Raw genomic sequence first — 72,089 nt, 5'->3', positions numbered from 1 at the left:
GCTGCATGGTGGGGACCCGGCGCAGCTGCACCGGCGGCGGTATGTCCACCCCTGGACTGCTATGGGGCCCCCACGGCTCACGGGCCCCATAGCAGTCGCGTGGTCTACCGCCATTGGCGGTACGCCACTGAGCCTGAGGCGTTCTGAAGACCCCCATGACTGACATTTAAATTCTGCTGTGACATCCACCCTGTGGCTGGGCATCATAGGAGACCATCAGCAATACCATGGTATTGGTATATATAGAAAAGGTGATCAAACTATTGAAGGTTCAAGTTTCCTTATGAAATTAAACAAAAAAGTGAAAAGTAGAAAAAAAAGTTTTATTTATAAAAAAAAACATAAATTCGAAACACTGTCCTTTTCCCCAGTTAACAAGAAATAAATGTCAATAAAAAAAGCATATTTGGTATTGCAGCAAAGTCCGATCTATAAAAATATATAATTAACACAATCCGTAGATACTGTAAAGAGGGAAAAATATTGAAAAGGGATGTCTTTTGGTCAACACGGCACCGCAAAAAAAAGCAATAAGAAGTGATAAAAGAATAATATGTATATTATTGTATAGAGTTTTGTGCCTTTACTTTATCATAATAACATCTTTCATATTGTTAGATCCTATAGCCCCTAAATGCTTTGATCCGAATGAAGTTTACCGAGCTAAGCGTCTGTACTACAACAACTGCGAGAACATGAGCAGCACAACAGAGAATTGTATAAAGTCTTTGGTCTATGGATGTGACTGCAAAGATGGATAAGTCTACCAGTCCGCCACCTCCGGACCCTGTATCCCTGTGAGCAATTGCAAAGTGATATGTCCTGCAAACATGCATTTTGATCCCTGTATCATGTCATACAGGAAAACCTGTGCCACCCTAAGCCTACCACCAGTACCAACCGGTGGCTGCCTGGCTCGTTGTGTTTGTAACACTGGATATGTACTGTCCAATGCTCCTATACCAGTATGTGTCAAAACCTGCAAGGTACTTCCTGTAGAGTTGCCTGATCTTTCAATTTCAAAAGTGTGAGATTAAATTTAGCTCAGTAGTTGGTGGCTTTGATGGTACTTTTGGTTTCACATCTCAAAATATTATCATCAATTTTGCATATAATTCGTAGTATAGAAGGTGAGGGTACAACCTCTAAAATATGGAGGCAAAAATACAAAGGGGTAATCAGCAAGTCTCAGAAGAATTAGGGTATAGTATTTTTGTAGACAATGACTTAGTACGTAGCCTAGTTCGTATGTGGCAGTAGTCTTGTTCACAGTAAACAAAATCATGAAAAATGCACGAGAAGGTCCCAAAAAGTCTTGAAACTTCCACAATAGATATGGACATCACAATCTTAAAAAGGTTCAAACATGGAGAAACCATAAAGGGAGTCTGTCACACCCAACACTCTATTTATACAGTCATCGAGAAGGACCTTTATTATAGGACCTTTATTATAAGATCTTTAAGATAAGACCTTTATTATAGGACCTTTAATATAGGACCTTTATTTTAGGTTCTTTATTATAGGACCTTTAATATAGTTTACACTTTCATAATTGTCACATAAAAAGTTCTTTATTCTTTATGCAAATTAGGGTGTTCACTGAATCCTCTGTGTGATCAAAAGCTCAGTGCATGGATCAGCCCCTCTGTTACCATTCCAAACACCTGCCCTTTTGTTGAGTGACAGCGCTTGCCTAGAGTGAGTGCTGTCTGAACTGAATTCCCAGGACTGCAGGTGCACGCTGACACTGAATCCAGGCTGGCATGCACAGTGTCAGTGCTGGTGAGTTCTGTCTGCAGTGGCCACTTGCTAAACTTAAACCCTTTGCTTTTCCAAGTGTATATCAGTGTAATGTGCAGACAGGAAAGTGGGAAATAAGCGTGCCTGTATTGAAACTGTGCACGCCAGCTAGGCTTCTGCAATGTCAGTGTACATGTGCAGAACCAGGGATTGGTCAGTAGGCTGCAGGTAAAGAAGGCGCATGGAAAGTTTGAAGGACTCAAGGTAAAAATGTAGCAATCACCAGAATTTAAAAAATGTTACTTTTAGAATTAGAATCACAACTTACAAATCTGATATAAATGTATTATTGGGATTTCATTAGAAATGTTGGCATTGTCCTATATATTATAGACAATTTCTCGACCACAGATCCAGGAATGATTCTGTGCATATCTTAATTTCTTCCAACAAATGTTACATTTTCTCCTATTTCATTCTGTAACTTCATTAACCCAACAATATCTTCATGTGTATCAGCAGGCTGCAAATAAAAATCTGTTACCCTAAAACACTCTGCTGATTTATTTATTTTTTTGCTAAAATTCAATTGTATTGAAAAAAAAATTTTGAGTAAATGGAGAAATAAAGAGTTTGTCTAAGATTAGAAACTTAAGTCTCCTCAATGGCGTAGCTACATTTCTATAGGCTCCTGGGCAACTTTTGAACCTGGGCCACGCCACAATTGTTGCTTGAATGTGTGGCTTTGCTAAGGTCGGTAAAATATATCTTCCTTCTCTTTCAAGAACAAAAAAAAAGTAACATAATTATATAAACCACTCAGTCATACAGACAGCAAAAAATCCACTATACAAGTAACAAATACCTCCTTACCGTTAACGACCAATACGCAAATTACCTCTTCAGAGAGGAAGAGGACTTGATCTCTAGCTCCAACTTTTGGAAGTATCAATCCTAAAAGTCAATATCGACCCTTTAATGAGCCTTGTCACATGACTTAGGAAAAAAAATCAGACCAGACGCTCCATTTGTGGAGTCGTGTTTCAGGGTGTTCACCCCTCATCAGTGCAAAGCAGGAGATCTGATATAGCCCAGTGAGTGACCTCTGACATGGAATCTAAGGGGTAACGTTTCTTCTTGCAAAGAGTGCCAAGCTGGTGTCAGGAGACTTATAGGCAACACAATGCCCCCCTTTGAATTTAAATATGCAAATAGCATAAAATTCCTGTCCTCTTATTCTCTGAAGATATTTAAATTCCTAGAGGAGCATTGTATGATTTTCTTTCTGGTCATAATGAGGTGACGTGGTGAAGTCAGACACTTCTGATCAGGGGCGGACTGAGACTGAAATTCAGCCCTGGCATTTCAAATCTCACCGGCCCATGCTGTCCCCGTCCCCGAGCCCCAGATGGGGATATATTACTAAGATTACTGTGCCTGGAGGAAATCAAGCTTTACTACATGATCAATATTTCTAATAATACCAATAATATTGCTATATAAGATTAAATAATTATAATACCCAAAATAATAATATTGCAATATTACAGACAAATATGAACAAACCATAAACAAATATTACCAGCATATACAATACTGATAATACCACCATACTGATCATTAAAGGGGTTGAGGTGAAAGTCAATGTAACGTCAGCCTTCTGAATCCTCATAGTGCACACTTTGAGGATTCTCTGGTGCCGGCATTGGGAGCGGCCGTCACGTGACTGCAAGTTTAGGATTTTCACACCTTCGGCCACATTCCGACTGATTGTACTCGGCTTTTCAAATTTCACTTGTATTGAGCAAGGCCGTGTAAGTCTAGTTAGCATGTGACTGCATGTATGCAAATCACATACTTGCGGTCACATGATCAGGGGCGTAATTAAGTAGGTGCGAGGGTTACAATCACACCTGGGCCCTGGAGCCTGGGGGGTCCCCAAAGTTCCTTTTGCCTATATGAAAAGAGCAATGCTACTAAAGACTTGCAATAAAAATCCCAGGGCCAGCACCGGAGAATCCTCACAACGCACAAGGTCTGTGAGGATTCTGAAGTCCGCAGTCACATAATCACTGCAGACTTTAACTTCATGCTTGGACAACTACTTTAACCAAAAACACTGTACTAAGACTGATATTACCACCATATAGTGACCATATAATGGTAATATCAGGTCTACACCAGTGCTCTGCAGTGGTCTATTGTGCAGGTTCTCACCAGTGACATCTCGCTGATTGTTGTCATTCATTTTCCCTTTTCCTTTGTATTCGGTCCAGACCACCATGACCTCTACTTCCATCCATGACTCCTCCCTACAAAATGTAACTGTCAGGGAAATATTAATGTCAGGAAAATCTTCTTCCATATCTGCCTGACATAGATGTTCACCCCCCTCCCTTATTCCCCTTCTGCTCAGCACAAAAGCCCCAATTAACACACGCCTGAGAAATAGCTTACACAAACAAAGGCCAGCCAAGGAGTGTTATAACCTAATTTAGAAGCAAGCATCTTGTCACTGTCACACACATTGGGTAATTACTGGCAGGGTTGCACTAATTTGCAACTTTCCCAAGCTTCAAAGAAATTTCCAGCCTTGCCGACTCCGAAATGAAATATGAAATGTTGTGAGTTCCCTATGTCCGACAGTAACGGGACCCATATGTTTAGTGACCAAATCAGCCCAGGAATGTACATGTAGTTTTCCAGGCCATAAGCAAAACCAGGGAGCTGTAGCGCAAAAACTCCAGAATAGCAGACTTACGCTATGCGATGTGTGGTCTCTAACTGAAGATAAAATCATAAGGAAAAAATTGCGTCGTTTGCACGCTTCTGTGATCAACGAGCAATGAGTTATCACAGAAGTTAGCGTTTTTAATAAAAATGTACAGGCTGGAGACCGGCCGACATGATGTCACCACAAGGGGCGTGTGGACAGATCTCACCTTATGTATAAGAGAACCCATGGACAATACACACTCACTCATTGCCCGGGAGTATATGTCTATCATAGCGGAGGATCCTGTTCGATAACAGTAAACGGAGCATCTCCCCTCCACCTATATTGAATCGTCTCCATGATCGTATAGTGTAAGTTATCTTCTTTTATCCTGTTTATTTTATGTAGCTGCTTATGTATTTTAATGTCTCCCTTGTAACATCCTTGTATATATTTGTCCTAAACACTGCCTCCCTTTTGGATTAAATATAAAATTGAATAGTTCTGTTTCTCTTGTTCTGTAATCATTCCCTTCCCCGAAGCCATATACGCCACCAAAACGCAGGCGTCCAGCCAGGCCTGTTTTATAATTCAAACTCGACCGGTGGTGGCAGAGAATATTAATAATTGGACTATCGTGAAACTGACAGTGACCATATGGAGGGCGCTAAACACGGATTCCAGGCTTTGGAACCCAGAGGTGTGACGCCATACTCACACTGGTCGCTTACCGATACCTACTTAGAGAGTAGTCTGGATCGCGTGCTTGCGATTCCAGACGAAATACTGACAGCGTGACCGTGAGATATCGCGTGATCACCCCGGTGTCGTCCCTCTGTGTGTGTTGCAATCCCTGACAGTAAGATACAGACATCTTCACTTTACTGATTTTCCAGGATCCTCCTCACATTCCCCCACCTCTACACAAACCACAACTTGTGGCACCTTATAAGAATTCCCCTGTGTCCTCTTTAATAATGCTCCCCCTTGACCTCTTATAATATTGACCCTGTACCTCCTTATAATAATAACAATTTCCCCTGTGCTTTCTTATATTAATAATAATGACTCCTGGCTTTCCCTAAAATTATAACAATCCCCCCATTTTGCCTCCTTATAATAATGACCCTCAGTGCCTCTTCATTGTAATAATGCTGCTGAGCAGGGGCATACATCGAAATAACATGCGCCCATAGAAAAAGTCCTATCACGCCACAGTCAAAGAAGAGCAAATCTCCCAACATTTTAAGAAATGGAGAAGGAAAGGTATTGCAGCACTTAGACAGTTATTTTGCCCTTATTGAAGCCCCTAAGTGGTCTCACTCACTATGATACCCCTTTCATGACCCCCATAGAGTATTATGCCCCCACACAGCATGATTGCCCCACAAACCATTTACAAAGTATGATGTCCCACAGCACCTGCACAGTAAGATTGTCACCACATCCTCCCATAAAGTATGGCATCCACCACAGCCCCCAATATACAGTATGAGGGGCACTACAGACCCCCCACACAGTATGATGTCCACCACAGGCCACTATATAAAGTGTGATGTCCACCAAAGCACCCATACAGTATGAGGACCCCACAGCCCCCATACAGTATGATATCCCCCATAACCATCCCATACAGTATGATGGTCACCACAGCCACCAACATAGTATAATGTACTCCATAGACCCCCTCACAGTATAATGTCCACCACAGACATCCCACACAGTATGATGTTCACCACAACCACCCTACACAGTAAGATGATCCCCCCCACAGCCACCTCACACAGTATGATAGATCCCCCATATACTGTGAAGATCCCCATAGCCCCAATACTGTATGACAGTCCCCCCACAGCTTTTATATGATGGTCCACATCACAGCCCCCCATATAGTATGATAGTCCCTCCAACAGCCTCTATGTAGTATAATGATCCCATCAACACCCCCTATATAGTATTATGGTACACCTCACAGCCCCTGTATAGTATGAATGAACCCACAACAGCCTCCCATATGTTATGATGTTTCACCTCATAGCCCCCTATATAGTATGATGGTCCACATCACAGCCCCCTCTATAGTATGATGGTCCACCCAACACCCGCTCCATATAGTATGATGGTAAATCCCACAGCTCCTTATATATTATCATGGTACCCCACACAGCCCCTATCTAGTATGATGGTCCCCCGAACTGTACACTATATAGTATGGTGGTCAACCTCACAGCCCATTATATACTATGATGTCCAACTCACAGCACCAAATATAGTGGGTTGGTCCACCAGAGTCCCCCAAAAATAAAAAAAATTCCCTATACTCAGCTAATCCAGACACCTCATCCTCTTCAGTGTCTGTCTCTTCTTTAATCCATTCTTGCAGTGGATGCTAGTGGCACGATGCAATGACGTCATTGTACCGCCGATGTCCCCTGCTTGGTTGTGGCCTATGTCAGGTCGCAGACAGAAGGGACGGTCCAGCAGCCTGCTGGGGTAAGTCACGGAACCAGCGTCTTTCTGCTCTGTCACAACTGTTAACAGTATGGGCATCTTGAGGATGCAGATTCTGTATGTAGCATACAAGACGGCCCACGACCAGACAGGTCCTTCTGGCATTTGCCAGAATAGCCAGATGGCCAGTCCGGCCCTGCTTCTGATTTATCAAGAGGTGATGTGATGAGTGGTGCACACCACACCAGAAATCTTACTCCAATCAGGAACTACTTTGAGATTTATGGTGTAGGGAACATCACTGCTCGCCATGAATAAGACCAGCTAATGTTTCATACCTCGGTCCCTCCTCAGTTCCACCCAATTTGATAGAGCTTGGAGAAACTGTAGCGAAAACTTCAAAATTAGCAAAAATATGGTGCAACTCTTTTTTTATACATTTTGGTATATTTGAGACAATTTGATGACTTTCTCTTTTATTTTTAGGAAGATGCAGCATCCAAATATTCAGTTTTGGGGTTTTAATTTTTTTTTGCTTTATGACATTTACTATATTATTTAAATTGTTTTATATTTTGATGGGTTGGGTTTTTGATGATGTGGCAATACCAAAAATGATTATTTTTTTATTTTTAACAGGAAAAAAGGTGTGTGCTTGGTTTTATTAAATCTTTTAATTTTGTTTTAATTATATTAACTTCTCTTTTTACTTTTATCTTAGTCCAGTATCAGACAGCTCCTTATTAATGTATCCAGGGTACTGCACACAGACATATACAAAATTGTTGGCACCCTTCTGGTAAAGTAAGTAAAACCCACAATAGTCACTGAAATAACTTGAAACTGACAAAAGTATTTTTACATTTAAATTTACTGAATATCAACCAATGAGAATTAGGCATTGCTTGTGAATTATGGTTGAGCTCAAAATAATAATAAAACAACTAATGAAATTATCCTGGACAAAAATGATGGTACCCCTAGAAAAGATTGAAAATAAATTGATCATAAGGACATGTGAAACTAAGGTGTCTACAAACTTGTAGTTAGTCAGTTGCCTATCTAAAAGCTGAAAAGTAGTCATTGTGCTGTTTGTTATCATGGTGTACCACACTGAACATTGGGCAAAGAAAGCAGAAGAGAGAGTTGTCTCCGGAGATTAGAAAAACCATTATAGACAAACATGTTACAGGTAAAGACTATAAAATGTCTCCCAACATCTTAATGTTCCTGATACTACAGCTGCACATATTATTCAGAAGCGCAAGGTCTATAGGAATGTATCTGACCTCCGAGGATGCAGCCACAAAATGAGAAAATTAATGACAAACAGAAGAGATGGATAATTGGATAATATGAGTGGGAACCACAGAGCCCAGAATAATTTCCAAAGAGACAAGAGGTGAACTCCAAGGCCAAGGTAAATCAGTATCAGGTCGCACTAACTGTCGGTGTCTGGGCCAAAGTGGACTTCATGGAAGATGACCAAGGAGGAAACCACTGTTGAAAGCAAATCAGAAAAAAGCAAGCTTAAAATTTGTCAAAATGTATTTTGTCCAGCCACAAAACTTCAGGGAGAAAGTCCTGTGGACAGATGAGACAAGACTGGAGGTTTATCAGCTCTATGTTCACAGATGCAAAAATTAAGCTTACAATGAAAAGAACATTGTACCTACTGTGAGGCATGGAGGAGGCTCAATTATTTTTTGGGGCTCCTATGCTGCATCTGGCACAGGAGGCCTTGAATCTGTGCAGGGTACAATGAAATCTCAAGACTATCAAGTAATTCTGGAGCGAAATGTGCTGCCCAGTGTCAGAAAGCACGGTCTGAGTCTCAGGTCATGGCTCCTCCAACAGGATAATGACCCAAAACTCAGCTCAAAACATCCAAGAATGGCTGAGAGCCAAGTATCAGGTTGTTCTGAAGAGGCTTATAAGACGCTGTTCTAAATCCTAAAGAACATCAGTGGAAGGAGCTGAGACCTGGAGTTTGGAGAAGACACCTTCAGACTGAGGCACAAAGAGTCATCTGCTACCGAGGAGCCAAAATACCTGCGGGCGGGGGCAGAAGTGTAACTAAGAGGCACAGAAATCATTTGCTGGCAGTGATTGTCTGAAAAGGTCGTGCAACAAAATATTATGTTAAAGGAGCCATCATTTTTGTTTACGACATTTTTGTTTTTTAATTTTTTTTTATTTTCCTGTTCAATATTAGAATGCAAAAAATAAAACTCTGATTCTCATTAATTGATATTAGTTACATTTAAAATTAAGTTTGTCAGTTTCACGTTATTTCAATGACCATTGTGTTTTTTTTTTTTACTTTAACAGATTATATTACATTTATGATTAGTATTTGTACAGATTTTTTTCGTGCTGTAAAAAGTCAGAACTGAAAATATGACTTGTAGCAAGAATGTAAATAGATGTGTAATGAGAATGTGCGCTAGGAAATCTTTGTTCCCTTCCCGGAGGTGCTGAGATTGTGATCATTGTGTTGTGCAACAGCTGAAATGAAAATAATGAAATCTGAGAAATGTGAGATGCAAAACATACATTATGTCTCGTATAAACAGCATAGAGACAATGAAGAGCACGGAATGTTACACCGACATTGTTACATTTTAACTATTTTAAAAATATTTCTGAATATTCAGAGGGGTTGTCCCATTTCTGAAAAGTTTATGCAATACTCTGTGATAGTTATACAGAGACCCAGCTCCGAATTAAAGTAAAAAAAAAAAATTGTTAAAATTATGCAAAATCATACCAAAATATATTTATTTAAAGAGATATTTATGAGCTTTGCTAATAAGTTTGATTTAACCAATGAGGAGAAGAATCAATTATTTAAAATGTGACTTCCTGTGACTTTTTCCAGACGCCTAGAGTTATGATACTGATTGAAACATTTGATCTGGTGTACAACCAATGACAGTTCTCCAGACTTTGACATCCTTAAACATTTAAAAATTGCTAAAAATGAATGTACCTTTACATTCATGTCCATAGTTGAACGGTTGTACAGAAATCTCATTGAAAATGTCAAATCACAACCCATGATTAAGACATTTGTGAACGTTTGACTTTTTGGATTCTGTCACCTTTGTTCATGCGTCACAAAGATATTCTTTATTTAAATGTGCGGAATTGCTTGATATTGCTAGAAAACATCAGAATAATGAGAGAAAAAGAAATAAAACTAAAATCAGACAGACTAAAATCTTATCAAAAGCCAGTATCAAACTTCTCCGAAACTAGGTAATCAAATCTATGAAGTCCGTAGAAAATTACATATTTGTTATAAACACTATCAAAAGATCCAAAAGTCCATTGATTCTCAGAAAGAGTAAAAAAAATCTAAGTTCTGACCTTCTCTATTTAAAAAGACAAATGACAGAAATTGACACATGGGGACAGATGGTTCAGGAATGTAAACTGAAGAACAGTCAATTATCTGAGTTCTTCAAAGAATACTTATGGTGAAAAATGACCATAAATACAGCTTTTTGGGACATTTTTAACAAAGAAATAAGATTTGGGTTAGGGATTGGCTAAAATGTTTATTAAATGTTGTATATATTTAGTCATTTGTAATAGTTAAATATAGTAATAATATCCATAGTTATTTGTAAGTTTATACATATATTGTATACTTGCATAAGTAAAGATTGTGTATAGCTGTATTTATATAGTGATATAATTTAGAGTTTAATTCATTAATAAATTAGGACTTCGTATATAAATTAAAGTAACAATATTTTGAATTACATTAGTCTATATATACACAGTATAAATATATATGTGTATATACAGTACAGACCAAAAGTTTGGACACACCTTCTCATTTAAAGATTTTTCTGTTTTTTCGTGACTGTGAAAATTGTACATTCACACTGAAGGCATCAAAACTATGAATTAACACATGTGGAATTATATACGTAATAAAAAAGTGTGAAACAACTGAAAGTATGTCTTATATTCTAGGTTCTTCAAAGTAGTCACCTTTTGCTTTGATGACTGCTTTGCACACTCTTGGCATTCTCTTGATGAGCTTTGAAGAGGTAGTCACCGGAAATGGTTTTCACTTCACAGGTGTGCCCTATCAGGTTTAATAAGTGGGATTTCTTGCCTTATAAATGGGGTTGGGACCATCAGTTGTGTTGTGCAGAAGTCTGGTGGATACACAGCTGATAGTCCTACTGAATAGACTGTTAGAATTTGTATTATGCCAAGAAAAAAGCAGCTAAGTAAAGAAAAACGAGTGGCCATCATTACTTTAAGAAATGAAGGTCAGTCAGTCCGAAAAATTGGGAAAAGTTTGAATGTGTCCCCAAGTGCAGTTGCAAAAACCATCAAGCGCTACAAAGAAACTGGCTCACATGAGGACCGCCCCAGGAAAGGAAGACCAAGAGTCACCTCTGCTTCTGAGGATAAGTTTATCCGAGTCACCAGCCTCAGAAATCGCAGGTTAACAGCAGCTCAGATTAGAGACCAGGTCAATGCCACACAGAGTTCTAGCAGCAGACACATCTCTACAACAACTGTTAAGAGGAGACTTTGTGCAGCAGGCCTTCATGGTAAAATAGCTGCTAGGAAACCACTGCTAAGGACAGGCAACAAGCAGAAGAGACTTGTTTTGGTTAAAGAACACAAGGAATGGACATTATACCAGTGGAAATCTGTGCTTTGGTCTGATGAGTCCAAATTTGAGACCTTTGGTTCCAACCACCGTGTCTTTTTGCGACGCAGAAAAGGTGAACGGATGGACTCTACATGCCTGGTTCCCACTATGAAGCATGGAGGAGGAGGTGTGATGGTGTGGGGGTGCATTCCTGGTGACACTGTTGGGGATTTATTCAAAATTGAAGGCATACTGAACCAGCATGGCTACCACAGCATCTTCCATCGGCATGCTATTCCATCCGGTTTGCGTTTAGTTGGACCATCATTTATTTTTCAACAGGACAATGACCCCAAACACACCTCCAGGCTGTGTAAGGGCTATTTGACCAAGAAGGAGAGTGATGGGGTGCTACGCCAGATGACCTGGCCTCTACAGTCACCAGACCAGACCCAATCGAGATGGTTTGGGGTGAGCTGGACTGCAGAGTTAAGGCAAAAGGGCCAACAAGTGCTAAGCATCTCTGCAAACTCCTTCCAGATTGTTGGAAGACCATTTCCGGTGACTACCTCTTGAAGCTCATCAAGAGAATGCCAAAAGTGTGCAAAGCAGTCATCAAAGCAAAAGGTGGCTACTTTGAAGAACCTAGAATATAAGACATATTTTCCGTTATTTCACACTTTTTTGTTAAGTATATAACTCCACATGCGTTAATTCATAGTTTTGATGCCTTCAGTGTGAATGTACAATTTTCAAAGTCATGAAAATACAGAAAATCTTTAAATGAGAAGGTGTGTCCAAACTTTTGGTCTGTACTGTATATGTATATATGATATTTTAATTGTTTTGCTTGTGTATGAATTTGATATTTAATATTATCTTTTATTTTTACTTAGAATTTTCATTTCAAAGTAGGATGTAATTTACAAAAAAAAATCTCTTCCATGATTTTTTTTTTACCTACACATGAAGTAATAATGACTGAATGATTTATTTTTATATATCTAATACTTAAAAATAATTTCTAGCTACTTGAGTGATATTATGTGTGACTAACATGTCTAAATTAAGATTTATTTTTTTTGTGTGCTGAAAATATTTACTGTTTGTGCAGTTATTTCTTTTGAAGGTAAGGAAATGAATATTACAGCATGACATGTTTAACAGCCGCAGTGTGTGACATTTGAACTTTGGCTTAAAAATATACCATATTGTAACATCAATGCCGGCGCCCTTGCTTGGTTCCCCTTCCTTCTCCATGCAGGGACACCAGCATACTCACTGCCACGCTGTGACCTCTTCATCTCCTGGCACGTCTTCTGTCTCCTGCTTCCTGTGCATGACGCACAGGCTTCCCAGCAGCGTGCCTAGTGCTCGTGCGCATGCGCTCCCCTTTTCTCAAAGGGGCAGTACGCACAACACCTTGAAAATGCCCCCAGGAAATAGCTGAGAGGCATCTTGTATAATAATACAACAGTCCAAAAAAAGAAGAAAAAAAATTTGGCACCAGAAACTGACTCACGCTGAAACAATAAAGCCTATTCCGGACAGGTGGATTACACTATGGTTGTGGGAACTCATGTGCTCACCATGAAAAAAGTACAATCAACATAGTCTATTAGAAATATAAAAAGGAGGCACTTGCTGTCCTCTTAAAAAATCTTTATTTCATATCCATAAAATACACAGCGGGAAAATCATGTGGAGGCTGGGCAGAGAATGGCTGTTTCGCACTGACTGCGCTTCAACAAGTCTTGTGTTGACACAGCAGCTGATAAAACTTCTGCACAGGATCCAGAGGAAGATGGATGAATAAACCACAACCAATTTAATGAACTAACAATGGGACTAATTCACATATTTCATATTTTGCTGCAATGATATTATTTAGTGGACAATCCAATAAATTCCTACATTTTTTTATAATAATTATTGTGGCATTTTCTTTGGAGTATCGCATCTGGTAAGAAGTCCTGAATAAATAAATATATGAAATATGTCTATTTAAAAGGGGGCAACTCGTATGGCCTTATAGGATTTAGAAAGCTACAAGGGCCAATACATCTGAGCAACATGGTAGTGGGGACAGGTCCAAATTTTGCACTGGGGCCCATCAGACTCTAGAGACACCACTGTTAGGCCCACTGTGCAGGACTTGGCAAAAAAGGAAAAGGCCAATTTTTTTTTAATAGCTTCTATTACAGTCCAGACCTTGTTGTTAGATCTGTCTTCATCATATAAAAGAAAAATGGACACACAGAAAATATTTTAAACTCTGGTCAATTCAAGGAGTTGATTATTGTTATACAGTAGCCACAAGATGGTTGTAGAAGTGATCATTGAGCCTTCAGAGTAGTAATCTTCATCATGTGACTGTGTATAACTATAATTCCCATCATGATAGGAGATGATTTGTTAGGGCAAGGTTTATATGATGCTAAACTTAGTTTCATATGGTTGTGGTAGACATTTTTTTGGTTATGGCCATAGAGTCTATTGGAAATCATTGATTGTTCTAGAGTTGGAATAGATACAAAGAAACGGTGCAGTTGTTCTGTTCCTTAGACAGGTGTGATGATTCAAATAAGAGATAAAAATTTGCGCGGGTCTATTGACAGAACTGGGATAAAAAACGGGGTTAAAATAGATGATTTTTGCTGTTAGGAAGAGAGAAGTATTGTTCGATCCCTGAGGAAGGAAGCCATGGATTCCGAAACGCATTGGAATTGGTCCTATTCAGCATTCGTACCATTCCGAGTCATGTGACCATCGTGTGCCACCACGTCATACAGGTTCTATAGGCCCTTGCCGGATCTCACCGAGCGCTCCACGCGCATTGACAGGAGACCGCGAGCTGCGGACGTCGCCGGCCAGGACTCTGCTCTCCCTCCTGCTACAAATTAAGTCCAATAGAAGCTTCCACCCCTGGACGTAACGAGCTTACCTCCGCAAATCAGCAGCATCATCTCTGGGACTGCAGGATAGTGACCATCTTCCTGCACGCTGCAGTATTCCGCAGCACTACTGAGGGCTCCTCCTTCAGAAGTCACCATATTCTCAGGGACATTACTCTCTTCAAGAAAAAGGGGTCCTGATGCCACAGCTACCCTCCACCACAGATGGTACCTTCAAGCTCAACAAGGGACTACTCTTAACAGTAGAGAGACGTAGAACGCGGTTTACCGGGTCCCGTTCCCTAAGCACGAGCACAAGGGGTTTGTCCTCTACAGACCCATTGCCAGAATCTATATTCCACTGGTACACACCACGACCATGGATACTGGCCACATACCCTATAAGCTCCACTGTTAGGTACCAGGCGCCAGCTAATATACTACAACAGGTATATATTACAATAGACATCACCCTGATCTGTTCATACTAGTAAGTATTGTTATTCTCGATACCTATACCTCCTACCTACCTACAGGACATAAACTATCTATTGTAAGTAAAAAAGGACAAAGGAAGCACCTTCTCCACACCCCTACCAGTACAACCTCCATAGGTAATTGCTCCCCCCTCATACCTATTGGTTGTCTAGACCGTAATCACTTCTATGGTGCCACTCTCTAACATCTTTTCCTATGTGTACATAGCTCAAAAGAGGCCCTCCTCAGGGCCTGAAAGAATTTCACCCTGACTACTTCTCTACCATATAGGTAAAAAAACACCTTACCTAATAATAGGTCCTGACATTAGTTTTATATCAACCACTAATTTTTCCCCTTTTCCTTTCTTCAATAGGAAAATCCATTCTAACCTCTGGGATCTAACTCCATCTTCTTGATTCGTATACCAGAACCACCTCCCAGGATTCCTGACAACCTACCACGAATCTACTATCTTTTAACTATCTATGCTCTACCAACGGAAGGGACGACCCATTTTAGTTGCACCTTTTTTTACGCCTTTCTACTATTTCAATTTAGAAATAAACAATATCTATGTTAGCAACCTTAGCTCTCTTTCTTTAGGTCAACCAGACCGGTGCGAACGATACTTCTCTCTTCCTAACAACAAAAATCATCTATTTTAACCCCCTTTTTTAATCTCAGTTCTGTCAATAGACCAGCGCGAATTTTTATCTATTTTTATCTATTTCTTGACACTATGTGGTGATTGTCTAAATTTGCAGCAGGACCTTTCGACCAGCCTACTAGCGCCACTACATCCTTTTAGGTGTGATGATTTCTCCATCCTTCTTTGGAAAGAGATTGTCTTTGAGGAATTTGTAGATCATTTGACAGTTTTTCTTTAGATCTCTAGAAAAGAGAAAAAAAGAATATGAGCTGTTGTCTTGCTCTGGAACGATGCACATAATGTTACTGATGTCTTCTCAGCCATGAAAAGCTCCAGACGTTCAAACTAAGGACCGGATTCATCGGGAAGAATTTTGGCGGAATTCTGGTGTAAATTGTTTTGCAAAGTCGCAAAATTTTGCCACAATTTGGAATAGCACAAAAGTTTGGCGTTTTCACCACAGTTTCTTCCAGTTGTGCCAGAATGGGGAGCATTGGTGTGAAGGAAACATGGTAGGAGTGTGACTCCATGGCTAGTCTAATTCATGACGAGCTGTGGCATTTCTTACGCTGGTGTTAGGGACTGGTTTAAGATTTCTGGTACGGTGTACGCCGCTCATCAGTCACTCCTGATTCATGAAGAAGAGTGCACCTCTTCATGAATCAGGAGTGTCTGACTCCACCATTCCCCTTCATCAAGACCAGCGAGAAAATTGCTTGACAAATTGGGACTTAGGGAGATATATGTTAAAAAGTATAGAATAGGAAATACTTTTAGTCACGATGGGACCTTTTTGCCTGTGCAGTGGAATATGTTGCAGCACAGAAGTTTATATCTGGAGATTTTTTTCTGCATTTATGTCAAATTCAATGCCAAACTGATAGAAGACATCACAGATCGATCGCCCTGGTCCACAAAAACAACATTTCTATGTATATATACAGTAGTGTTCAAAATAATAGCAGTGAGTTCAAAAACATGAGTAAAGCACAAAATCTGTCTACTAGTTTTTATTTCCAGCGTTGGGAACATTGCACACTGTTTTATAATTCAAAAATGAAGAGAAATGTATATAATTTTTAACTACTTTACAGAAAATAACAAAACATGAACATTGGGCTGTTCTAACAAATAACAGTGTCTGCATTTGTCTTTACAAACTCACAATATGTCCTCTCCCTCTTTTTTGAGGATTTAGCATTCCTGTGAATCACTAACCTAATATCTAGTTGTTACCCACAGTTTTTTAGAACTGCTTCACATCTATGTTGCATAGAGTCAACCAACTTCTGGCATCTGTCAACTGTTATTCCAGCCCAGGATACTTTGACTACATCCCACAATTTTTGGCATTTGATAGGTTTGCCTCAGAAACAGCATTTTTGATGTCCCCCACAAGTGTTCTATCGAATTGAGGTCCGGGGATTGGGTCGGCCACTCCATAGCCTCAATTTTGTTGGACTGGAACCAAGATTTTGCTCATTTACTGGTGTGTTTAGGGTCGTTTTCTTGTTGAAACACCCATTTCAAGGGCATATCCTCTTCAGGGTAAGGTAGCAAGACCTCTTCAAGTATTTTAATTTATGCAAAATGGTCCATGATCCCTGGTATGCGGTTAATAGATCCGGCACCATAGTAAGAGAAACATGCCCATATCATGATGCTTGCACCACCATGCTTCACTGTCTTCAGTGTACTGCAGAGTTTGGGGGTCATCTGACGAATTGTCTGTGGCCCTTGGACTCAAAAATAACCATTTTACTTTCATCAGTCCACAAAATGTTTCTCTATTTCTCTTTAGGCCAGTTGATGTGTTCTTTGGCAAATTGTATCCGCTTCAGTACATGTCTTTTTGTACCAGTGGGACTTTGCGGGGACGTCTTGCTAAGAGATTAGCTTCACACAGGCATCTTCTAACTGTCACAGTCCTCACAGGTAACTGGAAACTGTCTGTGATCATCCTGGAGCTGATCATTGGCTGAGCCTTTGCCATTCTGGCTATTTTTCGATCCATTCAAAAGGTAGTCTTCCGTTTTCTTCCACGTCGCTCTAGTTTTGCTTTCCATTATAAAGCATTGGAGATCATTTTAGCTGAGCAGTCTTTCATTGTCTGCACTTCTTTATAAGTTTTACCCTCTCCAATCAACTTTTTAATCAAAATATGCTGTTCTTCTTGGCAATGTCTCGAATGACCCATATTTCTCAGGCTTTCAAGGAGAAATGCATGTATAACATGTGCTGGCTTCACTCTTAAATAAGGGCCACCTGATTCACACCTGTTTCTTCACAGAATGATCGACCTCACTAATTGAACTCCACACTGCTATTATTTTGAACACATCCCCGTACAATTAATTATTCAAATACACAGACTTAAAAACCTGCAGATCATGAATGCGGAGTCTGGTAGTTTTCTTAGAATCTACTGCACCAACTGGTAAATTGTTTGACATGTGGCAATATAATCTATACAAAAATGGATTCATCTGGTTAGTCATATTGGACTGCTAGTATTTTGAACACTACTGTAAATGTATACCACATGTCCCACCATCCTATAGTCTAATTGATAATCCTGCAATGTAAGTGGCCTGATGAATGAGCGTTGTAAGAATTTTACTGCAATACTTACTGCAAAGTTTTAATATAAGTATTAAAATGACCCAATCTGAAATATATGTCACCAATCATTGTTAATATAGGAGTTTCTGCAAAAAAAATTAAGCTCAGTTATGATTATCATTTAATATTGTAATTCAGTTATACCAATTGCAAGATCAAGCTCAAATGTTGTGCAAAACATAACTAATAAACTTACCGAAATAGTGATACATCACAAGAGATAAGAAAAGGCCTGTAAGGAAGAAAGATAAAATAATTGATAAAATGCCATCTCCCTCGTTATCCTGATGCAGTCTGTAACCTCGGCAGCATCCTGTCCTCTACCAGACTTCTCCAGTCATGAGAAGCGATACATCGACGACTACTTTTATTGTAGCTGATATGTAACTATTATTTTGGTAGCAAAAGGCAAAGATACAGTCACTCTCGCTTACTTCTGGGGAGTCAGAAGTCCTGGACAGAAGCAAAACTTGGGAAGTGTAAAGAGTGGCGAGCACCCCCCAAAAAATAAATGTGAGCATTCAAAGTGCGGAGTTTAATAGTCACAACTCTCGGCAGTGAGTAATGAGCCGAACATCTTACTGGACATAAGCAAATTGATTCGATACAAATCGAACTTGTAGAACATTTCTGGGAATTTTCAGAGCTCAATTTTGGCCCCTTCACAAGACTGAGCACAAAAGGCTACATTTTTTATTTATTTATTTTTTAAATTCACGATTACTATTTTATTTACCGTCATCTTCACTTTATGTGAAAATGAGGATTGCATGGACATTGAGTGTTGTGAATTCCCGGGCGTGAGCTGGTGTACAGCATTTCATAGTTCACCTACATCAAATATTTGGAACTGCAATGATGCAAAATGCAACTGATCATCAGGGGACTTTTTTTTTACGTTATTACTAGTGTTGAGCGATACCTTCCGATATCAGGAAATATCGTATCGGATTGGATCGGACCGATACTCAAAAAGAATCGGATATCGCCGATTCCGATACAGGAAACCAATGCAAGTCAATGGGACACAAATATCGGAATGAAAATAAACCCTTTCTTTCCTTGTAGGTTAATTCTACACGAAGTAAAACAACTAAGAATAATGTAGAATGTATTATGCGAAAAGCCGGCAATTCATCAGCGCATACACCGGTACCCGACAATTTACAACAGAAAGAATAGAGCTTCACACATAGATTAGATAGATAGAAACATGTCAGTCACATATATATGAAGTACAGTGACAGTGTTGCTTACTGTACTTGTCATTTAGTGTAAAGGATTTCTTTTAAAAAATAATAGTGTTTTCGTGCACTGTCTCTTTAAGAAAGCCGGCCGGCAATTCAGCATCTGTACCCGACAATTTAGAATAGAAGGAATAGAGAATCATACATAGATTAGATAGATAGAAACATGTCAGTCACATATATATGAAGTGCAGTGATAGTGTTGATTACTGTACTTGTCATTTAGTGTTAAAATAAAGGATTTATTTAAAAAAAAAATTGGCGTGGGGTTCCCCTTAATTTTAGTCTCTAGCGGAGGTTAAGCAGACAGCTGGGGCAGATGTTTGAAGCCTGGGAAGGGGGTAATACCCACGGAGCTTCCCAGGCTACTAATATCAGCCCCCAGCTGAATACATAGCCTTTACTAGCTATTAAAATGGGGGACCCCCAAAAAAATGACGTGGGGTCCCCCCTAATCTAATAGCTAGCAAAGGCTAGGCAGACAGCTGGGGGCTGATATTAATAACCCAGGAAGGGAGCCATGAATATTGGCCCCCTCCCAGGCTAGAAACACCAGCCGTCAGCCGCCCCAGAAATGGCGCATCCATAGGATGCGCCAATTCTGGCACTTAGCCTCGCTCTTCCCACTGCCCTGTAGCGGTGGCAGTGGGGTAATAGGGCTGGGGTTGATGTCAGCTTATAATGCCAGCTGACATCAAGCCCAGGTTAGTAATGGAGAGGCGTCTATAAGACACCCCCATTACTAACCCCATAGTGAAAGTTAAAAAAAAAACACAAACACCCAGAATAAAGTCCTTTAATTGAAATAAAGACACAATTCTTTATTGTTCTAAATTAAACCATACTTACCGTCACGCCCATTCCAGCTGAAGCCAATGATCTCCTGCAATAAAAGAAAAATAATAAAGCAACCTCATCCTTACCTTTCCATGGTTCCCACGATGGCTCCAGCTCTGCTACATCGAGATGACAGGCTGGACCGCAGCAGAACGCTGCCATCCAGCCTGTCATCCCGCGGACACTGAGAAGCGCAGGCATGCTTGCGCTCTTCAGTGTCTCTCTGTGACGGCATCCAGATGAGCCGACAATGAACTCAGCTCACCTCATGCACGTCACTGACAGCGTGGGATAATTCTCCTGCACTCAGCGCTTCAGCGTGAGAATTTTCCCATGCTGTCAGTGACGTGCATGAGGTGAGCTGAGTTCATTGGACATGAACTCGGCTCATCTGGATGCCGTCACAGAGAGACACTGAGGAGCGCAAGCAAGCCTGCGCTTCTCAGTGTCCGCGGGATGACAGGCTGGATGGCAGCGTTCTGCTGCGGTCCAACCTGTCATCTCGATGTAGCAGAGCTGAAGCTGTCGTGGGATCCATGGGAAGGTAAGGATGATGTTGGTTTATTATTTTTCTTTTATTGCAGGAGATCGTTGGCTTCAGCTGGAATGGGCGTGATGGTAAGTATAGTTTAATTTAGAACAATAAAGAATTGTGTGTTTATTTCAATTAAAGGACTTTATTCTGGGTGTTGTGTTTTTTTTAAATACTTTACTAGAAATTCATGGTGGTCATGTCTAATATTGGCGTGACCCCATGAATTTCGGGCTTAGGGCCAGCTGATAATACCAAGCTGGCCTTAACCCCTTTATTACCCAGTGAGCCACCGCACCAGGGCCCCCGATGAGTTGGGTACAGAGCCAGAAGATGGCGCTTCTATGAACGCGCCATTTTCCGGGGCGGCTGCGGACTGCAATTTGCAGCGGATGGGGCCCAGAAAGCTTGGGCCTCCCTGCGCTGCGGATTCCAGCCCTCAGCTGCCTAGTTGTACCTGGCTGGACACAAAAATAGGGTGAAGCTCCACATATTTTTTTTTTAAATATTTCATGAAATTCATGAAATAATTAAGAAAAAAAGCGCTTCCCTATATTGTTGTGTCCGGCCAGGTACAAATAGGCAGCTGGTGGTTGGGGGCAGCCCGTTCCTGCCTGCTGTACCTGGCTGGACACAAATATAGGGCGAAGCCCCACATCAATTTTTTTTAATTATTTCATGAATTTCCTGAAATAATTTAAAAAAAATTGACGTGGGGCTTCGCACAATATTTGTGTCCAGCCAGGTACAGCAGGCAGGAACGGGCTGCCCCCAACCACCAGCTGCCTATTTGTACCTGGTTGGACACAACAATATAGGGAAGCCCTTTTTTTCTTTATTATTTCATGAATTTCATGAAATAATTTAAAAAAAATATATGTGGGGCTTCTCCCTATTTTTGTGTCTAGCCAGGTACAACTAGGCAGCTGGGGGATGGAATCTGCAGCACAGGGAGACCCAAGCTTTCTGGGCCCCCCCCCGCTGCAAATTGCAGTCCGCAGCCACCCCGGAAAATGGCGCGTTCATAGAAGCTGGATGCTGTACCTGGCTGGCATACAAAAATATGGCAAAGCCCACGTCAAAATTTTTGGGAAAAATTAATTAAAAAATAAATAATAATTTAGGGACTGCATCTTTATTAACTCCACAAATGTCATTTAGTGTTAAAATAAAGGATTTATTTAAAAAAAAAAATTGGCGTGGGATCCCACATAATTTTAGTCTCTAGCGGAGGTTAAGCAGACGGCTGGGGCAGATGTTTGAAGCCTGGGAAGGGGGTAATACCCACGGAGCTTCCCAGACTACTAATATCAGCCCCCAGCTGAATACCTAGCCTTTACTAGCTATTAAAATGGGGGACCCCCCCAAAAAAATGACGTGGGGTCCCCCCTATTTTAATAGCTAGCAAAGGCTAGGCAGACAGCTGGGGGCTGATATTAATAGCCCAGGAAGGGTGCCATGAATATTGGCCCCCTCCCAGGCTAGAAACACCAGCCATCAGCCGCCCCAGAAATGGCGCATCCATAGGATGCGCCAACTCTGGCACTTAGCCTCGCTCTTCCCACTGCCCTGGTGCGGTGGCAGGGGGTAATAGGGCTGGGGTTCATGTCAGCGCCAGCTGCCATGAAGCCCAGGTTAGTAATGATGGGCGTCTATAAGACACCCCCATTACTAACCTACAAAGTGTTAAAAAGAAAAAAAACACACTACATCCAGAAAAAAAATAATTTATTTGAAATAAACCACACCATTTTATTTAATTCTTAGTTTACTAAAAAAAATAGTTACCTGTCCACGTTCCTGCGCTGATCTCCCATGCACAGCTGTCACATCTGGAGATGTGACAGCTGTCATGGCTGCTGTAAGCTCACACTGCCGGGAACACGTCCGCTCCCGGCAGCGGGAGCCCCTGACTGAGGTCACCGGAGTGCATTCAGTCAGCGCAGCTCCGGAGACCTCCTTTACCGCACTGCTGTACCGTGGGAATTTCTCACGATACAGCAGGGCCGTAAAGCAGCTAACCGGAGCAGCGCTGCCTGAACTCCGGTGAACCCGCTTATGCAATGACGGGGCTGCTTTACGGCCCCGTCATTCTAGCGGCGGCGGCGGTTCAGAGCGGTCACATTCTATGTGGCTGCTCTGAACTGGAGATCTTCGTGGGACACTCGTGGACTACTACGGAGGGGTAAGGATAAGGTTGTGGTTTATTATTTTATATTTTATTACAGGAGATCGATGGCTTCGGGGAATTAGGTGTCTAGGTGAGTATAGGTGTAGTTTTTTATTTTTTACTTTATTTTAGGTGGCGATCGGCGGGGACAGGTAATGTATGAACTAATTTATTGTAGGTAACCACTGGCCACCAATGACATGTATTTAACATTTATTAGGGACACAGTAGGGCAATTTAAATAGCAGGATCAGGCTGATGGGAACTACTGCTCCCATCGAGCTGATCCTGCTGGCATGAGTGGACGGGGGACAGACATAGGCCGATGGGAGTAGTAGTGTCACATCGGCCTATGTCTGCCTGCACGCACACACCCGTAGACATCGCACAGACACCGCACACACCTGCACACACCCACAGACACCGCACACACCCGCAGACATCGCACAGACACCGCACACACCCGCAGACATCGCACAGACACCGCACACACTCGCAGACATCGCACAGACACCGCACACACTCGCAGACATCGCACAGACACCGCACACACTCGCAGACATCGCACAGACACCGCACACACCCGCAGACATCGCACAGACACCCGCACATACCAATCATGACGGGTCTGGGAGGTGAGGCTGACCTGTGCGGCCGTGGGAAAGTTCATGTGAGTTCATGCAATGCAGTCAAGCATGAACTCACATGAACCCTCTGAGGGCACCGCAGCTACTTCAAATGAACAGCTGATCGGCATCACCTGATACCTCAGCTGTTCATTTGAAATAACCGGCGGGAAAGCGCAGCACAGAACGGGAAAGCCGGCGGTGAAGTCTTTTCACTGCCGGCTTCCCCGCCCGGGTCCTTCGCTCCCCACTCCTTGGTGCTGTACTCCCCGCCCGGTCCTAACTTACGATCGGGATGGGAGGTGGCGAGGGGAGCGGAGGATCGGGGTGGGAGGCTGCGGGGAAGCAGTATGGGGCTGTGTGATTGTTTAAAAGCCGGCGGCTTTTTACCGCGCGCCGGCTTTTAAACAATCAGGAGAATTCTCTCACGCTGGGATGGCATTCTGATGACAGGCTGGATCACAGCTGAGCGCTGCCATCCAGCTTGTCATCCTTCAGAGACACTGCAGAGCGCAGGCATTATGGGAATTTCCGATTCCGGTATTCGATATTGTAAAAGTATCGGAATTAAGTATCGGAATTCCGATACCGCGAATATCGGCCGATACCCGATATTTCAGTATCGGAATGCTCAACACTGGTTATTACATGTATTTTGACAACAATAAGGATGTAAAACTTCACTTACCTATAAGGGCTCTTTTAAACATCTTCAGCCATACTATAAAGAAATATTGAGATACAATTAATTTAACGCCTTTGATATTCACCAGCTACAAAATTTAAAAAAAAATATTGTATTTGATGGAAGAGTGTGGATAGCAAATAGTAAAAGGATCCAGGATTTGTGGGATTTAAAGGACTAAGGCTATGTGCCCACGTAACATATTTGATGCGGAGCGTTTTTGCCTCTCTCTGGCAGAAAAAAACGCATGCAGATTTACATGCGTTTTTTCTGCCAGAGAGAAGCGTTTTTACATGCGTTTTCACATGCGTTTTTTCAAGCAGTTTTCCAAGCGATTTTGAGCATCACTTGGAAAGTGCTTGACAAGTTGGTCACACTAAATAAATCCATGCAACCGGCAACCGGCATGGATTTATATAGTGTGACCAAGTAATAGTTAAAAAAAAAGAATAAGAATGGTAAAAAATAAAAAAGATTATACTCACCTTCCGGTGTCTTCCCGGTGTCATCTCTGCTGTATCTGGTCTCTTGCATTGCTTGCGGTGGTGTGAAGGACCTGCGGTGACGTCATTGAGTCATGTGATGGGTCCGCACATTAGAACGCGCCAATTACGCAAGTACAGATGCAGTCTTGCGGAATTGGCGCATTCTAAATGCAAGTCAATGCCGGCGATTACGCTGCATGTCCGCAAAATTAATGGACATGCTGCGTATTTTTGAGCGCAGCATAAACTCTGCGGTAAAAATCAAACCTTATCATTACTGCCCTATACATAGATGACTCATTATCTGTATGTACATCTAATTAGGTTTTAACCAATTAAGGGGTCAATATTGTTCTATTGCTGTACAGCAACTCATAGTCTTGATTTTTTAGATAATTTAGTATCATTGAGATATCCAATTATATGTCAGTAGGATCTCCCCAAAAGGTATCCTGTTTGGTTTGGTATTTCCATCTATTTTTGTCTTTTTTATACTGACTTATGACTTCTCCCATGGCCCAACAATGATGTCTTTAAGTCGATGAGAGCAGGTGCTCAGTCACTAGGATGTATAAGAGAGGGGACAGAGGACATCCCTGCCTTGTCCCATTGGTGATTATGAAAGGTGATGAAAATGTTCAATTTATCTTCAGCCTAGGTGATGTATTGCGATATAGGGCCGTGATTTTGGCTATAAAAGGGTCCCCTAGACCCCTACCCCAAGCTTTTTAAGAGAATAATATATGGCGTGCCAGGAGACTCTATGGAATGCTTTCTCAGCATCCAACGAGAGTATCTAATTACAAATTTTTAACTGCATCTAGCCCAGGAAATACTTTGTGCCTAGTAGCAGTATCTGCTAGTCAGCGGATTATCCCAGCTGTTAAGCAAGCTACACCACCTGTAGTTTGGACACTTAATTTTTTCAAAGGAAATAGTTTGTGCCCCCGGGACACTCAGTGAAGAGCATCGGGGAGGCACCCCAAGGCATAGGGGCTGGGACTGGCGGTAGGACGCCTTGCGGTGGACCGCCGAGCTCGATCCTTATAAAAGCTTTTTAACTGCAGCAGCTTTAGTCGACGCTACTGGAGCTGGAATTACGCGGCTGCTGGCATGAGACTTGCCCTTCAATAGATCCTTGTAAAAGGATTTAAAGTGTATTCATTCAAATTAGAGAGACAATTTAAATTAAAAAGATTAGACCTGCCTCCACCGCAGGGGGGCTCGCTCGACCCACCAGCGGACAGGCACCAGTATTGGGAGAGGGGGGCTGGCCGTCAGGGTCCACCGCGGCTCTGGCACAAACCCAGCGACACGGAGGTCGCATGGGCAGGAACGGACTGGCTGTGTCGGCTTCGCACTTTTTTGGTTTTAGAAGGGCATGACATGCCTATATCTGTGTCTCCCCCTCCTTTTACTCCTCCACCTCTTTTCTTTTCGCATGACTATATGTACTTGTCACTTTTCCATGTGTTAGTTGTGTCTTCTGAGCAGTTTGTCAGCTTTTGGACACCTTTGAAGGTGTTTTCTATGTGTTTCTATGTGTTTTTGTTTGCCTGCCATTGGTTTTAACGGTGTTCGAAGGTGTTCAACGAACAGTTCGACGAACAGTTCGGCGAACATACGGGTGTTCGACGAACCAAACCGAACTCAAACACTACGGGGGTGGCTCAACACTAATTGTGAGCTTTGTTTAAGTAAAGAAAAAAAAAAAGGTCAGGTACGCCTGTTTAGCTTGTTTACGCTCTGCAGGAGTATTTCTTTCTGGGAGTACTACTTTGCAAGAAAATTTGATTGAATTTCAGGTATTTGTGGATTGTGGTTCAACACTTAATGTGATTGATAAGGGTTGTTTGGAAAATATTAAATTGAAATCTAAACCTTTGTCATCGCCTATTTCTGTGATTGCTATTGATAACACTCCCTTGAAATGTATTACTCACAAGGTTGCTGCATTTCCCCTCACTATCAATGGAGTTCACCAAGAAATTTTGGACTTGGTTGTTTTGGATAATTTGCCCTCTCCAGTTGTTCTAGGATTGCCTTGGTTAAAACTGCACAATCCTTTACTGGACTGGTCTACTAATGTGATTAAGTCTTGGATTCCGAAGTGCTATGATAAATGTTGTAATGGTCGCATTGCGGCTGTGGAAAAAAGGGAATTACCTCTACCTATTCAAGATTTTTGGAGGGTTTTTTCGGAGTAGGAGTCGCAAGTTTTACCTCCTCATAGGGATTATGATTGCGCCATTGAGTTTGCTCCTGCAGCTACTCTTCCCAAGAGTCGCTTGTTTAATCTGACTATCCCTGAAAGAAAGGCCTTGGAGGAATACATACAGACTAGCCTGGCTGCTGGTCACATTAGACCTTCTAAGTCGCCTGTGGCAGTTGGATTTTTCTTTATTAAAAAAAAGGACGGGGGTTTACGTCCATGTCTGGATTTTCTTGAAATTAATAAGATTACCATACGCAATTCCTACCCATTGCCGTTAATTTCTGACTTGTATAACCAGTTGGCGGGGGCCAAGTGGTTCTCTAAAATTGATCTCCGGGGGGCATTCAATTTGTTACAAGTGAAGGAGGGTGATGAATGGAAAACTGCTTTTACCACTCCGGTAGGTCATTTTGAGAATCTGGTGATGCCTTTTGGTCTTACCAATGCACCGGCATTTTTTCAGAACCTTATTAATGACATCCTGAGACCTTTGATTGGTAAGAATGTGGTTGTGTATTTGGATGACATTTTGATTTATCCACCAGATTTAGAGTCCCATTGGCAGAGTGTACGTGAAGTTTTGCAGTTATTGAGTGATAATTCACTCTTTGCTAAGCTGGAGAAATGTGAGTTCGCTGTACAGAGAATTAGTTTTTTGGGCTACATTATCTCCAGTGAAGGTTTTGAGATGGACCCGGTGAAGGTTCAGGCTGTGCAGGAATGGCCTAGGCCTATTGGTTTGAAATCTATACAGAGATTTTGGGGTTTTGCCAATTATTACAGGAAATTCATTAAGAATTTTTCTATAATTGTTAAACCTCTGACTGATCTCACCAGGAAAGATGCGAATACGGTCCCGTGGACTACTGAGGCCATTGAAGAGTTTCAGTATCTCAAAGAGAGGTTCAGTTCTGCCCCTATTCTTATGCAGCCTGATGAGACCAAGCCTTTTTTGGTCGAGGTCGATGCTTCATCGGTGGGGGTCGGAGTAGTTTTGTCTCAGGAGAACAAGGGTGGAGTACATCCTTGTGCCTTCTTTTCGAAATTTTTTTCGGAAATCGAACTGAATTATTATGTTGGAAATCGGGAGTGGCTGGCTATTAAACTCGCGTTTGAACATTGGCATCATTTTTTGGAAGGTGCTAGACTTCCTATTCAGGTTTTCACAGATCATAAGAATTTGATCTATCTGGATGCTGCCAAGCGCTTGAATGCCCGTCAAGCTAGGTGGGCACTTTTTTTTCTCGGTTTCATTTTTCTGTTACCTATATCCCTGGTACTAAGAATGTTAAAGCCGATGCTTTAACTCGCAGCTTCTCTCCTACGGTCGGTGCCGAGGAGGAGGAGAGCATTTTACAGAAAGGAGTTGTGGTGGCGGCATTGGACTCCGTTTTGGAGAATGGGATCCTGAAAACTCAAGATGAGGCTCCATCTAACACTCCAAATGGGAGGTTGTTCGTGCCTAGAGCCTTTAGGAGAGATTTGTTTGTGGAGTGTCATGAGTCTCGGTTGGCAGGTGATCCAGGAATTTCGGAGACTAAGAGACTTATCAGTCGCAGTTTTTGGTGGCCTGGATGGCAGAAGGATGTCATCAAGTGGGTGCGTCAGTGTACTGTGTGTGCTAGTTCAAATGCTTCACATACTCCTCCTGCGGGGTTGCTTTGCCCTCTGGAGGTTCCTAGTGCACCTTGGACTCATCTCACAATGGATTTTATTACTGATCTTCCTGTGTCCGAGGGTTTTACTGTCATCTGGGTGGTTGTGGACCGTTTTAGTAAGATGTGTCATTTGGTTCCATTCATTAAGTTGCCCTGCGCCAAGACACTCGCTAAGGAGTTTATTAAGGAGATTGTCAAGCTCCATGGCGTTCCCACGGATATTGTTTCTGATAGAGGACCTCAGTTTGTGGCTCGCTTTTGGCATGCCTTTTGTGACAGGTTGGGAGTCCATTTGTCATTTTCGTCTGGGTATCACCCTGAGTCTAATGGACAGACTGAAAGAAAGAACCAGGATGTTGAACAGTTTTTGCATTGTTTGTGGCGGACAATCAAGAGTTGTGGTCTAAGTTTCTGCCTCTTGCAGAATTTGCTCTTAACAATCATACATCCTCCTCTGCTGGGTATTCTCCTTTTTTTTGTTGTACTGGGAGACATCCGTCTTTTGGTTCTTTCTACAAATTGGGGTCGGCGGTGCTGGAGGAGGAGAATTTTTACGCTGATTTGGAGAGAGTTTGGACTAATGTACGTTGCAACCTTCCAGAGACTAACAAGAAGTCCTAGAAGTATTTTGACAGGAAATGTAAGGAGGTTTTGTTTACTGTGGTTGACATGGTTTGGTTGTCCTCGAAGAACCTGTGGTTGAGGATTCCCTCTAAAAAACTGGGTCCTAAGTAGAGATGAGCGTTGTTCGACTCGCACTGTTCGCCAATCTCAAATTCCAGCTGTTTTGGGCGGTGTTCGAGCCGTTCGGCGAACACGAACAATTTGAGAAAAATTCGGCTGTTCGAGGTTATGTTCGATAACTGTTCGTGCACCAAAATCATAACTGGATTTTTTCTCAGTAATGATGAAAATTAATGTTAATACGCAGTTTGAGTGTACAGTGGGGTGGGGGGAGGGGCAGGGGATGGATCTCTGCAGGAATAATGAAGATCTCCATTTTTTTTTCTCTTTCCCGCATTTACAGTGGGGAGGTGCAATCTGTCAGCCTATCAGCAGCGCACACACGGAGCGAAGTGCTTTTTTTCACACAAGCAAGGGCATGTGTCATTGGCAGTGTATGTCACATGTCCTTGCCCTATAAGACCAAGCCATTTTCCCCGTCGCCACCATTTTCTCACTGCTGCAGCTGCGTGTTAGACGGCACCGCTGTTGCTGTGTGCGCTATACCTTGTTAATTTCAAGCCAATTTTCGCACAAATCTACAGATAGCTTGGGAGTAGGGAATAGTTGTGATTGCAGTCCTTTTAAGGACTAGGTTACAGCATTTCCTACGACTTTTATCAAGCAGGTCTGTGCTCTTAAATAGATAGATTGTGGGAGTAAAGACTAATTGTAATTGCAGTCCTTTTCAGGACTAGGTTACATCAGTTCCTATCAGTTTTTGCCAGGCAGGTCTGTGCCAGTGCTGTGCAAGTTTTTTTCACAGCATTTGGCTGAATCTAGGAAAGCTAATCCTTTTTGGCCTATTGCAGAGTGTGTTAGTCAGTGGAGTAGCCTATCTGTGTTGCAAGATATAACACCTGTGTATAGAATACCAATTTTTTTACTGCACCTAGTGAAGTAAAATCTTTTGGGCATAGCATCATTCTATTAGTCCATCTATACTGACCTCCATCAGGTTGCAAATTGAATATAATTTTTTTCTGCATCTAGCTCTGAAAAAATATTTGGGCTTCTAGCAGTGTGTGGGACTTTCTCTATTAGTCCATCTATACTGACCTCCATCAGGTTGCAAACGGAATATATTTTTTTTCTGCATCGACCTCTGAAAAAATATTTGGCCTTCTAGCTGTGTGTGGGACTTGTTCTATTAGTCCATCTATACTGACCTCCATCAGGTTGCAAATTCAAAATAATTTTTTTCTGCATCTAACCCAGCCAATAGTTTTGGCCTAATACCACAGTTTGGCCACTCAGCTCTGCTCGGTTACCATCCATTGTTTTTTTGTGCAAACAACTCCAGAGTTGTGAATTAGTTAACCACCAAAATGAGTGGAAAAAGGCCTGCTGCTGGTGGAAAGGGGAATAGGCGTGTTGGGAAGGGGAAAAAAGGTTGTGTCCGTGGGGTAGGTGTTAAAGCAACAGTAACATCTGCAGAAGAAAGACCATCTTCCAGCCAAACTAAAATGTCTACTTCTTTTAGTGGACAATGTGATAAGATACCTTTCTTACGGCCACGCCAATCGCTACAAATTCCAGATGAGGCACAAAAACAGCAGGTGCTTCAACGGATATCAAGTGCTCCTTTAAGTGGGCTCTCCTCCACATCAACTTCAACATCACAAATACTCCAGACCTCAAAGGTGTCACCCCAATCGCACTTGCTTCCTCACAGCTCCCAAATCTCCAGCTGCCCGTCTGAGTATGAGGTAGAACAGATGGTTGAGTCTGCAGAGCTGTTTACTCATACTATAGCCTGGGAATCAGAGGTCGACTCCAGCGCTTCTGTGAATCCAGACGAGGAAATGATCTGCACTGATGCCCAGAATCTTTATGAGTCGGATCCAGGACCAGACGCAGAAGGTTCTGACCATAATGTAGACCCTCATTCCCAAACTGTAACTCCTGTTGGTGGAGACAATGAGGAAGACGATGATGAGACTCAAATACCTGATTGGAGCGACAACTTTAGTTTTTTGTCAGGGCAGGAACAGGTTGGCTCTGAGGACGACGGGTGTGATAACGCACAGGGTGATGATGATGAGGTTGGAGATCCCACTTACTGTCAACCCACAGTCAGCCAAGAGATGAGGTCAGCAGAGGAGGTGGAGGAAGATGCTAGTGACGACGAGGTCAGGTTGTGCCTTCCTGGACAGAGACGTAGTACTGGAAGCACGTCAACAACTGCATCCTCAAACACAACTCTGCCTCTGACCACAAGTCGTGGTGGCTCTTCAGGTCGCATGGGTGCTAAGCCTTGCATAGCCTGGGCATTTTTTCAGATCGATAAAGATGACCCAACTCGTGTTATCTGTAACATTTGTCAGCAAAAGCTAAGTAGAGGCCAAAAAATACATAGTTTGAGTACTTCATGCATGAACCGGCACATGGACATGAAGCATAAGTTGCAGTGGGAAGCTCAGTGTGCTACAATGCGGCCTAGCCGGCCGGGCCAACCACCGTCTGCCATATCTTGTGCATCCGCGGCCTCTTCATCCTCTGTGACTGGGGGGACAGCAGTCACACCTGTTTTGGGGCGCAGACCTGCCACCTCTTTACCCGCAACAGCCAGCGTGATTGGCAGGTCATCATTTTCTTTGGAGGTGGTAACACCAGCTGGTGTTGAGCGCTGTCCGACATCGATAGGACCACCTTTGGATCAAGGCAACCTAACATGTCCGCCTGCATCTTCCTCACAGACCGGCAGTTTGCCGGGGACACCCTTATCAACCCCGTCTAAGCACAATAGCCAGCCCTCGGTCCCTCAGATGTGGACAAGTAAAAGACCATTTCCTCCTAGCCATGAGAAAGCTAAGAGGTTGAATTTCACCATCTGCAAGCTCTTGGGTCTTGGCTACAGAAATGCTGCCTTTCCGCCTGGTGGACACAGAGGATTTTCGAGACCTTATGTCCGTCGCAGTGCCCCAGTACCAGATGCCCAGTCGGCACTACTTCTCAAAGAAAGGTGTGCCTGCGCTCCACCAGCATGTCGCACACAACATCACCGCTTCTTTGAGAAACTCTGTTTGTGACAGGGTGCATTTCACCACAGACACTTGGACGAGTAGGCATGGACAGGGGCGTTACATGTCGCTGACTGGGCACTGGGTAACTATGGTGACAGCAGGACAAGGGGCTGCTGTCCAAGTCTTGCCGTCCCCATGAGTTGTGCGTCAATCCTCTTTATGTCAAAGTTCCTCCACTGCTTCTGCCTCCTCAACCTCCTCTCGGTCTTCCACCTGCACCCAAAGCCCGTCTGGTCATGCCACAAGCTTTCTAACTGCGCAGAAGGGATCCTGCACACCTCCTTACTATGCTGGCAGTAGGGCTCAACGTCATCAGGCGGTTTTTACTTTGAAATGTCTGGGAAATGTGAGTCACACAGCTGAGGAGTTGTGGTCAGCTCTGGAGAACCAATTTCATGAATGGTTGTCTCCACTGGACCTGAAACCAGGGAAGGCCGTGTGCGACAATGCTGCAAACCTGGGTGCGGCCCTTCGCCGGGGCAATGTCACACACGTGCCTTGTATGGCTCACGTGTTGAACCTGGTTGTCCAGCAATTTTTAGCCCACTATCCCAGTCTAGATGGCCTTCTGCAGAGGGCACGGTCGCTCTGTGCTGACTTCCGCCGTTCGCATCCCGCAGCTCAGCGACTTACATCTCTACAGAAGTCGTTGGGCCTGCCACTTCACCGGCTAAAATGCGATGTGCCTACCCGGTGGAATTCAACTCTGCACATGTTGCAGCGACTGTGGCAGCACCGACAAGCCCTGGTGCAATACGTTCTGACGTATAGCCTGGGCCAACGAGATCCAGAGGTGGGGCAAATCACGCTGGAGGAGTGGTCTCAGATCAGGGACCTATGCACCCTTCTGCAGTTTTGAAATGGCGACGAAGATGTTTAGTGCTGACGATGCCATTATCAGCATGACTATTTCGGTGATTTACATGCTGGAGCACATGTTAAACAGAATTCGGAGTCAGGTGGTGGCACAAGTAGAGGAGGAGGAGTTGTATGCGGAAGGGCTAACATCTGCAAGGTCCAGACGGTCGGCAGCACCAAGGCGGCAGGCATGTGAGGGTGGGGGAGATGGTTTTACCAGGGCGCATGGTAGCAGCCAAACTAGTGAGGAAGGTGCAGGAGCCCAGGAAGAAGTGGAGGACGAACTGATGGAAGACTCATCAGATGAGGGAGACCTTGATCACATTTCTGTTGTGCGAGGTTGGGGGGAGAGGACAGAGGAAGGAAGCATGATTGTTACCTCGCCACCAACACAACAGGGACTTGGTGCTCCTGGATGCGCAACACACATGAGTGCCTTCTTGCTGCACTACCTGCAACATGACCCTCGAATTGTGAGAATTAGAAATAATCCTGACTACTGGGTTGCCACACTGTTAGATCCCCGGTACAAAAGTAAATTTGCAGAAATTATTCCTGCCATAGAAAGGGATGCACGCATGCAGGAGTATCAGCAGAGACTGTTGCAGAATCTTACATGTGCTTTTCCACAAAACACCAGTGGTGCACGCAGTGAATCTCACAGTTCCAACTTGCCAACCGTGGGACCGTCAAGTGTTCAGCACTCAAACCGTAACAGAACCACAGTATCTGCTGGTAACATCAATTTTGCGGAATCATTTCACCACTTTTTTAGCCCATCCTTTGCAAGGCCACAGGAAACAAGAAGTCTGACACATAGTCAACGCCTAGAGACGATGGTACAGGAGTATCTCCAAGTAAACATTGAAGCCATGACTGTGTTACTGGACCCTTGCTCTTTTGTAGACAGACTCACGTTCATAAAGATGAACAAATCATGGATCCGAAACGACTTTTCTACCCCTGTGTCATCCTGGGGAGAGTAAAAGCTTGATGATTGGTTAAAATCACCCTACCAACCGTTTTAAGCTTTCAAATTACTAATCATGTTTATCTGTATCTTGGCTGGAAAATAATTTGGGCTTTGTAGCAGTGTGCAGCACTGATCCTATTAGGCCATCTATAATAAGCTCCACCAGATTTAAAATTACTAATCATGTTTATCTGTATCTTGACTGGAAAATAATTTTGGGGCTCCGAGATGCGAAAGACACATAAGTGCCTTCTTGCTGCAGTACCTGCAACATGACCCTCATATTGTCAGAATTCGAAGTAATCATGACTACTGGGTTGCCACACTCTTAGATCCCCCAAACTTTTCGATCAACCTTTTCATTTTAATAAAGACCAAAAAAATGGTCATTTTTGAAATTATAAGCATTAGCAGGTTATTACAAACTGAAATCAAACAGTTTTCAACTCAAAACTTTATTCTAGGTGATGTTACATTTTCACATAGGACCCCTTGTTCGAAAGGAGCTTCTGAACTCTCGTCCATTGAATTTGTCAGGTTATGGATGGTTTCTGCTTCAATTGTTTTGCATGAGGACAGAATACCCTCCCAGAGCTGTTGCTTAGATGTGAACTGCCTCCCACCATCATAGACACTCCTTTTGATGATGCTCCAGAGGTTCTGAATGGGGTAAAGGTCAGGGGAGCATGGGGGTCACACCATAAGTTTGTCTCCTTAAGTAGTCTTGCCTTTCATTGGACACACCTGCCAAACTAATTAGCACAGGTGTCTGCAATTGCTTACAGTGATATAATATGCATTACTTCAACTTTGATATACAGTAAGGTTTTTAATATAGGCAGTATAGGTACCGTCCCAATTTAGGGTCACCTTGCCGCTGGTGGGACGGCTTGTATACTTTTTTTGATCAAAAATAGTTCACTAAGTACCCTCTATTTATTATGCAACTTTGCTTTACATTTATATATAATGATGGTAGGGTATGAGATATATTTTTGTCTTTTGTAGGTTTTGCTTCTTTTTGCTAGTGTGAACATGCTCCTATTTCTTGCATGTCTACCATCTTAGACCTCAGTTCACATTGCTTGGTTTTTAGCGATATAAAGAGCCCTGACACACATCACCATCAATGAGTTTAACTGACAAACAAACAAATTCTTCCCTTATCACTCCTAAACACTTTTTGCATAATAATTTGGAACACAGTGTACATGTGCTTTTCCACAAAACACCAGTGGTTCACGTAGTGAATCTTACAGTTCTAACTTGCCAACCGTGGTCTCTATGGAGTTGTTCAATAAAGGGCCCAAAATTAAGATAACATAGATGGGAGAGGTCTCTATGAATAGGAATTCCTAAGTATTTGATACCCTGTGAGGGCCAGGCAAAGGGAAAGTTGGACTGGATGGAATCCTATATGGATTTGGGGAGGGAGACATCGAGGGCCTCAGACTTCGCTGCATTGATTTTAAAATTTGACCATGTAACAAAGTGATCTATTTCAGCCATAACAGCATGGATGGATATATGTGATTGAGTGATATATACTAGGACATCATCAGCAAATAGAGAGCACTTGTACTCGGTGCCTCCCACCTCAATCCACCTAATATTGGGGTTATGGCGAATTGATGAGAGCAGGTGCTCCGTCACTAGGATGTATAAGAGAGGGGACAGAGGACATCCCTGCCTTGTCCCATTGGTGATTGTGAAAGGTGTTGAAAATGTTCTGATGCACCCCCTGGGCCTTGGGACACCCGGAGCTGGACCCTTTTTGGTGGATGCTGGTGGTTGTAGTCTTCGTGGCGGCGACCCGGTTCCATGGCTCAGGGTGGTCAAACCAGTGGCGGAACTATTTATGTGGTTTTGATGTTTAAATGTCCGACTACGCCACCCGTGGATTGCGGTCAGAGTGAACCGCCGCTACAGGGCAGACCGCTAAGGCTGGTGTTGTGGGTGCAGCAGAGCGTAGCATAACTCCCCACGGGAGGAGTATAGCCTCAGGGCAGTGTATGCGGAGGATGGGGGTGATGGTGCAGGGCAGCAGCAGTAACGACACGGAGTCAGTGATGCAGTCCAGGGCCTTTACTCACAGTTCTTATTATCCAGACCACATCTGCAGGTAAAGGCTGCCCACGTCGTACTGTGCTCACCAGGTGAGGGGCTCAGACAACTCCCAGATAACTTTGGAGCACTTCACAGGACCCCCTTTGTGTGTCCTTTGTCTGGCCTTTCTTACCATCCCTTCTGTCCGGCTGCCTCGGGCCTCCTCTTGGTAAACTTGGCGCCAGTTTCCCTGACCCTATGTGGTGCCTTCCTAGCGGGTGTAGCGAGGGGCTGCGCCACATAAAACGTCACAGCCTCCGGTTTCTAGCTGAGGGTCGTTTCCTGCCTCCACTAGTTTCGGGGACCGGTCTCCCCCTTTGGCCTGACCCCTCCACGCAGGTGAATTCGGGCGTGCGGTGGCGACTCGCCCGTCCGCACCCCTGGGATCCCTTCATTCCTCATTCCTGGAGCCTTCTCCGCTCCTCTTCCTTCCTTCTCCCTCTTCCAGGCCTGGGCCTCTGTTACTAGGCCCGCCTCCGGAGCAGAGCTCATGCAGAGCCCCTGCTCCCTGCCACTTCTGCTCAGACTTCTCTGCACTGAACTAAGATGGTGCCCACCTTTTATACTCCCTTCTCAATGCACCCAGGAACTGCTTCCTCCCTGCTCCTGCACTACAGGGTTCCCCTTCCTCAGTGTTCCCTCCCCCCACTCCAGCCAGGGACAGGGACTGTCGTGCCCATCTCAGAGGCATATTGGTCGCCCTGCCCCACGGCAATGTGGTGTAATGCATGCAGGTGTCGGGTCCTGATCCACACTCCATCCTTACCTGAGAGTGAGATATCACACCTCTGGGTGAGGTGCAATACCTCTGTAGCAACCGAGCCCTCAGGGTGCTACAGTTCTATTTATCTTCAGCCTAGGTGACGTATTGTGATACAGGGCCGTGATTTTGGCTATAAAAGGGTCCCCTAGACCCCTACCCCAAGCTTTTTAAGAGAATCATATATGGCGTGCCAGGAGACTCTATGGAATGCTTTCTCAGCATCCAATGAGAGTATCTAATTACAAATTTTTAACTGCATCTAGCCCAGGAAATACTTTGTGCCTAGTAGCAGTGTCTGCTAGTCAGCGGATTATCCCAGCTGTTAAGCAAGCTACACCACCTGTAGTTTGGACACTTAATTTTTTCAAAGGAAATGCTTCGGGACCACGGGATACTCAGTGAAGAGCATCAGGAGGCACCCCAAGGCATAGGGGCTGGGACTGGCAGTAGGATGCCTTGTGGTGGACAGCCGAGCTCGATCCTTATAAAAGCTTTTTAACTGCAGCAGCTTTAGTGGACGCTACTGGAGCTGGAATTACGCGGCTGCTGGCATGAGACTTGCCCTCCAATAGATCCTTGTAAATGGATTTAAAGTGTATTCATTCAAATTAGAGAGACAATTTAAATTAAAAAGCTTAGAGCTGCCTCCACCACAGGGGGGCTCGCTCGACCCACCAGCGGACAAACACCAGTATTGGGAGAGAGGGGCTGGCCGTCAGGGTTCAAAGCGGCTCTGGCACAAACCCGGTGACACGGAGATGGCACGGGCAGGAGCGGACTGAACGTGTCGGCTTCTCACTTTTTGGATTTTAGAAGGGCATGACATGCCTATATCTGTGTCTCCCCCTCCTTTTACTCCTCCACCTCTTTTCTTTTCGCATGACTATATGTACTTGTCACTTTTCCATGTGTTAGTTGTGTCTTCTGAGCAGTTTGTCAGCTTTTGGACACCTTTGAAGGTGTTCGACGAACCGAACCGAACTCGAACACTACGGGGGTGGCTCAACACTAGTCCTAAGTTTATGGGTCCATTTAAAGTGCTTCAGGTTGTTAACCTGTCTGCTGTTAGGTTGGATGTCCCTACTTCCTGGAAGATTAATCCTGTGTTTCATGTTTCCTTGTTGAAAAAGGCTGATGTATCTGATAGGGACGCCACTGTCACAGTTCCTCCTGTGGTGGAAGACGGCGAATATGAAATTTCTCGTATCTTGAATTCTAGATGGCATAGAGGGAGATTACAGTATCTTGTCTCCTGGAAGGGTTTCAGTCCCAAAGACAACTCCTGGGTAAGGACAGATGATGTCTCTGCTCCTAGGCTTGTTAAAGCTTTCCACAGTAGGTTTCCAGATAGGCCTGGGCCAGGAGGATCCGGGGGATCCTCATAAAAGAGGGGGTACTGTTAGAGCCCTCCTGTTTGTTTTTTCCATCTTGTGTTTTGTGGTCACGTGACCATCTGCCTTTATATTCCAGCTCCGCCCTTCTGTCTGTGCTGGACTTCAGTGTTTGACTGTTTCTCTAGCCTGGTGCTTCGGTGCCTTTCTCTGTCAGTACGCTTGGTCCTTCTGGTACCTCTAGTACCTTTTTGTCTGTTTGTCTTTTTGTGTTCTGCAACAACTTCTCTGTTTAGAAGGTGTCCCATTTTTGTCCCAGTCCTTAGTTCTTTTAGGGACCCCTCCCTTTATGCTATAGGTCTTCGTTCAGACTAGCCGAGGACTAAGGTGGGTCTGTTCGCTAGGAACAGGCAGCCCGCTACATCTCAGGGATTCAGCTTAGTCTTACTGTAGGGACAGCTTTCCCCTATCTTTCCTTAGTTCATGTTGCAGATTATAACACCAGCTCCTTCACGTTATATGTTTCTTCTGGTGAACAGTAACTTTCATGTCTGACCACAGATTCTCAATTGGTCTGGGATTTGACTGGGCCACTCCAAAACATTTACGCTTTTCCCCTTAACCCGAGTGTTTCTTTAGCAGTATGCGTTGGGTCATTGTCTTGTTGGAAGGTGAACCTCCATCCCAGTCTCAAATCACTGGCAGACAGTAACAGGTTTTGCTCAAGAATATCCCTGTATTTTTCACCATCCATTTTCCCATCAACTCGGACCATTTTCCCTGTCCCTGCTGCCAAAAAACATCCTCACAGCATGATGCTGCCACCATCATGTTTCACTGTGGGGATGGTGTTCTTGGTGTGATGAACTGTGCTGGTTTGGAGCCAGACATAGCATTCACCTTTGTGGCCAAAACATTCAATTTTGGTCTCATCTGACCACAGCACCTTTCTCTATACATTTGGGGAGTCTCCCACATGTCGTTTGGCAAATTCAGAATGATTTTTGTGTGTACAGTAAGTAAAGGCTTTTTCTGCCCACTCTTCCATAAAGGCCACCTCTATGGAGTATACGGCTTATTGTGGTCATATGGACAGATACTCCAATCTCTGCTTATGAACTCAACAGCTCCTTCAGGGTTACCTTTGGTCTCTGTGCTGTCTCTCTGATTAATGCCCTCCTTGCCCGAGCTGAGAGTTTTGGTGGGCGCCCTCTCTTGGCAGGTTTGTTATGGTACCATGTTCTTTCCATTCGATGATAATGGATTTGATGGTGCTCTAGGGGATCATCAAAGATTGGGATATTTTTTTATAACCCAACTCTGACTTGTACTTCTAAACAACTTTGTCCCTGACTTGTTTGGAGATCGCCTCGGTCTTCATGGTGTTGTTTGCAGATCTCCTTGGTCTTCATGGTGTTGTTTGGAGGTTTCCTTGGTCTTCATGGTGTAGGTTGTAGATCTACTTGGACTTCATGGTGCTGTTTGGAGATCTCTTCCATCTTCATGCTGTTGTTTGGTTAGCGCTGTCTCTTATTAATGGTGTTGCAGCCTCTGAGGCCTTTCAGAAGAGCTATATTGTATATACTGACAGACATGTGGCATTAGATTGCACACAGGGGGACGTCATGTGACTTATGAAGGGAATTGCTTGTGTAAGAGGGTGACCAGGATAGTCATTAGTCTCTTTCCTTTTGGGCACATATTGTTGTACTCTGTGTTTATATATGAGTATGTAAATGACCTATTGTCTGATGTGTTAGTTACAGGGTCTGAATAGGTTAGGAGTAGATAGAGTATTAGATCAGGAACTGGGCACACTAGTTTAGAATAGAAGTAGTTAATGTGTTTAGCAATAGCGCCAGTGTAGAAGGTGGCGGGGTAGTAACGGGGAAGTCTGCCCAGCAACCGAACGAGGATTGGTGATTGGTCCAATCAAAAGGCGGACGAGCTTGGGCCAGGTCAAAGCAACGGTTTTTCCTGTCATTTAGTTAGGGTCTGAGAGAGGGATGTGAAGAGCAGTAGTTGATGGTCCCGGGGGCACAGAAGCACGATCGGTCCAGCAGCTGATGAATTTTAGTCAGGAACTCTCAAACAGACTTTCCCTTAACGTTCGGGGCCTACGGTCCACAGGAGCCAGCAGTGTAGCTTGTCTCAAAATCTTCCCAAGAGGAGAAGTCGGACGGATCTGCGACCAAATCATGAGTGTTACACACCACAAGCACAACACAGGAGAATTGTGACATTTGCCTTTGTCAGGGAACCAGGGTGTAGGAACACAGCAGTGTCTCGCCACTACTACCACCCTGCACCGCTTACACTTGCACCAGAAATTTTTAGGGGCTTCACCGCTAAAGGGGTGACTACATATGCACATGCCAATTTTTTATTTATTTTATCCCATAAATTTAATTTATGCCGATATTTTTATCACTTCACCAATCTAGATTATTTAGTGCTGGTGCATCACACACAGATCGGATTACAAAAATATTTAAACACAGGTTGTGATGTAACAAAATAGGTAAAAAGCAAAGGGTGTGAATACTTTCACAAGCCACTGTATAACTGATAAGAGTAAATCTGACTGTACGTCCCATGATGGGTTGATAACAGGACTGAGATCGGTCAACTATTGAAGGATTCTGCAGATAAAAAGTGCTAAAAAGTGGATAATGAGTAATAGAAAAGACTGAAGATATAGGACATTGCCACCACCGAATCAGAGGAAACAAGTTGGGTCATGTATCACATATTATAGGTGGCAGAGACGGGAAAACACCATCACTGGAAGGCACTAACCTGTCTTAGTAGGTGTCTCCTCCACTTGGTCATCAGGTGATACCTGCACAATCTGCTTTGTTCCTGTCTTCTTCTTTTTCTTCTTCTTTTTTTCCGGCAGGAGGCAAGTTGGGTTTGGTAGAGTTTCCTTAGAGTTTGACGTTTTTTTCTTTGGATCCTGAGCAAAATTACAGGATTGCCTGCCCTTTTTGCTTTTGTCTATGGAGAATCTATAACAATATAAAATAAAGAAAGATTGTGATTTTTTTAAATTTATTGGACAATGTCAGTGAAGGACAAGGAAGAAGGAAAAGGGAGCAAAAAACAATAGTAGAAAATGAAAAAGTGGGAAAAAATAAAAGAAGTTTGATGATGGAAGAGAAAAGAGTGGATTGGAGAAAACAGTAATGGTGAGGATATGTTTTACGAGTTACTAAAATATTAAATATCAAGTCAGTGCCCATAAAAGAGAAGAAAAGAAAAAAAAAAATGAAAAGAAGTTTGGAGAAGAGAAAATGGAAGAGACGACAGAAAAGGAGATGAGAAAAATAAAATTGGAGGGGAGAAGAGGGAAGAGAATTGAAGAGAGGAAATGAGAAGAGAAAAGAATATTAGAGAAGGTAAGAGGAGCAAGAAGAGAAAGCAAAAAATTAAGATTGAAAAAGAGAAGATGGAAGAGAAAAGTGATTTTTGAATCTCTTACTCTGCTCGTCCCTCACACTTACCCTTGTTCTTCAGTGGATAAATGAACTGGAACGTCCATTTCTGTCAAGAAAAACACAATAAAAGAACCAAATAAAAGAGCAGAATGTACAGAGAAAATATCAAACCTCCGAGTAGTCATGGAAAACATTGCAATGTCAAACCCACATCTGGCTAGAGGTCGATGGTAAGTGCACGGGAGTCTTTTTTCTATATTCCCTACTCTGTACTTGTACTATGCTGCCCTGTCCTACACACTACTTTACTGTATACACACACTGCTGTATATCACATATTCCATCATCAGATCCGAGATTTGTGCATATTGATTGGTAGATAAAACTAACAAAAAAATTATAAGACCTCAAATCCATAACTCACATTCTGCTCATGCACATCCAGATGTCTTGACGTCTGCAATTATTAGACCACCTAAAATGTAATTGGTGCCTCTGAAGATGCAAATATCCAGTAATTACTATTATATGTAATACTCCATGTAAAGGCAGCTATAAAGAAGACCTTCTCCAACAAGTTTGGGCCATTTTGCTAATTGGTCACCTTTTCAAGCAGATCTATGACCAATAAGAGTAAAGTTGACCATATACCAAATAATACTTATTCAGAAGGTTGGATGATAACTGGACTGAGCTTTGTCGGCTTTTGAATTATTCAATGGTGGTCAAGGATAAACATCAGATCAGGCTACAAATTTTGGACATCACCACCACCTCAGAAGAGTAGGTCAGTTGTCCCATGTGTCATGTCATAGGCTGGCCCAAAGGGGAAAACCTCATGATTTGAAGAAACTAACCTTTCTTGATGACACCCACTTGATCATTATTTTCATCCAGTTTGGCCTCCACTTGCCCAGTAGATGGTTTCATAACAACCTTCTTTGTCCTTCTCTTCTTCTTTTTTGATGAAGGATGGTCAACTGGATTTGTTAAAATTTCCTTAGAGGGTGATGGATTATTCACTGGAGGATGAGTAAAGTTGACGTGGTGGATGCCCTTTATCTTTATGTCTATGGAGACTCTGTAAGAATGCAATATAACTCAGGGTTATGATTCTTTACAAGACAGGTTCAACTTAATTTGGGTAAAGTCAATGAAGTTATCGACAGAACAGCAAGACTTAAGGGTAAGTATTATGGGCTAGGATACCAAAATATCAAATGTAATCCTAATCTCAAAATTTTCCCTACTAAATACAGAAATGTTATTCTCTCATGTGAAGGAAAAGAGGTTGTAGAAATGTTCAACTCAAGTTACAGAGGAAGGTTATCAACTCCTAAAGTCATCCAATACAGTGACCATAATGGATGCCACCAGGAAAGGGACAGTTTACTACAAAATAGGCTGCTAGAAATCAAGTAAGGAAGTGTCAGACCACATTTTTTTTATAGTAGAGAAAATGGACAAGAAGCAAGGAAAATAGGGAAGAGAATTGAAAAGAGAAAGAGAGGAAAGAGACTTGAAAAGAAAAAGAAGAAAAGAATTAGAGAAGAGAAGAATAGAAAAAATAGAAGTGTAAGAGAAGAAGGATTGAGGAGGGGAGATAAGTGATGACTGAAGCTCTTCTGCTGCTCATCTCTCACACTTACCCTTCTTCTTCAATAGATACACGAACCGGAACGTCTATTTCTGTAAAAAAAAATAATAAAAAGTCTTAACCAGAAAGAATGTATGAAGGGAAAATATCAAAGCTCTTCAGGTCTCTGAATAGATGAGATGTGAAAGACATTACAATTAAGTACCCAAGTACGAAACAACTTAAACTCATAAGTCTCATTCTGCCCATACTTATCTAGATGTCTCATTGACGTCTCCAGTTGGTACACTACATGAAACGTAATAGGTGCCTCTGATGAAGAAAGTATCCCATAAATACCATTTTGTGTAAAACGGCATTTTTGATCATCTATAAAGACAACTCTCCAACTAGTTTGGAAAATTTTACTCATTACTCATGGTTCCAAACAAGTCCAAGACCAATAAGAGCAGAGTTAGCCATTTATTAAGTAACATTTTTGGCTCAAAAAGACTGAACTGGATTTTACACTTGAAAGATCCTGGAGATTGAGGTCAAAGGAATGAGGTCAGATCAGACCCCAGATTTTGGACATCATCACCATCTCAGTAGGGTAAGTCAGCTGGCCCATGTGTCAGATGTCTTAGGTGGCACAGAGGGGAAATCCTCTTGACTTGAAAAACTAACCTGTCTTAGGAGGTGGGTCCTTGATGACATCCACTTGTCCATTACTTTGCTCCATTGTGATCTCCACTTCCTTAGAAGATGGTTCCATCACAACCTTCTCTGACCTGAAAGGGAAAAAAGGAAAAGAGCAGAAAAAAGAAGTTTGGAGAGGAGAAGAGAGGAGAAAATACATGAAGGGGAGAGAAAAGCAGAGAAGAGGAAAGAAGAGGAGAGACGAAGAAAGAAAAGGAAAGGAAATCGCAAGGCAAAAGAGAAGGGATGAAGAAAGGAGAGAAAAGGAGAGGAGAACGCAAGGAAAAAGAGAAGGAATACAGAGGAGATGGAGGATAAAATAATTTTTGAGAGTAGAAGACGGAACAGAAAAGAACTGACTCTACTCATGCTTCACACATACCCGTCTTCTTCAGTAGATAAACGAACTGAAACAACCACTTCTGATAAGAAAAACACAACAAAAAGTCTGACAAAGTGGATACTGTATGAAGGGAAAACATGAAAGCTCTTCAAACCTAGATCAGATGTGAAAAACTTCACACTGCTGGAGAACACTTGCCTTTCTTAGTAAGTGGGACATTGATGACCTCAATGTGCTCATTAGTTTGGTCCATTGTGGTCTCCACTTTCCCAGTAGATGGTTCCTTTGCAGCCTCCTTTGGCCTAGAAGATAAGAGAGGAAAAGAGAAATAAAAAGATTGGAGAGGAAAAGAGAGAAGAGAAGAAAAAAGAAATGAAGATTGAGGAAGAAGAGAGGAGAGGGCAAGGCAAAAGAGAAGGGATGAAGAAAACAGGGGAGAGCAAAGAACTTTGGAGAAGAGGGGAGTGAAAAGAAGTAGTTACCCTGGTCGTCCATCACACTTACCCTTCTTCTTCAGTAGATAAATGTACTGGAAGGACCACTTCTGATAAGAAAACAACGACAAAAAGTCTGACAAAGTGGACATTGTATGAAGGGAAAACATGAAAGCTCTTCAAACCTAGATCAGATGTGAAAAACTTGACAATGCTGGAGGACACTTGCCTTTCTTAGTAAGTGGGACATTGATGACCTCGATGTGCTCATTAGTTTGGTCCATTGTGGTCTCCACTTTCCCAGTAGATGGTTCCTTTGCAGCCTCCTTTGGCCTAGAAGAGAAGAGAGGAAAAGAGAAATAAAAAGATTGGCAAGAAGAAGAGAGAAGAGAAGAAAAAAGAAATGAAGATTGAGGAAGAAGAGAGGAAAGGGCAAGGCAAAAGAGAATGTATGAACAAAAAAGGGGAGAGAAAAGAAGTTTGGAGAAGAGGGGAGAGAAAAGAAGTAGTTACCCTGGTCGTCCATCACACTTACCTTTCTTCTTCAGTAGATAAACGAACAGGAATAACTATTTCTGACAATAAAAACACAATAAAAATTCTAAATAAAAATGGAGAATGTATGAAGAGAAAAACATCAAAGTACTTCAAACTTAGATCACATGTGAAAAACATCACAATCCAGATTTGGCTACTTTTACGAAAATTAACTCAGGCCAATGGTGAGTATCTGGTGGCCCAGGGTCCCCTCTTCTCTCTGTATAGTCTGCTCTGTACACGTGTCATGCTATCCTGCCCACATCCTGCTCTTTTATAGATATACATGTCTGTCAGGTCTCATAGGTGTGGCACATCATGACACTAACCTGTCTCAGTAGATGGGTCCTTCATGACCTCCACTTGCTCATTATTTTGGCCCATTATGGTCTCTACTTGCTCCGTAAATTGTTCTATCACAACCTCCTTTGTCCTTTTCTTCTTCTTGCTTTTTTTCTTCTTCTTTTTTGCTGGTGGATTTGTCAAAATTGCCTCGGAAGACGAGGGATTTTTAACTTCATCCTGAGCAATGTTGAACATTTGGATGCCCTTTATCTTTATGCCTATGGAGACCCTGTAAAAGTGCAATATAACACAAGGTTGTGAAATTGTACAAGATGTGTTTCAAGTTAATTGCCAATGTTAGTGAAGGTGTTAAGGAAAGGGTAAGAGTTAGTATAAGTAATATGACCCAGGTTACTGAAATATTAAATGTGACACTTCTTTAAAGAAGTAATTTTCCTGCTTAAAGTCAAAGAGATTGTAGAAAAGTTCAAGTTACAGGAGAAGATTGACAACTACTGAATTCATCCTATTCAGAGAAGAGAAGAGAGGGGTATAAGAGAATAAAATAAAGAAGAGAAAGAAGAAACTGGAAGAAGAGAGAAAAGAAGATGGAGAGGAGGTAAGGATGGGGAAGAACAGAGGTAAGAAAAGGGAGAAAAAGAGAAGAGAAAAGAATATTAAGAAATAAAAGAGTGGAAAAGAAGTTTTATAAAGAGAAGATGGATGAAAAGAGGGAAGGTATAAAGGATGGAGGAAAGGAGAAGAGGAAAGGAGAAGAGAGAAGGGATGAATGAAGGACTTATACTGCACATCTCCTCTCACTTACCCTTTTTCTTCCTTAGATAAACGAATAGAAACCTCCATTTCTGCCAAGAAAAACACATGAAAAAATGTGTGTTGTACATGGTGTTGTATTCATGTACAGATGATGGTTTCAGTGATGAAAACATGTACTGATGATGGTTTTTGTGTTGAATTCATGTATTTAGGGGATAGTTGGTGGTTTTGGTGATGTATACATTTACTGATAGTGGTTATAGTGATGTATTTCATGTACTGATGATGGTTCTGGTGATGAATTCATGTACTTATGGTGGTTCTGGTTATGTATGAAGATGTTTAATTGGCCCCTAATTTATTCTGCAGTAAAGATTGCAACTCCAAACATTCAGTCAATGTCATTAAGAACTATCATCACTTTAAAGAAGAACTAGGAGTCTTGGAAGTGATGATATTGCCCAACAGCCCTCATCTCACATCAAGGTACAAGGGACAAAGAAGAACTGATGAAGACAAAGGGAAGTCACCAAATGTTGATGAGATTTGGATTTCTCTTTTGTTCAATCACTTTGCATTTTGTTAAGTAATAAAAACAATCAACACTACTATATCTGAAAACATTCTACTTTACAGCAATTTTTCCACACCTGCCTACAACTTTTGCACAGCACTGTGTACATACTGTATCAGGGGTGGACATACTATTGGTGCAACCTGTGACAGGGTCCCAAAAGGAAAGGGGACCTCTTGTGACTGTGTCTTGTACTGTATATATAGATATATATATATTTGTATACACCCTGCTATCTACATGTAGATACAAGGGAAGATTCTGGAAGGAGAAATATGTCAGGCAGGCTGGGAGAGCAGTGTCTGCAGCTGCACGCACAGAAGCAGTGAACTCCGGAGAATGCACCCTGGCACTCGCACAATGAGAAAAGTCACATAATTGTGATATTACATCAGACTTCATAGACAGGAACTCAGGGAGAGACTTTACAGGAGCATTAACGACCAGGCATCACAGATCACAGAAAGATATGAGGAAGCAAAGTATTTAGAATAGAGCCCATTGGTGATAGTTTGGTCACATGAAAGCAACTTAGAAAGTTGTGTCCAACCCCAGAATCCAACTTGCAATAGTATCAATAGTTGTCAGAGTGTCAGTGCGTGTAATAAACAGTTGGAGGAGCTCTCACCTGTCGCCGCGCTTCTCGTTCCTCCAGCAGTGTCGCCCGGTGTGGATCAGAAGGTGGAGCTTTCTAGGCTCGTGACATTACGTCACCGCACGTCACTGGGGAGATCCAGAGGAGTCCAGAGAACAGCTGGCCGCAGAGAGCGCCTCATCAGTACGAGCTGCTGCATCACGTCGTCTGTGCTGTTGATCAGAAACAATGGCAGAATTCCAAAACCACAAATTATAAACAGGTCTGAACTTTTATGGACATAAACAATGCTCCATTAATATACCACGGCACCATGTCACGTCCTCAACGTAGTGCTGAAGAATGAAAAAAAAATAGATACATCTGATAAAGAGTATATAGTGTTGTGAAGTTATATATGCACATTGTAGCTGCAGCTCTGGAGGTGACTGGAGGATATGACATGATGTAGCAGCAGAATAGTGGCTGCAGCTCTGGAGGTGACTGGGGGATAAGACATGATGTAACAGCAGAAGAGTGAACACAGCTCTGGAGGTGACTGGAGGATAAAACATGATGTAACAGCAGAATAGTGACTGCAGCTCTGGATGTGACTGGAGGATATGACATGATGTAACAGCAGAATAGTGAATGCAGCCCTGAAAGTGACTGGAGGATATGACATGATATAACAGCAGAATAGTAAATGCAGCTCTGAAGGTGACTGGAAAATAAGACTATGATATAACAGCAGAATAGTGAATGGAGATTTGGAGGTGACTGGAGGATACGACATGCTTTAACAGCAGAATAGTAAATGCAGCTCTGGAGGTGACTGGAGGATAAGACAAGATGTAACAGCAGAATAGTCAATGCAGCTCTGAAGGTGATTGAAGGATAAGACATGATGTAACAGCAGAATAGTAAATACAGCTTTGGATGTGACTGGAAAGTAAGACCTGATGTACAAAACACTTAAAAAAGACCCACCTACTATATATACAAAACTTTATTAGAAAGATATTCAGAAGGGGGAGGGCTTAGATCAGCGGTTAGTCAAAGGGAATGGTGGGTAGGGGTATTGACTCTAGTCACGGTCTGAAGGTTTCCCAGATAATCAGATTAACACTACTGCTCCTTAGAGGTCGCACCGACCCAAAGAATAAAGTCGTCTAATCACTTATACCGCAAGAAGAAAGGTGTAAAAGATAAACTCTAGGGTTAGGGTTGTGCTAGGGTTAGGGTTGTGCTAGGCTTAGGGTAAGGGTTGTGCTAGGGCTAGGGTTAGGGTTATGATAATAGTATGGTTGTGTTAGGGTTAGAGTTGTGATAGAGTTAGGGTTAGGGTTGTGCTAGGGTTAGAGTTGTGCTAGGGTTAGGGCTGTGTTAGGGTTGTGCTACGGTTAGGATTAGGGTTAGGGCTGTGCTAGGTTTAGGGTTGTGCTAGGGTTAGAGTTGTGCTAGGGTTAGGTTTAGGGTTGTGCTAGGGTTAGGCTTAGGGTTATGCTAGTGTTAGGCTTAGAGTTGTGCTAGGGTTAGAGTTGTGCTAGGGTTAGGCTTAGGGTTATGCTAGTGTTAGGCTTAGAGTTGTGCTAGGTTTAGGGTTGTGCTAGGGTTAGGGTTGGGTTTGCATTAGGGTTGGAGTTAGGGTTGTGTTGGGTTGGGATTTTTTCAAAAGTAAAGAAAAAAAAATGATGATGATATGGTGACTAGTGTTGAGCGCAAGTGATTGCTACTTGAGTTTGCATCAGGTGCTCGGGTATGCACCGAGTATCGTGGGTACTCGGGTGACATGCTTGAGTCTCCGCCCCATATGCTTCGCGGCCAAAATAACCTTGCGGGGATTGCCTGCGATCTCCGCATGTTTTTTTTTGGGTGTCTAACAACCGTGAAACATGCGGGGCGGGGACTCGAACATGTCACTCGAGCACCCGTGATACATGGTGCATACCCGAGTACCCGATGCAAACTCAAGAAGCGAGCACTTGCGCCCAAGACTAATGACAACTTATTCAATATGATGACCTAAAATAATATTTTTAATTAATGAAGGAAACTTGGTTTCCAGAGACCTAGCAATTAGAAAATGCATAAGGAAAGCAGTAAGGGACAGGGAAGTGCTTCTGACTCGCCCCCTGCGCCGCGGGGCACTCGAGACCGGGCTTCTGTACGATGCTGGGGGTAGTAGTGGCAACCCGATCCCGTGGCTCAGGGTGGTCAGACCAGATGCTGTGGCAGTCTATTTATCAGTGTTTTGGAATGTCCGACTACACCACCCGTGGATTGCGTTTAGGGATGACCGCCGCTGCAATGCAGACCACATAGGCTGGTGTTGGTGTGCAGCACAGGGATAGGATAACTCCCCAAAGGAAGAGTGTAGCCTCAGGGCAAAGTAAGAGGATGCTGGTGGTGATGGTGCAGGCGCAGCATAAATCACACAGAGTCTAATGGTGCAGTTCAGGCCTTTTACTCACAGTTGATATTCAAGTCACTTCTGTCAGCAATGACTGCCCAAGCCGTGCTGCGTCCACCAGGTGAGGGGCTCGGTCAACCCCCAGGCAGTTCAGGAGTATGGCACAGGACCCCCTTCTATCCTTTCTCTGGCCTCTCGTGCCCCACCAGTGACCACGCTTCTGTCCGGCTGCTTCGGGCCTTCTCTGGTAAAACTTGGCGCCAGTTTCCCTGACCCTATGTGGTGCCTTCCTAGCGGGTGCAGCAAGGGGTCGCACAAATAAATGATCACGACCTATTGTTCTTGGCTGAGGGATGATTTACCTCCACCAACTTGGGAATCCGGTACCCTTCCACGGCCTGACCCTTCACCCGATATAACGCGGGTTTGCAACGGTTGCTGTCCATTCTGCTCTCTTAGGGTCCCTTCTGCCTTCTTGTTTCTGGAGCCTTTCTACTCCTTTGTCTCTTCTCTTTCCTTCCTTCTCCTTCTCCTCTTCTCCTCTCTGGCCCCGGCCTTCTCTCTAGGCCTGCCTCGTGGAGCTGAGCTCAGGCAGAGCCACTGCTCCCTCTCAGCTCTCACTGACTGGACTCTCTCCCAACTAACCACAGATCTAAGGTGGTGCCCACCTTTTATCTACTTCTCTGTGTCTGAGCTCAGGTGACCTGCACCCAATGAGCTCCTTCCTATTCTTCAGAAACCGTCCCCTACTGCTTCTACATCACTGGGTTCTCTCCCCCCTCCCCACTCCAGCCAGGGACATAGTCAGTCGTGCCTGCATAAATGGGAGCACCGTCGAGCTGTCCCCCGGAAATGGGGTGAGTGTGTGTATGCAGCTAACGGAGCCCTGGTCCACACTCCATCCTTACCTGGGAGTGGAATATCACACCTCTGGTTGAGGTGCAATACCCCTGTAGCAACCGAACCCTCGGGGCACTACATTTCTGTTGCTGAAGCACAAGAAACACGCCCATCCACAACACATAGCTTCCTGTTCCAGTGTGCAGGGAGGCACGGGACACCACTTCTGTAGCCACACAGGTGCAAACAGATGGTCAGTTGGATAGCAGATCATACTCCCAGTATGCTTGCCAGCATCACCCAGTCTTCCACACAGTCTAGTCTCACCAGCCAAGAGTTTTGGTCACTTAATCCTCACCCTGATCCTCCTTCCTCCCACCATGTCGAGTCCCAGGAGACCAGTGATCCCACACTAGGACACTCGAAGGAGCTCTTTACATCATCATTTCTTGATTGTGGCCTCTCTTCCTGCATGCTCCAAGAGGTACAGGAGGACATGCTGATGCACAAAACTTAGAGCAGCCACGGTCACAAGAAGATGATGGTGGGGAACGGCAAATTTTATCTAAGAAGGTAGATGATGATGAGACACAGTTGCCGATAAGTCATGTTGTTGTTAAGTCACCAAGTCAGGAAGACCAGGGTACAGGGGTGGAAAACGAGGTTGTGGATGACAAAGTCACTGACCCAACCTGGGAAGCTGGTGTGCAGAACGAGGACAGCAGCGCTAAGAGGGAGCGATTGGCAACACTGAAATAGGCAGGAAGAGGCAGTGGGTTGACCAGAGGGAGAAGGCGGACAACTGTTCTGCAGAGCACAGACACTCATAAATTTCTCGGTCAAAGAGTTAGGTGTTCCCCTAGTCTGGACCTTTATTAAAGAGAGTTCTGAGACAAAAAAATGGTCATTTGCAACCTGTGCCATGCCAAGATCAACAGGACCCTGACCCCTACGAGCCTGACCACCACCAGCATGATCAGGCACGTCATCAAAGCACCCGACTCGGTGGGCTGAACACCTGGGTCGACAATTGGTGCCAGCGGGTGACACCACCACCTCTTCCCCTGTGCTAAGTGCTTGCCAATCCCCCGTCCATGACACTGGTACACATGCCTCTCGCCCTGCACCTGTCCTTGCACATTCTGAGGCACCATCATCAGCCACTTCCAAATCCTTGTCCCAGCATAGTGTTCAACTGTCCCTACCCCAGGCTTTGGAACAAAAGAGAAAGTTCTCTGCCACACACTCACAGGCTCAAATGCTAAATGGGCACATTTCCAGGCTGCTTGCCATGGAATTGTTGCCATTTAGGCTTGTGGACACAGAAGATTTCCATTGACTCATGGTGGCAGCTGGCCCTCGGTACTCGGTTCCCAGCTGCCACTTTTTCTCCTGGTGTGGCATCCCCACCTTGTACCAGCACGTGTCCAGGGACATCACCAGTGCCCTTACCAATGCAATTACTGGGATTGGCCACTTAATGACCGACATGTGGACAAGTGCTTGTGGCCAGGTACGCTACATTTCCCTGACTGCACACTGGAGGAACCTTGTGGAGGCCAAGTCCGACCTTTGCACGGCACATGTGCTACCAATGGCGAGGATTGCAGGCCCTACTTCTATCAGGGTTTCCTCCACTTCCTACATGAGTTCCTGCACCCCCTCTCTCGCTCCTGCTCCTCCTCATCCTCCATCTCTGATTTGTTATCTCAGTGCACATCATCCACATCAAGCTTTGTACCGTCTCTCCTACGTGGATTGGCTGAGGAGGGGAATGAGGAGGAAGAGAAGGAGGAGATGGAGAGTAGTCATCATGGTGGAAACAGGGAACTGTTGGCTGTAGGGAGCTTGGCACATATGGTCGACTTTATGTACTGTTGTCTTTCCCGTGACCCTAGCGTTCTATTCATCTTTGCCAAAAAAGAGTACTGGTTGTTCACCCTGCTAGATCCACGTTACAAAGAGAACCATGAATCTCATCTTCCTGAGCCTGAGAGGTCTACTAAAATGGCACTATACCAGAAGGCCATTGTGGAAAATATGTTGAAAACATTCCCATCAGACAACGCTAGCGGCAGGGGAAACTTCTTTGCCCAAACAAGTATTAGAGCCGAGGGAGACACACACCAGAGAGGCAGGGGTACACTGTCAAAGGCCTGGGCCAATATCATTACAACATCACAGCATCCAGGCATCCAAACTGATGAGTTTTTAAAGATAGTCAAGCAATACCTGGCTGACCAAACCAGCGTACTCCCTAATTCCTCTGCAATTTTCAACTATTGGGTCTCAAAGCTGGACACCTGGCATGAGCTGTTCCTCTATGCCTTGGAGGTGTTGTGCTGCCCTGCTGCTAGAGTCTTGTCTGAGCGGGTTTTTAGTGCTGCCAGGGGGTCATAACAGACAGGCTCTTTCGCCTGTCAGCAGAAAATGCTGACAGGTTCTCTCTGAAAAAAATTAGCAAAGCCTGGATTAGCCCCGAGTATTACACATCACCAGATGACAGCAGCGCATAGCATGTTTTTAATCTTCTATTTGAATGAGTCCCGCCAGTTGTTGCCTTCAAGGGTGTATGGATGACCCTGCTTATAATTTTTTCTAGCTTTGCACTGTGTGCAGAGTCATTATGAGTATAGAAGTACCACAACTACACTTTGCTCACAATATTTGAATGAGACACTACAGTCGGTGCCTTCAAAGGTGTATGGATGACCCTGCTTGTAATTTTTGACAGGCTTAGCACTTAGTGCATAGCCTTTATGAGTCTATGAGTATCACTACATGACAATTTGAACAGAATGTGTATGAGGCCCTCCTTTATGTTTAATACAGGGTGTATCTGAGTCCCTCTTCCATCTAATTTTAACAGTTCTTGATTCCTTTATAAATTACACTGAAATTTCAAATTTTGTAACAAAAAAATAAATTTTGGTTTACTTAAATTATTATTTTTTAAATCCTTAGTAAATTTTTCCTTATATACAAGTCATTATACAGGAAAGAATGTTTCTTAATTTTTTTCCTGTAAACTCCAATTTCTCTTCAATTTTGAATGTTTTATCTTCAGTCCTTTAAGTGGAGTAAAAGTGTTCTCAGCAGCGATCTGGGAGTCAGAGATGCTTCCAGTGATCTTTCTCATGCTGTTCTTCTTCCATTCAACACTTTTTCCATCCATTTCAACATTTTCACTGCCCTCGAGACCTCCTTGTAGAGTCTTCCAGAAAAATGCTCTGATTTCCCATTGACTCCCTTTATACACATTACTCAAATATGCTAGGAATTGCTCGGTTCAAGTAATGAGCATCCGAGCATTTTAGTGCTTGCTCATCACTAATAGATAGATATGGGGTAGATAGATATATAGTGTGGTAAAGTGACAAGCTCGGCTGTGTGTGGAGGTAAACACAGGACACTGTCTCTTTAAATTTCGGGTTAGTTTATTCAGTGTTATAAACTACCGTGGAGTCCATAAAGAAAAAACACAGCCCTTTCGGCTAAAGTGGCAAAACAAAATACAAAATTGCAGCACAGTCCATATATCAGCCAAGGTCTAGCCACTAATGATTACGCACACACGGCTCAGCACAGCACATGTAAGCTCCTCTCTAGAGCAGGATTTCCCAGATACTGAACACACCTGAGTGTAAAGACTGGTTATTTAAAGCCCAGACCACTCCCTGGATTGGAGATATGGTGGATGGCGTCCTGCCCTGCACTTCAACATCCACTAAAAACATGCCCTTGTAAATCTAGGCCGTTAACCCTCTTTACACCTAATGTGCAGGAGAAACTTCCATGTTTCACATCACTAAGGCTAATAGCCTCAGTGAAACATATCTTCCTTCCGCCACACGGCCAGTGACTTTGTCACAATTGTGTGGCAGTAAGAGGGATCATATGCGAGGGACGGTATGTGTCGCCTAGGATGTACATAGAGGCATATTGATCCCGCTGGAGTGCAGTGCTATCACAGGCACAGCTGCGATTTCAGTGCAGAATAAAAGTAAAGGTTGAACTTGGTCAAGCTATTTGGCTAACTTAGATTTAAGAAAATCCGGCATGGGCTTTTATTCTTGGAGTGGACTACAGGAAGGCAGTGGGGTGGTCCAATCCCTCCAGCCCGGGTCTTACAAGTGGCTCATGGCCACAGATTCCTTTTAAAAACCTGCAGTAAAGGTTTGGGTGTGTCAGTGTTGGGATTGCTAGCAGCATAGCAGGAAAGCTCTGCAAGCTTGTATGAGGCTGAACACAGGCCCGTGAAAGCAATGTATCTGATGCACCCTAAGTGACACGGCGCGAATGTCTCCCACGGCAACAGGGTTATACGGACTGTGTGGATATCCCGGCTGCGATCCAGAGGACAGCTTTTACTTTGGAGTGTGAGTTTTTGCTGAATAAAGCTGATTAAATTGAACTTTCCTTGGGTCACTGCCTCATTACTGCACAGTGTGAACACCGCTGCACTACATTATGGTGGAGAATGTGGGCAGTGGGAACTGAGGCATACCCCAAAAGCTGCATGTCCGTGATCAAGCCTGCAAAGCTACAGCTCAGGCCTGCCGACAACATGGATGAGCTACTGAAGCAGTTGGTAGTCACCCAGCAGAAGCAGTTCCAGCAGCAGCAGTGCACTAATGAACTGATTGTGCAGCAGATTGCGGCTCTGCGAGAGACGCCACCATCACCGACCCTGGAATGTCATGAGGCACGGACAAGGTCCGTTCCACATTGAAGAAGCTGAGTCCGGAGGACGACGTGGAAGCCTTCCTCACCATCTATGAGAGCACCGCGGAGCGGGAGAACCTGCCAGCCGACCAATGGGCTGAAGTGGTGGCTCTGTTCCTGATGAGCGATGCGCAAAAAGCCTATTTTGACCTCAGTCGGGAGGACGCCCAGGACTATGGAAAGCTAAAACGTGAGATCCTTGCCCAACTGGGAGTTAATACATATGTGCGTGCCCAACGACCCACCAGGTCTCAGGCATATGACTTGCTGCAGCTGGTTTAAAAGTGGCTCCAGCCTGAGACCTTGACTCCGTCCCAGATGGTAGAAAGGGTGGTGGTCGACCAGCTTGTGAGCGTTGGGTGGGTCAAGGGGACCCAGGTAACCTGGACCAAGTGGTTAGCCTGATTGAGCGATATATGGCCACCCAGGACTTTGTATGGGACTCTTCCCCAATGCGAATAGCACGCCAGCCCCTGCAAGCCCGGGAGTCTGGGAAAGGGCCACGTCCCTGTGCTGGAGACAGTCATCACCAAGCCCATACTGAGGGGATACCCTGGAGTGACAGTGGCAGGAGACCAGCTTCCCCTAAATTGGCCTCCAGGACTAGTGGTGCCACTACTATTAGATGCTGGCGATGCCAGGGGCCAGGACATACGGCTGCCAACTGCCCCCTGACTGCAGAACGCATGGACTGCGGGTACAACCGCAGGTCGTCTATGTATGCCCGGACCATCTACACCGCGGACCCTGTAGGTCCAACAGGCGAACCCCATCTGTGCCAGGTGCACATCAATGGACATCGAGCGGAGGCTCTCTTGGACTCAGGTAGCCTAGTGACCCTTGTCCATGAGTCATTGATCTCGGGTTTAGAACCCACAGGGGGTAAAGTCGGGGTCGTGTGCATACATGGCGAACTCCGCGAGTATCCGACGGCAGAGGTTACCATTCCCACTCCGTGTGGAGAGGTTAAACATGTGGTGGGAGTGGTAAAGACACTTCCTTACTAGTGATGAGTGAGTATGCTTGCTACTGCTTGGTGCTCGCCTGAGCATCTCACTACTCGAGATGCTCGGCGCTCACCGAGTATTTCCTGGATTGCTCGGCGGGAGCTCGGGTCCCCTCCCTGCATGTTTGGTGCTCTTTAGAGTGCCAATCAATATGTAGGGATTGCCTGCCACTCACTGTAATGCCATAGCCATATTGGTTGTGGCATTACAGTGATTGGTTGGCCGCACAGCGTCATCGGGTCTATATCAGACCTGGCGCCACCATGATCGTCACAGTCACTCCGGAATCAGGCAGAGTAGGGAGAGCTGCTGCTGTGTCAGGGAGAGATTTGCTTGTGAATTAGGTAGTGTATGGAGAAAAACCGTACATTACACATATCCATCTTAACAAACAGTCCTTCTGATGACTAATCCATCTGCAGAGATATCAGGCAGGCAGTGTAAATAGGCAGGCAGTGTATATAGCAGACTGCAGTGCATATAGCACAAGAGGCTCCATTCCAATTCTGCCTTCTGCTGCTGTTAGATATTTCTATACAAAGACCCAGGCCTCAGGGGCCAGGAATACTTTTCTTTGGATCTTAATCCTCATAATTTGCTTAAAAAGCAATCCAGATAACACCGTTTTTCTGCGCCATTTGCTTGTTGGTACTGCAGAATGAAGCCAGGTCCTTTTCACATTACAGCGCTAGAAATCCAGCTATTTAAAACTGTGTTTTCTCCATTACACGGATCACATATACGTTGTCAGAAAATACTGCCATTTCAGGCCTCCATTAAAAATTTCTTTCACTGTGTCAGTGAAGCAATTCACACCAGTTTGCTGCTCAAACTACTTACCTACAGGCCAGGTATTTAAAACTCTGTTTTCTCCGTCACACGGATCACATATAAGTTCGCGCCAAACTCAGTCATTTGTAGTGAGCGTGGAAGATACTGTCCTCCATTTAAAATGGTCAAGGCACGTGGCAAGGGACGGGGAACTGGACGTGATGGTGATGGTGCATGCAGAGGCCGAGGACAAGGCCGTGGGCAAGCTAAAATTGTGCCACAACAAAGTCCCACATCTTCTCAGCTGACCTTCCTGTTCCAATTCCTCAGGGACCGCAGCAAACCACTATTGAACCCAGAGCAGTGTCAAAAGGTTGTTGGTTGGATAGCGGATAATGCTTCCAGTCACTTAGCCACCACCACCACCAGCACCCTGTCTTCCACACGGTTAAGTCTCAGTAGCCGTGAGTCTGGACCGCATATTCCTCACCCTGATCCTCCTTCCTCCCACCATGCTGAGTATCCAGAGACAACTGATCCCACACTTGGATACTCTGAAGAGCTGTTCACTTTTCCATTTATAGATTCGGGCCTCTCGCCCGGTCCACTTGAAGCGGGGCAAGAGGAGATCGCATGTAGCAATGCCCAAATATTTGAGCAGCCACGGTCACACGAAGGCGACGGTGGGAAAGGGTCACAAGAGGTGGACGATGATGAGACACAATTGCCAGAAAGTCAGGAGGAGGACCAGGGTGCAGAAGTGGAAGACGGGGTGGTGGATGATATAGTAACTGACCCAACCTGGCAGGAGGTCATGCAGAGCGAGGACAGCAGCACACAGGGGGAGGGAGGCAGAGCACCCCAACAGGCAGGAAGAAGCAGTGTGGTGGCCGCAGACAGAAGGCAGGCAACCATTCCCCATAACACCAACACGAAGGAAGTTGCCAGTACAACTGTTAGGTCTTCCCGAGTCTGGTTGTTTTTTAAAGACTCTGCTGCTAACCCCAAAAAGGCCATTTGCACCACCTGCCAGGCCAGCATCAGCAGGGGTGGCAAAACAACCAGCCTGACCACCACCAGCATGATCAGGCACATGGCAGCAAAGCACCTGAGTTTGTGGGCCGAGCCCCAGGGTCCAGGAACAGTGTCTGCAGGTGGCACCATTGCTTCTTCCGCTGTTGTGCATGCAAGCCAATCCCCTGTCCATGGTGCATGCGAAGATGCCTTCTGCCCTGCACCTGTCGTTGCACACTCTCAAGTAGCAGCATCAGGAAGCACGTCCATGTCCTTGTCCCAGCGCAGCGTTCAGTTGACCATACCCCAGCCCACAGGCCACACTACTAAATTCTCACATTTAACGACTGCTTGCGCTCGAAATGTTGCCTTTTAGGCTCGCTGAGACCGAAGCATTCCGCAACCTGATGACGGCGGCCTTCCCTCGGTACTCGGTCCTTAGCCGCCACTATTTCTCCCGGTGTGCCCTCCCCGCATTACACAAGCATGTGTCCCAAAAGATTAGCCGTGCCCTCAACAACGCAGTTACCGCAAAAGTCCACCTAACTATGGACACGAGGACAAGTGCTTGTGGGCAGGGACGGTACATCTCGCTGACGGCACACTGGGTTAACATAGAGCAAGCCGGGACCCAGTCGGACCTTGGGACGGAACACGTCCTCCTGACGCCAAGGATTGCGGGCCCTAGGTAAATCAGGGTTGCCCCCATGGTCTACAGCTCCTGCACCTCATCTTCCTCAGCCTCATCCTCCTCTTCAGCCTCCATCTCCGAAATGACCACATCAGTCACAAGCTGGAAGCACTGCAGCACTGCCTCGGCCAAGCGGCAACAGGCTGTGCTGAAGCTAATATGCTTAGGTGACAAACAACACAATTCTGAAGAGTTGTGGACAGCTCTGAAAGAGCAGGCAGATCTGTGTCTCACACCACTGAACCTACAGCCAGGCATGATTGTGTGTGACAATGGCCGGAACCTGGTGGCGGCTCTGAGTCGAGGCGAGCTCACACACGTACCATGCATGGCCCATGTGCTTAACCTCATGGTTCAGCGGTTTCTCAAATCCTACCCGGAGCTGCCGGATCTGCTTGTTAAAGCACGCCGCCTGTGCGACCATTTTAGAAAGTCAGCTACAGCTTCCGCCGTCCTTGCCGTGTTTCAGCAGCGTTCGCAGCTTCCGGCTCACAGACTGGTGTGTGATGTCCCCACGCATTGGAACTCTACACTGCAGATGTTGGGAAAGATTTGTGAGCAGAAGGGGGCAGTTGTTGAGTAACAGCATCAACAAGGATGTCTGCATTCAGTTCAGACTCCACACATAAGACCTCAGGAGTGGACATGGATGTCAGACAAATGTACCATCCTCCAAAACTTTGAGGACTCCATCAAAATGGTGAGCGGCGATGATGCCATAGTTAGCGTCACCATCCCCCTTCTCTGTCTGCTCACAATCAAAGAGGATGCATTGAAGGCGGAGCACAATGAGATGGAGCAAGGAACCATACAGGGTGATTACACACAGCCAAGCCTCATCTCATCCCAACGTGGATTGGGAGACAATGAGGAAGAGGAGGAGGAGGAAGGCCAGGAGCTAGTTTCATGCACTATAGATGGTTCTACCTGCATATCTGTCATACAGTCTGTTCAGCGTGGATGGCCAGAGGACAGAGAGGAGGAGGAGAGCATGGTCAGTCATCCTCTTGGTGAGGACACGGAAGTCTTGCCTGTTAGTAATCTGGCACGCATGGCTGAGCTTATGTTACGCTGCCTTTCCCATGACCCTCGCGTTCTCAAAATTTTGGGTGACAGTCATTACTGCTTGGTGACACTTCTAGACCCACGCTACAAGGAGAACTTTATATCTCCTATTCCTAAGGCGAACAGGTCTACAAAAATGGGGCTGTACCAGAAGGCCCTTGTTGTGGAACTATTAAAAAAATTCCCATCTGAAAACACTGGCTGCAGAGGGCACACTTTTTTGGACAACCAAGGAGTACAGGCGAGAGAGACACAACTTCAATCCAGCAGAGGCAGGGGAAAACTGTCAAAGTTCTGGGAGAGTTGAGGCCCCTTGGAAGAGACGTGGAGAAGGACCTTATAAAATTTTTTGGGCAGCCCTTGCATTCACTGCATAGGCCAACACTATGGGAGACTCTCTCCCTTCTAATGGGAATTTGTCTTTACTGTGGCCCTGCTCTATGTGTCTTTAAATTCTTAGTGGGGTTTTTCCTAAATTTGGCAGCTGTTGGACTCACTGCATACCCTATAACTGTATAGCAGACCCCCTCCTTTCTAATGGGAACATGTCATACTTGTCACTGTGGCACTGCTCTATGTGTCTTTAAATTCTTAGTGGGGTTTTTCCTAAATTTGGTCAGCCATTGGACTCACTGCATACCCTATAACTGTATAGCAGACCCTCTCCTTTCTAATGCGAACATGTCATACTTGTTACTGTGGCCCTGCTCTATGTGTCTTTAAATTCTTAGTGCGGTTTTTCCTAAATTTGGTCAGCCATTTGACTCACTGCATACCCTATAACTGTATAGCAGACTCTCTCCTTTCTAATGGGAACATGTCGTACTCGTTACTGTGGCCCTGCTCTATGTGTCTTTCAGAGTTCCTCCATAATCAATGAAACAGGATGTTTCTGATGATGTGTCACACACCACATTGCCAGATTAGGTTGTAAAATGTTAAAATGACATTTCCCGGTGAATGCATTTGCCTTAAAAAATAACATAAAAAAAAACAAACAGTAGGATCTTTCTTTAGTATAAAAACAGAGTCGCCAATGTAACCTCAATGTAATCACATTGTTCAGCTCCTGCACCTCCTCCTCCATCTCCGAAATGACCACATCAGTCACAAGCTGACAGCACTGCTACACTTCCTTGGCCAAGTGGCAACAGGCTGTGCTGAAGATAACATGCTTAATGCTTAGGTGACAAACCGCCCAGCGCTGCAGAGTTGTTGAAAGCTGTAACACAGCAGCTTGATCTGTGGCTCTCACCGCTGAACATACAGCCAGGCATGGTCGTGTGTGACAATGGGCGGAACCTGGTGACAGAGAAATGACAGCCGGAATAGATATGGTTTCCCTCTATGTCAGTCCTTTCACCGAGCTAAAGAATATGGCTGTGGCGAAATACAACTCCCACTGAGAAGATGTTTGAGATTGATAAACATTGTGCCCACCAGAGGATTTGATTCTGAGAGCTAACCTTTCTCCCCCACTCAAGAGCCCCATAGCAGCTGCAAAGTTAGCGCTATCATGAACTCTCCTCATGTAGAAGCCAGGGCACACCAGAGGATTCTCTGGAGGGACCGTCCAACCCTGCAGAGAAGCAGTCATGGCTAAGAAAAGTGTTTGGGAAGGTTCTCGGACACTCTATGGCTGCTTTTTTTTACTGAGGTGGAAACCCAAGCAAACACGGGGAGAACATACAAAATCCTTGCAGATGATGGTCTTGCTGGGATCTGAACCCAGGATCCCAGTGCTGCAAGGTTTCAGTGCTAACCACTGGAGAAACTTGCACCCACTGCCACTCTATCTTCAGCTCCTTTGTGAGAAACTAATGCATTTGGACAGCCACTCAGTCTACCAAATAAAATTACTGAGACGGAAATTGGGGAAGGCTTCGCTACTGGTACTGGGGGCAATGCTAACACCATGGCGTCATACCATAGTTTGCTGGAAATATTCCAGGCTGGTAGGAGGCAAGCAGATTCCCACAGAAAAGTGCCATCAGTAATGTTCAGGGACCCGCGCTTGTAGAAGGCGGAGACAACACTGGGAGAAATAGTGGCGGCTGGGGACCGAGTATGGACACGAGGCATGAGGTTGTGAAAAGCTTCCACCTCCACGAGCCTAAATGGCCACATTTCAAGTTAAAGCAGCTTTAGAGGACTTCCTGGGAGAAATGACAGCTGGGTAGATATGGTTTCCCAAGTCCTTTCACCAAGCTAAAGAATATGGCTGTGGTGAAATACAACTCAGCAAAAAAAGCTGTGGATTGGCTCCGTACCGTCCCTGGCCACATTCACCTGTCCACGTGTTTGTGGTTAGGCGGTCCTTCCCAGTAAGTGCACTGGGGAGGGCACGGGTAATGTTGTGGGACCCGTGCTTGTGGAAGGCAGAGACGACACCGGGAGAAACAGTGGCGGCTGGGGACCGAGTATGGACACCCGGCTGTCGCCGGCATGAGGTTATGAAAATCTTCTGCCTCCACGAGCCTAAAAGGCCACATTTCAAGTGCAAGCAGCTGTCAAAAATTTGTCAGTATAGTACTGCAGCCTGTGGGTGGGTGGCTGGCTGCATTTACTAACTATGTGACTATGTAACTATGTAACTATACTTGCGCTTACATTCCAAGGAATGGGGTATGGACAACTGAACGCTGCACTGGGACAAGGATGTGGATGGTGATTGTTGCAAGTCTGCAATGACAGGTGCATGGCAGGAGGCATCTTCGCATGTGCCAAGGATCACTTATGATGGGCACACTTTTAGGCAGTGTCCTGGGAGTTAGAGATGCTTCCAGAGGTCTTCCCCATGCTGTTCCCATGTCTTTTCAGCACAGTATGCATGTGTCACACAGCACATGGCCAGATAAGGTTGTAAAATGTTAAAATGACATTTCCTGGTGAATGCATTTGTCTTGGTTGAAAGCAATGCAAAAGTGCAAAAACGCATCAAAAACGCTACGTGTGAACATAGCCCAAGGTGTGGAGGAGTATTTTTGTTTTTGGTTATTTATTTTGCCTTATGTACAAGTCATTACCCTGGAAAGGCTGTCCCTTAACATATTTCCCAGGAAAATCCATTTTGTTTTTGTTTTTGTATGTTTTATTGTGGGTCCGTAAAAGTGGCATAATACTCTGACAACGTTGTTGACAGCAGTGATCTGGGAGTCAGAGATGCTTCCAGGGGTCTTCTCCATGCTGTTCCCATGTCATTTGAGCACTGTTCCCATCGATTTGGGCAATTTTTAAGCCCTCTGCAGACCGCAAGGGGGTGTCGCCTGAAAAATGCTTGAGTTTCCCATAGACTTACATTGGACTCGTTGCTCGGGTCGAGCACCCGAGTATTCCAATTTGCTCGACCCGAGCAACGAGTAACCGAGCATTTTAGTGCTCGCTCATCACTATTCCTTACAGGTCTGTGCTGGGAAGAGATTTGCCACTGTTTTGGTCCTTGTGGGAAATTAAAATTAACGCTCCATGAATAAAGATGTGTCCGGGTGCGGAACCTGAAGATCCCGAGTCAGGGGTACCTGCCGTAGGGGTCGCCAACCTAGGGACAGAGTGTGAACCCGATAGGTTTCCCCTAGAGGTATTGACAGGAGAGGTCGAGGAGACCCCATTGATCCCAGAGCTGGAAGTGTCCCGAGGAGTGTTTGGGACAGCTCAGCTACAGGATCCTACCCTGACCCGGGCACAGGAGAGGGTAATAGTGGTAAATGGGGTGGCTCAGCAACCGGGTGCAGAGACGGTTTTTCCGCGCCTGGTGGTCAACCAAGATTTACTTTATAGGGTTGACAAGATCCGGGATGAGGTCGTGGAACAACTAGTAGTGCCTCAATCACACCGTCGGGTGGTGCTTGAGATGGCCCTCACACACCTGCTTGGGGGGCATCTAGGAGTTAAAAAGATGCAAGAACACATCTTGCAGTGGTTCTTTTTGCCTGGGATTTACGCTGACGTACAGAGGTATTGTTAATCTTGCCCGGAATGTCACCTGACCACATCCACCACAAGCTTCCATAGCCCATTGGTTCCTCGGCCAGTTATAGAGGTACCTTTTGAACGGATTGCGATGGATTTGGTGGGACCCATTGTAAAATCAGCTCATGGCCACCAACATATACTTGTGGTCGTTGATTATGCCACCTGTTACCCAGAGGCCATTCCACTATGCCACACCTCGGCTAAACTTATTGCCCGGGAGCTGTTTGCCATGTTCTGTCACCTTGGGCTGCCTAAGGAGATCCTTACAGATCAGGGGACTCCTTTTATATCCAAGGTGATGAAGGAGCTGTGCAAGCTGCTAAAAATAAATCAGTTGTGCATGTCGGTGTACAACCCACAGACCGAAGGTTCAGTCGAACGGTTCAATAAAATCCTCAAGTCCATGTTAAAAAAGGTGGTTTCCAAGGACGGGAGGGATTGGAACATCTTACTGCCCTATTTAATGTTTGCTGTCTGTGAGGTACCACAGACTTCCACGGGGTTCTCACCCTTTGAGATACTGTACGACAGACACCCCAGGGGGCTGCTGGACGTAGCCAAAGAGACGTGGGAACAAGAGCCTACCTCACATCGGAGTGTAATAGAACATGTGGCAAGTATGCAGGTCCGGATCGCGGCGGTCATGCCTATAGTAAAGGAACACCTCCTGGATGCTCAGGCAGCACATAGCCGAGCATATAATATAAAGGCCACAGTCAGGTCCTTTAAAGAAGGGGATCGGGTGTTGGTATTAGTGCCCACTGCAGAGAGTAAACTCTTGGCCAAGTTGCAAGGGCCATATGAAGACCGGAAAAAGGTTGGGGAGGTAAATTATAGAGTGTACCAACCCGGGAAGAGGAAACCCGAACAGTTATATCATGTCAATCTGCTTAAAGCCTGGAAAGACCAGGAATGTATGATTATGGATGCGACTCTGGTCTTTTAGTCTGTGGACCCTCCAATGCCGCCCCGAGAGGAGGCCGGAGGAGTGGTAAGGATAAGTGACGCTGTCACTAAACAGCAGCGGTGGGAGGCTCTGAAATTAGTGCAGCAGAATGGGAACGTATTCTCCGAACTACCCGGCCTCACCTCTGTCATCCAACATGATATTGTTACCGAGCCTCGGGTGAGGGTACGAATGAAACTGTACCATGTACCAGAAGCGCAAAGGCAAGCCATTGCGGCGGAAGTAAAACAAATGCTCAAACTAGGAGTAATCGAGAAATCTCGGAGTGAGTGGGCTAGCCCCATTGTGCTGATTCTGAAGCCAGACGGATTGCTAGGGTTCTGTGACGACTTCTGAAAATTGTATGAGGTGTCAAAATTTGACCTTTATCCAATGCTCAGGTGGACGAGCTGATCGAAAGACTGGGGCAGGCCTAGTACTTCACCACACTCGATCTGACCAAGGGTTACTGTCAGGTACCTCTGACAGCATCGGCAAAGAAAAAGGCCGCCTTTATAACACCGGAAGGCCTCTATCACTATGTCGTCTTACCTTTTGGGTTACATGGGGCCCCAGTCATCTTTCAGAGGCTGATGGACATAGTGCTGGAGCCCCATCAGAAGTATGCGTTCGCATTTTTAGATGATATTATCATTTTAGTTCAGATTGGCATACTCACTTATCCCAGGGACAAGCAGTAGTGGATTCGCTCAGAGAAGCGGGCTTGACAGCGAACCCAAAGAAATGTGCGATAGGTCTCAAGGAAGCCTGGCACTTGGGGTACGTAATTGGCCGCGAGATTATCAAACGCCAAATAAACAAGATCAAGGCAATTCAAAACTGGCCCAAGCCTGTGACTACTAAACAGGTGAGAGCGTTCCTTGGCATCGTTGCATACTGCCGATGATTTATACCTAACTTTGCTGGAAGAATGGCGGCCCTGACCGATCGGTTAAAGGGTAAGAAGTTGGTCATGGTTCAGTGGAACCCTCAAGCGGAGGAAGCGTTCCAATCCATGAAGTTGGTGTTGTGTGGACAGCTGGTCCTCATCAGCCCCAACTTCAAGAAAGGCTTCATTGTGCAAATGGACGCCTCTGAGGTAGGCCTAGGAGCTGTACTGTCGCAAGAGGTGAAAAGAAAAGAACATCCGGTCACCTACTTGAGTAGGAAACTTATGCCGGCAGAGAAAAATTATAGTGTAGTAGAGAAGGAGTGCTTGGCTATTAAGTGGGCCTTGGAGTCCCTATGCTATTATTTACTAGGGCGACAGTTTCGCTTGGTGACCGACCACCCACCCTTGGTTTGTATGAGAAACGCCAAGGAGAGGAATGCTCGGGTCACCAGATGTTTTTTGTCACTACAAAATTTAAATTTCTCAGTGGAACATCGGGCGGAGAAGTCGCAAGGAAATGCGGATGCCCTGTCACCTGTTACCATACAGGGGGTATGGTAACAAGTGTTCAACCCCACAAGTTTGAACAGAGGGGGAGGATATGTGAGATAGTGAGAGGGATCATATGCGAGGGACGGTATGTGTCTCCTAGGATGTGCTTAGAGGCGTATTGATCCCAGTGGAGTGTAGTGCTATCACAGGCACAGCTGTGATATCAGTGCAAAATAAAAGTAAAGGTTGAACTTGGTCAAGCTATTTGGCTAACTTAGATTTAAGAAAACCCAGCATGGGCTTTTATTCTTGGAGTGGACTACAGGAAGGCAGTGGGGTGGTCCAATCCCTCCAGCCTGGGTCTTACAAGTGTCTCATGGCCACAGATTCCTTTTAAAAACCTGCAGTAAAGGTTTGGGTGTGTCAGTGTTGGGATTGCTAGCAGCATAGCAGGAAAGCTCTGCAAGCTTGTGTGAGGCTGAACACAGGCCTGTGAAGGCACCGCATCTGACGCCCCCCTGAGTGACACGGCGCTGCCGTCTCCCACGGCAACAGGGTTACACGGACTGTGTGGATATCCCGGCTGTGATCCGGAGGACAGCTTTTACTTTGGAGTGTGAGTTTTTGCTGAATAAAGCCGTTTAAATTGGACTTTCCTTGGGTCACTGCCTCATTGTAATAGTGAGGAAGGGTGTAACCGTCCCCTGGGACTGAAGTAGTTAGAATTACATTTGGCATAGCTGGCAGGATGCAAGCTCCTCGCATGAAGAAAACGGAGAAGAGCCGACACAGAACACTGAGGAGAAAGTGTTGAAAGGAACACGGCACAAGATGGCGGCCAGAAGCATGGATTCTAAGATGGCGACAATGGCGGTAAAGTATAGGAGAAGAACCACCTATCGTGGGAGTGGACAGCGCCAGAGAGCGCAAAAAGGTGTCCAGCCCCTGCAAGTTCCAGCCCAGAGAAGAATGGGCCCAGCAGTAAAGATGCGTTCCAGTATGTGACGTCCAGTTGTTACAACTCTCATGTTAGGTTTTTTTTAGTTTGCTGGTCACATGACCATTTTGACCTATTTAATCCGGCTCCGCCCTCCTGGCTTTGCTGGACTTCATTTGTATTTACTACTGTTGAGCTAGCTTGTTACTCTATTGCCGTTCTCTGTTAGTTTTGCTAGGTCTTCTGACCTCTATGCTTTTTGTTGTGTGTTTGTCTTTGACTGCTACTATTTCTGCTAGGAGGTGTCCAACGTATCCCAGTCCCTAGATCTTGTAGGGATCCCTCCCCCACATCTATAGGTCTGCGTTCAGACTAGCCGAGGACTTTAGCGGGTCTGATCGCAGGATCAGGTTCCCCGTTACATCGTAGGGATCTAGTTTAGTTCTATTGTAGGGACAGATCTCCTCTCTTTCCTTAGTCTCTGTAGCAGATCATAACAGTAAGTCCAGCCATAAAAAAAAAAAAAAAAAAAAAAAAAAGGGAAAGGATTTTCTCTGGGGAAAGACCTCCAGTTTTCCATCATGATCTCGGTGCAAGATTTGGCTCAACGCTTGCAGGGACTCTCTCTGGAGGTGACCAAGCTCCAACAACACGTGAGTAGCTGTTCTGGAGCGCATTTTGTGGAACCAAAGGTACGTCTGCCTGATTTATTTTTTGGCGAACAACAAGATTTTTTTTCTTTTAAAAATGCTTGTCTATTATATTTTCGTTTGAGACCCGGATCCTCTGGTGATGAATCACAGCGCATAGGGTTCATAATGTCACTTTTGCGCAAAGATCCTCAGGGATGGGCCTTCTCTCTCCATCCTAGTGATCCGTGCTTTAGTTCAGTGGATAGTTTTTTTTCTGCTTTGGGTTTGTTGTACGATGATCCTGATCGTGTCTCATCTGCTGAGTCTGAATTAAGACGTTTGAGGCAGGGATCAGGTATTGTGGAAAAATATTGTTCTCACTTCCGTCGGTGGTCTGCCCAGGTGGGGTGGAACGATTCAGCTTTGAAAAGCTTGTTTCTTGCAGGGCTAGGTGAAAGGGTTAAAGATTTACTGATTGCTTATCCCACACCTGGAAACTTGCAGGAGGCAATGCAATTAGCTATACGGGTGGACAGGAGACTGCGTGCAAGGGTTAATGAGAGCAAATCCTCTGCTATGTCGGCTTCGAGTCCTGAGAGGTTCTGTGCGGACAATGGAGAGCCGATGGAAATTGGGGCGATGGCACCCCGCTCTCAGGAAAAAGATCGCCGACTTTCTGAAGGCTTGTGTTTCTATTGCGGAAATTCTGGTCATCTTATTAAGAGTTGTGTGCTTCGTATGAAGAAAGAAAAAAAAATGGTCAGTCATGCACGTATTGCCTGTTTAAATTCTAAGGGGGTATTCCTATCTGCCACTCAGGATGAATTAATTGAATTTCGGGTATTTGTGGATTGTGGATCTACTCTGAATGTGATTGATGGGGGATTCTTGGAAAAACTTAGATTAGAACCTAAAACTTTGTCATCCCCTATTGCTGTGGTTTCTGTCGATGGCTCTCCCTTGAAGAGTGTTACTCACAAGGTCTGTGAATTTCCCCTCACTATTAATGGTATTCATCAAGAGAAGTTGGATTTGGTGGTATTGGATAATTTGCCTTCTCCAGTAATTTTGGGGTTACCCTGGTTAAAATTGCACAATCCTGTACTGGATTGGTCTACCAATGAAATTAAGTCCTGGAGCCCTAAGTGTTATGACAAGTGTTGTAACGGGCGCATTGCTGCTGTGGATAAAGGGAAATTGCCTGTACCTATTCAGGATTTTTGAAGAGTTTTTTCTGAGGAGGAGTCGCAGGTTTTGCCTCCCCATAGAGACTATGATTGTACCATTGAATTTGTCCCTGGAGCGACTCTTCCTAAGAGTCGGTTATTTAATCTTACTATTCCTGAGAGAAAGGCTTTGGAGGAATACATACAGACAAGCTTGGCCGCTGGTCACATTAGGCCTTCCAAGTCTCCTGTGGCTGTTGGTTTTTTTTTTGTAAAAAAAAAAGAAGGCGGTTTACGTCCTTGTCTGGACTTTCGTGAGATTAATAAAATTACTGTACGCAATCCTTACCCACTGCCATTGATTCCTGATTTATTTAACCAGTTAGTGGGGGCCAAGTGGTTCTCTAAAATTGATCTCCGGGGGGCATACAATTTGTTGCGCATGAAGGAGGGTGATGAATGGAAGACTGCTTTTAACACTCCTGTGGGTCATTTTGAGAATCTGGTTATGCCTTTTGGTCTCACCAATGCTCCAGCATTTTTTCAGAATCTTATTAATGATATCCTTAGACCTTTAATCGGCAAAGATGTGGTTGTGTATTTGGATGACATTTTGATTTATTCGCCGGATCTGGAGTCTCATTGGCAGAGCGTACGTGAGGTATTACAGTTATTAATGGACAATTCGCTTTTTGCTAAGCTGGAGAAATGTGAGTTCGCTGTACAGAGAATTAGTTTTTTGGGCTACATTATCTCCAGTGAAGGTTTTGAGATGGACCCGGTTAAAGTTCAGGCTGTACAGGAATGGCCTAGGCCTATTGGTTTGAAATCGATACAGAGGTTTTTGGGTTTCGCCAATTATTACAGAAAATTCATAAAAAAAATTTCTATTATTGTCAAACCGCTGACCGATCTCACCAGGAAAGGTGCTAATGCGGTTCAGTGGACTTCTGAGTAGAGATGAGCGTTGTTCTACTCGAACTGTTCGCCAATCTCAAATTCGAGCTGTTTTGGGCGGTGTTCGAGCCGTTCGGCGAACACGAACAATTTGAGAAAAATTCGGCTGTTCGAGGTTATGTTCGATAACTGTTCGTGCACCAAAATCATAACTGGATTTTTTCTCAGTAATGATGAAAATTAATGTTAATATGCAGTTTGAGTGTACAGCGGGGTGGGGGGAGGGGCAGGGGATGGATCTCTGCAGGAACAATGAAGATCTCCATTTTTTTTTCTCTTTCCCGCATTTGCAGTGGGGAGGTGCAATCTGTCAGCCTATCAGCAGCGCACACACGGAGCGAAGTACTTTTTTTCACACAAGCAAGGGCATGTGTGATTGGCAGTGTATGTCACATGTCCTTGCCCTATAAGACCAAGCCATTTTCCCCGTCGCCACCATTTTCTCACTGCTGCAGCTGCGTGTTAGACGGCACCGCTGTTGCTGTGTGCGCTATACCTTGTTAATTTCAAGCCAATTTTCGCACAAATCTACAGATAGCTTGGGAGTAGGGAATAGTTGTGATTGCAGTCCTTTTAAGGACTAGGTTACAGCATTTCCTACGACTTTTATCAGGCAGGTCTGTGCTCTTAAATAGATAGATTGTGGGAGTAAAGACTAATTGTAATTGGAGTCCTTTTCAGGACTAGGTTACATCAGTTCCTATCAGTTTTTGCCAGGCAGGTCTGTGCCAGTGCTGTGCAAGTTTTTTTCACAGCATTTGGCTGAATCTAGCAAAGCTAATCCTTTTTGGCCTATTGCAGAGTGTGTTAGTCAGTGGAGTAGCCTATCTGTGTTGCAAGATATACCACCTGTGTATAGAATACCAATTTTTTTACTGCACCTAGTGAAGTAAAATCTTTTGGGCATAGCATCATTCTATTAGTCCATCTATACTGACCTCCATCAGGTTGCAAATTGAATATAATTTTTTTCTGCATCTAGCTCTGAAAAAATATTGGGCTTCTAGCTGTGTGTGGGACTTGTTGTATTAGTCCATCTATACTGACCTCCATCAGGTTGCAAACGGAATATATTTTTTTCTTCATCTACCTCTGAAAAAATATTGGGCTTCTAGCTGTGTGTGGGACTTGTTCTATTAATCCATCTATACAGACCTCCATCAGGTTGCAAACTGAATATATTTTTTTCTGCATCTACCTCTGAAAAAATATTGGGCTTCTAGCTGTGTGTGGGACTTGTTGTATTAGTCCATCTATACTGACCTCCATCAGGTTGCAAACGGAATATATTTTTTTCTTCATCTACCTCTGAAAAAATATTGGGCTTCTAGCTGTGTGTGGGACTTGTTCTATTAATCCATCTATACAGACCTCCATCAGGTTGCAAACTGAATATATTTTTTTCTGCATCTACCTCTGAAAAAATATTGGGCTTCTAGCTGTGTGTGGGACTTGTTCTATTAATCCATCTATACAGACCTCCATCAGGTTGCAAACTGAATATATTTTTTCTGCATCTACCTCTGAAAAAATATTGGGCTTCTAGCTGTGTGTGGGACTTGTTGCATTAGTCCATCTATACTGACCTCCATCAGGTTGCAAACGGAATATATTTTTTTCTGCATCTACCTCTGAAAAAATATTGGGCTTCTAGCTGTGTGTGGGACTTGTTCTATTAATCCATCTATACAGACCTCCATCAGGTTGCAAACTGAATATATTTTTTTCTGCATCTACCTCTGAAAAAATATTGGGCTTCTAGCTGTGTGTGGGACTTGTTCTATTAATCCATCTATACAGACCTCCATCAGGTTGCAAACTGAATATATTTTTTTCTGCATCTACCTCTGAAAAAATATTGGGCTTCTAGCTGTGTGTGGGACTTGTTCTATTAATCCATCTATACAGACCTCCATCAG

At 44.3% G+C, this 72,089-nt stretch overlaps 1 protein-coding gene across 2 annotated transcripts; it reads right to left on the bottom strand.

Moving 5' to 3' along the window:
* Positions 1–13,216: 13,216 nt before the first annotated feature.
* Positions 13,217–47,873, bottom strand: LOC141171951 (uncharacterized). 2 transcript variants are annotated; one of them, XM_073655674.1, is made up of 17 exons: positions 47,705–47,873; positions 46,552–46,591; positions 45,770–46,014; positions 45,439–45,478; positions 45,133–45,236; positions 44,974–45,013; positions 44,668–44,771; positions 44,509–44,548; positions 44,115–44,218; positions 43,501–43,540; positions 42,709–42,932; positions 41,918–41,957; positions 41,214–41,422; positions 24,280–24,312; positions 18,376–18,411; positions 18,190–18,265; positions 13,217–15,799 (listed from the first exon to the last, which is right to left on the bottom strand). In XM_073655674.1, exons 2-17 carry the CDS (start codon positions 46,587–46,589, stop codon positions 15,703–15,705), a joined length of 1,470 nt encoding a protein of 489 aa, XP_073511775.1. In that variant the 5' UTR covers positions 46,590–46,591; positions 47,705–47,873; the 3' UTR covers positions 13,217–15,702. The 2 variants fall into 2 exon arrangements, with proteins under 2 accessions (XP_073511775.1, XP_073511776.1); XM_073655675.1 differs by lacking the exon at positions 18,190–18,265 and having other exon boundaries at positions 15,657–15,799; positions 47,705–47,872.
* Positions 47,874–72,089: the final 24,216 nt, after the last annotated feature.

Source organism: Phyllobates terribilis, unplaced genomic scaffold (genome assembly GCF_046119375.1).
Source record: "Phyllobates terribilis strain yellow unplaced genomic scaffold, ASM4611937v1 Scaffold_12__6_contigs__length_324123572, whole genome shotgun sequence".
Classification (NCBI taxonomy): Eukaryota; Metazoa; Chordata; class Amphibia; order Anura; family Dendrobatidae; genus Phyllobates; species Phyllobates terribilis.
Note: the sequence above shows the minus strand (reverse complement) of the source record. Positions and strands in the feature narration are given on the sequence as shown.

Excerpts from the sequence above, each read along its gene's own strand:
- LOC141171951 (XM_073655674.1), bottom strand. The coding sequence starts at position 46,589 with ATGGAGGTTTCTATTCGTTTATCTAAGGAAGAAAAAGG. Across the intron at positions 42,933-43,500 it reads GTATCTATTGAAGAAGAAGG|AGTCTCCATAGACATAAAGA; the intron begins GTAAGTGTGAGA and ends GCATTCTTACAG. Across the intron at positions 24,313-41,213 it reads GGAGACACCTACTAAGACAG|TATGGCTGAAGATGTTTAAA; the intron begins GTTAGTGCCTTC and ends ATTTCTTTATAG.